General features: G+C 34.9%; 4 protein-coding genes and 1 long non-coding RNA gene across 23 annotated transcripts in view; 3 read left to right on the top strand and 2 right to left on the bottom strand.

Annotated features, from left to right (window-relative positions):
- The window catches only part of LOC147384135 (UPF0481 protein At3g47200-like), a 10,986-nt gene extending 6,951 nt beyond the window's left edge, over nt 1–4,035 (bottom strand). The window contains exon 1 of the mRNA XM_086425129.1: nt 3,411–4,035. Coding sequence (XP_086281255.1) covers nt 3,411–4,035 — 625 coding nt within the window. The remainder of the gene's footprint in view (nt 1–3,410) is intronic.
- LOC147384136 (uncharacterized) lies at nt 2,607–10,642 on the top strand. Of its 14 annotated transcripts, none has more exons than XR_015172485.1 (8): nt 2,607–2,621; nt 3,587–4,614; nt 5,158–5,251; nt 5,368–6,039; nt 6,155–6,261; nt 8,976–9,134; nt 9,365–9,587; nt 10,139–10,642. XR_015172485.1 is itself a non-coding variant. In XM_086425131.1 (7 exons), exons 3-6 carry the CDS (start codon nt 6,019–6,021, stop codon nt 9,444–9,446), a joined length of 369 nt encoding a protein of 122 aa, XP_086281257.1. In that variant the 5' UTR covers nt 4,306–4,614; nt 5,158–5,251; nt 5,368–6,018; the 3' UTR covers nt 9,447–9,587; nt 10,139–10,642. The 14 variants fall into 14 exon arrangements, 3 of the variants coding, with proteins under 3 accessions (XP_086281257.1, XP_086281258.1, XP_086281259.1); XR_015172487.1 differs by lacking the exon at nt 2,607–2,621 and adding an exon at nt 5,003–5,070 and having other exon boundaries at nt 4,306–4,614; XR_015172494.1 differs by lacking the exon at nt 2,607–2,621 and adding an exon at nt 5,003–5,070 and having other exon boundaries at nt 4,306–4,614; nt 5,178–5,251.
- A 10,233-nt stretch (nt 10,643–20,875) lies between these two features.
- On the top strand, nt 20,876–32,388 carry LOC147384137 (uncharacterized). The gene is made up of 10 exons (XM_086426343.1): nt 20,876–21,246; nt 24,483–25,226; nt 25,848–25,979; nt 26,549–26,636; nt 26,733–26,825; nt 28,024–28,105; nt 28,864–28,925; nt 29,618–29,762; nt 30,736–30,999; nt 31,448–32,388. Exons 1-10 carry the CDS (start codon nt 21,203–21,205, stop codon nt 32,287–32,289), a joined length of 2,496 nt encoding a protein of 831 aa, XP_086282469.1. The 5' UTR covers nt 20,876–21,202; the 3' UTR covers nt 32,290–32,388.
- A 4,694-nt stretch (nt 32,389–37,082) lies between these two features.
- Nucleotides 37,083–40,207, bottom strand: LOC147384138 (uncharacterized). 6 transcript variants are annotated; one of them, XR_015172401.1, is made up of 6 exons: nt 39,812–40,205; nt 39,298–39,542; nt 39,080–39,178; nt 38,698–38,757; nt 38,568–38,612; nt 37,083–38,490 (listed from the first exon to the last, which is right to left on the bottom strand). It is a non-coding gene; the product is annotated as an uncharacterized LOC147384138 (long non-coding RNA). The 6 variants fall into 6 exon arrangements; XR_015172402.1 differs by having other exon boundaries at nt 37,083–37,442; nt 38,698–39,178; nt 39,812–40,207; XR_015172399.1 differs by having other exon boundaries at nt 38,698–39,178; nt 39,812–40,207.
- A 15,499-nt stretch (nt 40,208–55,706) lies between these two features.
- LOC147384139 (UPF0481 protein At3g47200-like) lies at nt 55,707–61,476 on the top strand. The gene is made up of 2 exons (XM_086426247.1): nt 55,707–57,106; nt 61,323–61,476. Exon 1 carries the CDS (start codon nt 55,810–55,812, stop codon nt 57,097–57,099), a length of 1,290 nt encoding a protein of 429 aa, XP_086282373.1. The 5' UTR covers nt 55,707–55,809; the 3' UTR covers nt 57,100–57,106; nt 61,323–61,476.
- Nucleotides 61,477–72,089: the final 10,613 nt, after the last annotated feature.

The raw sequence follows: 72,089 nt of genomic DNA on the forward strand, positions 1-72,089 counted from the left end.
CCTCAAACTTGAGAGTCTCCTTGCCAAATATAAACGTAGTCCGAAAGTGTTTGAAAGAATTAGAAAGTGATCTCAACAAAAGCAATGCTTTGTCTTCTTCTTCAAACTTCACTTCTACCTTCAACAAATCACTAAAATACCGATTGAATATGTTCAATTTCTCCATGATGTCTTGTTTCTCCTCCATCCTTAGGTCATAGAGTTGGTCCTTAAGGAATAATTTGTTGGACAAAGTCTTTCCCATGTAAAACTTCTCAAGCTTATCCCATGTTCCCTTTGTGATTTTTTCTTCCATGACGTTGTATATGACTTCATCAGAAACATGCAACTCAATGGAACTAATAGCCTTCAAATCCAACTCTTCCCATGTCTCTTTGGGCATGTTCTCTGGCTTTGCTTCAATGACTCGAATGCAATTATGAAGCTCTTGTTGGATAAGAATATTCCTCATCTTCCTTTACCATAATGTAAAGCTTGATTTTCCATCAAAATCTTTCACATCAAACTTCACCCCATCAGAACTTTAATCATCGTTGTACCATTTTCCGCCATTGCAAACACCCTAGATAATGTAGGCTTTGATATCACTTGTTATGTATGTGAGCACACATGTGAAACTCACTTAGTAATTTGATCAAACACCTATTGGGTACTTAACCAAATACCTTATATGCTACACCTTCTAAAACCTTGTTTGATAATGATAATGAAGGGTAACCCAACTAATAGTAGCAAATGTAAAGAAGACAAATAACCACACAAAGATAAAGAGTAGGAACACAATACTCACAACATGAGATTTTACATGATTCACCCAAAGACTATGTCCTCGGAGGTATGAGTGTTGGAGCTTGATTTTACTGTGAAGAAAACAAGGCAAATCGATACAAGGACTCCATTTATCATTTAGATTCACCTTCTTCTAGATCTAAATCTTCCCAAACCTCTCAACCTCTCATCTCTTGGGTTTTTTTCTTGCTTTGCTCTACTCTCTAGAAAATACTTAGACTTGAAGTTAGACTTCTTACAACAAAAAAACATAACTCTTTTTAGAAGCAACACATAAGTAGGACACTTACATAAATTACCAGTCCAACCCATATTACCTTGGACAGACCCAACAATACACACACTTGGACTAGGCCTAATTGATTTTTGAGCCATACTTCAACACAAAGAAATGGAAGTTTCAATGCAATTGGATTGAAGGGTTTATAGTTACATAGTGCAACATATATGGGACTAGCAGATCAAGAATTGTGCCCTGAAACTCTCAGGTATTATAATCACCAATACAAGTAGTAACTAATATACCCTTAATTTCTCACATAAACCACTTATTTTTGCCAATAATGTTCAGATGCAAAACTAAGAAAAAGTAGAAGGAAAGTAGGATACATTTGACATTCAATTCTATTTATGCTAATTTGTTCATCTTTAAAAGCAAGTAGGAAAAGTCGGGGATATTGTGGTTTAAGGCCCTAATCTCAAGTTAATTATGGGGAGGTATACAGGATTTGGGTTCATCGCAGAGTGTCGGCGCCGATAAACTCCGATCAGGAGAAATCTGACCCCCTTCCCCTGCTCCCACCTACATATATGAGAGATTTGAACGTCTTTCTTAGCAGAGACAATTGGAAAGATGATTGAACCTTAAATTGTATTATATTTTTCGTTACTTCATCAAGAAGAAATTTTAATCGCCACCATGGACGTAGGCAATTTTACCAAGTCACGTAAATCTGGTATCTTGTGTGATATGTTCTTCTTTATTTCTCTTTTGCATATTTCTTAGTGTCTTAATTGTCTGGATCGTAGGTTATTTGGGTGTTCACACACAACATATATTAACTTCGACAGACAAGATAATTAATAACCCTCCATCAGTTCCATTGATCAAATAGAATTTGTTAACTTATGAATCATTTTCTTATAGGAGGTTGGTTTTGTCTCTACCAAGTTTTAATCCAATTTCTTGTGTGCAGAACCATGTGGAACCTACACTGTTATACATTACGTGAAAATTGGAAAAATTGACAAGAGGATTCGACGGGACAAAGCCCACAAATTTTAGAAACCGAATTTTGACGGCCAAGGGCTGTTGACAGTTTTTATGATCCCCAGATTCTACGGCTTAGAGCCATTGAATTTCTCCCATTCCCCATTAGTTTGACAGTTTAGGACCGTCAAAAATAAAAATTCAACGCCTTAGTCCATCGAATGTTATGAAATTTGACAACCTTGGGCAGTCAAATATGGGTTTTTTCACGTTCTAACATTGAGAGAGCCCAAAGGATAGCTAAGTTCAGGAATAACAGTAAATCACACTGATGGGCTACAGCCATATCCTCCTAACCAGAAATGTCAGTGGACAATTCAATACTCAACAACAAAGTTCATCGCTTTCTCCTTTAATTACCTGTCAACTGCATCATATGGTGATGATCATCTATGGATCTGCAAATCAGACTCAATCCCACTGAGATGCTACAATATTCAGTTGAGTAATAATGGAATTTCGACAAAAATCTCAAGTCAATAGGCTCAAGAGCATATGTCGAGTTCAACAGCGGGAACTATATCTACTAAGTCGAGAGGATGGGAGCTCAGTTACTCTACAGGTAAGCTAAATTTAAGCTCAATTTCTGTTTTCTCAAGATACTTAGTGTGTGTTTCGTAACATTTCTGAAGTCTGAATGGAGGTGGTCCACCTTTAAAATTTGGACTTCACAATTATTATTTCCGTTTGTTTCGTTTCAGATTTCAGACTCCAGAATCAAAATTCCGAAGTTTTGAACCAGTGACGGGGGGAAGGTGGATGAAACTTCTGTAGTCTGATTTCTAGTTTCCAGACTTTGGACTTCAGAAGTGTTACCAAACATAGTGGATTTCCAAATAATTTTAGAACTCTGTAACAGAAAAAAAGATGTTTATGATTACAATGGGGTGATTGAATTTGCTCCCCCTGATGGCTTTTCTTATGTATAAGGGCTTAGTTGTCAATGGGTCCTGGAACTTGTGTGTCTTTGAGATTTACACACATCAACACTTCAAAGACTTGGAATTCCTCTCTATATAGAGTGACAATGGAAAAGTTAAAAATGTGGTCTCCAAGATCAGGAACTACCCAGGAATCTTTTTGTGATACAAAATCTCTCACATAAACTTAACAGGCGAGGTTATAATCATATTTGCAACCCATACAGACAATAGTTAGTAGTAAAATAGATTGGGAAGTTTACCATACATATGGGGGAAATATGAACCTGGTTGTCTTTTACAATCATATTCAGCTCATCAGTACATAGTAAAGGAATTGCATACATAGAGTTCAATAAGATTATTTATTATCCTAAATGATACCAAGAGGACAGCACAATAACTCAACTTTCACCCAATAAGTTACTTACCTCGGGGAAAGACTGTGAAGTAGGTTTGAATGCCAGCTAAGATGATAATATAAGTTGCGGCAAAGAAGGTGATAGCAGTCCAGGGGCTACTGAAATGAGTGTGGAAAAATTCACCGATGATTACCCTCATTTTGTTTTTGTAATATGAATGAATGCCTCTTCTAACTTCTTTATAGGTACGAAGATCATCCAGCAATCCCATTCCCAACTCGTTGAAGAGATCGGCCACTTCATCTTCGTTACGAAGGCAGTTGATGATTATTCCTTTAGACCGCAACTCCTTCACATCGTCAGCATGATCAATCAAAGTATCGAAGAAACATACGTAGGCAGTGACTTTATACTCAAGGGAGGCATCTGGGCACATCTCATAGGCAATCAAGTTGAGAAACTTGGCTTTGGTAAAGTCGTCAATGATCATTTGAGGAAGAGTCAACTTTTTACAAACGACCATGTGAGATTCAAATCTAACGTCCCTTAAGCAAGTTGTACGGCTCGTCCTAAATTTAATTCCCACCGATTTAAGCTCCTTTATTGGAGGGTATGAAGGCAAATTGTCATAGTCTGATTCAGGAGGGCTAGACACATGTTCGTTGACCAATCTAGTGTCGAACGAACGAAGCATGGGCGAGACAATTGCAATGAGTGCAGAACAAAGCAAGGGTGCGACAAGTGTCGAACAAGCTTCGTTTGGGACAAGTGTCGAACAAGCTTCGTTTGGGACGAGTGTCGAACAAACCAAGTGGGGGACACTACGTGAAAACTACAAAATTTGACAAAAAAATTTGTTAGGCAAGGCCCGACGAATTTTACGACTCAAATTCCGCGGTCATTGGACCACGAATTTCATGGTTTTTCTCCCATTAAACCCGTTCTGCTGCCATTGCAAGTCTCTCTCTCTCTCTCTCACTGCTGCGATTGCAAGTCTCACTCCCTCCCTCTCTCTCTCTCTCTCTCTCTCTCTCTCTCTCTCTCTCTCACTTTGTGTGTCACTCTCGATCGATCTTTCTCGATCTCATCTCTCCGTCTCCCTTGATCTCATCTCACCCTCGATCTCTCTCTGTATTTGATCACTCACTCTCTCTCTCTCTCTCTCTCTCTCTCTCTCTGATTTGTCGAAGTTATCTCTCGATCTCTCAACATTGGAACGATGGAGTGAAGAAGAAGCCATTAACCTCTTGAAATTTCTCTGTTGAATTTTAAGGTGAGTTTATCTCTCTCTCTCTCTCTTGTTGGTAGATCCATAACCCTGTTCAAATTGTTGAAGATGAAATCTAGGGTTCCTAATTTCACAAAATATATTAGTTTTGATTTTTTATTTTCCAAATGCGTTTATTTTGCTTCATGAAGAAAAATTTAAGAATAGATAAACATTTGATTATAGATCCCAAAGATTTTATAGATCTGAGTGTTTTGATATTGTTAGGACTTTAGTTCTTCCATTAATCCACTAAAGATTGAAGTAGTTTGAGTTAAACTCATTTGATTTGAGTTTCAACCATTTAAATTAAAATTTCCTTCTGTAAAATCTGTGATCGCAACCTTATGATTAGAATGGTCTGCTGCTAGCTACTAATATAATGAAGTAATAGGTGAAAAAACCACTTGAATGTTTGGTCTCATTAAGGATGAGGGCCGAAAGTCTATAAAATATAAATAGGTTTGTTTAAGCATGTTTTAGGTACTTAATTATTTGTTCAATTTCCAATTTAGAAATCATAATTCCACTTCTTGACTTGAGCATTAGTACTGGAGTTTCTTTGGCAGCTACTCTTTTGAAATGTATTTTGAGGTGGAAAAGAAGATTCAAGATCGGAGCCTTTCATGATGACAAATCTGAGGTATGTGGATCGAAATAATCAGTGGCTTAATTAGTTTTATTTATAATAACTTCTTGAAGATATTTATGTTAATTTACTACCAGAATAATGATGAAATTTGTGAACCTTATGTGTAGGAAATATATTAACTAAGCCTAGAAAATTGGAGATTGACAAGCTGTGTAATGAAGGTGGAATGCAATTTTTTTATTTTTTATTGGGCTGTTTGTGTTCTTATTGTTATTTTTTGTAAGCAAAATATCCATAGTTAAAAATGACCTTGTTGTGTGGCATTTCTTTACAAGTTCTACAATTTGATTAAAGGAGTATGCAAGGCTGTTATTTGGGCTGTCAATGGGCTGTTATTTGGAACAAATTTCTATGATTGATGGATCCTAGATTTCTATGAACAATTTTTTTTTTCAATACGAAAGAGTGCTACAAATCAATTTAAAGATTTGGAAGATTAAGCATGTAACAAGCAATTTTAGGTTGTGACTCGTTGGTGACTAGTAGTGAATACCATTTGACACCTCAACATCCACCAAGGGATGCTAGCCCTGCAGGGTTAGTGGGAATGCATGTTGCGTTGTTTTATTTTTCTTGTGCTTTATGATGATCTTTTTGTATGTTGCTGATGAGAGTTTATGTTTGTATTATTTGTAATTTTTCCTACACTATTTTAATTTTTAATTCTGTTTTGATTTGCATAACTTGTTCCGGATTCCATTGGAATCGTTGCAATTTCTCATGGTTGCCTTGGAGTGGCAGCACGAGCCTGCAGCCTGATGGGTCTTGAACCTACATGGGTAAGTTCTTTTTGTTTTTAGTGTCCTGTCTTTGACTCTATTTTGCTTGGTCTTCTGATTTTGATAATTGATTTGGTAAGGAAGTTTAATTAGCTAAGATTCTTTTACATCGTAGAAATCCTCAAAGATTGGTCTTCGTGGTTCCGCAACTGCCAAGTTGTTGATGTGCTTAACATGCTACTCACTTGAAATGGTGGAACCATCGAGCTGCTTTACATGCAGGTAGGTACTAATCGCCATATGAATGCCATAAATGCCCACATGCTAAACTTTGCATTCTTATTGAATTTTTAAACTCTTCCTTCTTAATCTAGCTTTACACCCCTACAACATTGGCTCCAGCTCGTGACTTCTGTTTTAGAGTTTCGCAGTCTTTTATACGATTTTAAAATAATTCCTAGCATACCAATTTAAACCCAATTATGTGTTTCTATAAATTATTTGGTGCATGGAGATGTTTCTGATTTCAATTTCCAATAACTCTGTTTCTTTTAGACATTTAAATAAGATGATAACATTTGAACTTGCAAAGAAAAACACCTTCTATCACTTTCTGGTTGATCTATCTTGTGACTCTTAGTTCTCTCTTCCTGAAAATAATCAATAATAATATAATACCGCTCAAAAAACAAATGATTTCAACTTTTTCAACATGACCCAACTTGTAAACATTGGAGTCTAATAGGTGCATATACTTGAATATTCTACCAAACTCTAATAGTAAAGAGGGGAGCTTAATGCCTCTTCTTCCATGAATTCTACACCAGTTCCAATAAATCGTCACTCTTTACCTAGAAGTCCAAAAATCCTAACTACACTACGTGAAAAAGGGGTAAACTCCATGCCAATGTCCTTTGAATTTGGCTAAATCCAAACAAATTTGACAGTCCTTGGAGTCGAATCAACCCCTTTTTTTTCATGTAGCACTATCACGGTTTGGATGGTTGATTTTCAAGGGATTGAATTGTAGGTGGTGGTCTAAGCCTAATATGGATTATGCTTGACAAGAGGATTCCCAAAATTGGCAATCTAATTTGGGGGAAAAGGGATCCATCCATTAAGGTATAGATTGCACTATAAAAAGTACACCAAGATATAGTCATTGTAATATTAGAAATGTTTTCCTTGACATTGTGCTGCCGACTGCTCTCATTTTCCATTTTTGTTTTGAAAAGTGTATCCACACGCTGTTAGTGTTGGTTAATGAAGAAATGGACCTAAAAAATATTCTCAAGCAATGATATGCATGTTATCAAATTTATTACACCTTTTGTCAGTGTCACCAAAGTTGTGGTATTGAAAAATAAATTTGAAACGACAGTGACCGAAATCTAACTCCTTTTGGTTCCATCCAAAGAGATCTACATAATTTATTTTAAAGTGATTATGGAATTGGTTTTCTTTGTAAGCAAGTTTTTGAATGTTGGACGTTTGTCTATGCCTTTTATGGATCATACAAGTATTTTTTGTAGTCTTGGAGTAAGCTACTTGACAACTACAATAGGGTTGAATTTGAACATTAATTTTTGTTCTTTTGGGAGCAGTACACTATGAAAAAAATATTTATTGTAGTCACAATTCCAACATTCTAGTGGAATAATTTTTAATAACTTTGTGGCATTGTGCGCTTTGATTTGGGATTCACATAGGTGTCGGGGGTCAATTACGGTTCGTATTGGGTAATGGTCATATTTCATTAAGATATTTTGGACGATCTATAATGCCTCACACAGGTCTGTGACTGCCATCAGTTGTAAGAATGTACATATTTTCCTTGGACAATACATTTACTATGTCACATAATTTGTATATCAAGAAATCACTGTTTACTTTTTCAGTTGTGGATTGAATTATCTACTTGGTCAAGCTAAATACATCTTCCACCTTTGCTTATCTGAAGTATTATTTTGGTTATGCAGATTTTCATAACTTAGGAAGACCTAAACATGACAGCATTTAAATGTTGAAGGACATTTAAGAGCTTCCCCTGTTTTGAAGGATTTTCAAAACAATGTTTCTTATTGATCCCTCCATTATATATTGGATCCAAAATCGCGGCATTGTTCTACTTTGTAAGTGATCAATGTGCCAGAAACCAGGTACAAATAGACTCATACCTGTGCTGATTGTCAATCGGGTCCTTGAAATTAAAATGGACCACAACCAAGATTTGGGTCTTTTGGGTAGAATTGGCTCCCTCTAAACACTACTTCCTTCGAAAGGGTTACTCATGAAGTAACAATGATATCTTAGTATTTGAGGGCAATGACAACAGATAAAAGAGAAAAAATGAACATGATGACAATCACCTTAGAACACTTCAAATCACTCAAGGGCAATAACTATAAATAAAAATCAATCTGTTTTGAGCATTGCCACCATGTTGATGGCCCAGCCAATATAGCATCTGCTATTGTATCCCATTTTGATTCCATCTCTTTTAGACATTGCGACTTCCCAACTATATCCAGATCAGGTACGTCATTAGATTGTTTGGACTATCCTTCAAAGCAATCCTTATCATTATAATCTTCATCGACTATGCATTCTTGTTACTTGTCAGATGAAATTGTAAATGGCCATTCATGCAACAACAATATACACCTGTGTTTCTTATTACCAGGGGGGCATGTGATTCAAAATGGAAACCAAGAGACTTGGACAACACCGAAAGAATACTCCATTCGGCTTTTTGATGTAGCTCATTGAGTTAACCATGGGCTGATCGATGCGATTTTGGCTTATGTTTGAGTTTCATCCTCATCCCATCTCAACTTTAGATATTCTTTGGGATTAGGTTTTATTATCTTTGTGTGCGATGAATGCAACTCAACACCTAGTAAATAATTCCTTTTACAAGGTAAAAATCCGCCGGGTTGGATGTCAGTCTATGTTCTTAAACTGGTTTCTGGCCTTATGTTATCTTTGTTTTACAGACTAAACTGGCTAGTTATCTCTATGAAAACCTGCGTGCTCTTCCCAATATCCACGTATATGGCCCTGTTCCTTCACAAACTGTCCGCTGTGCTGTTCTTTGTTCATTTAATGTTGAAAATATCCACCCAACAGACATTGCAACTTTTCTCGATTAGCAGGTATGACAATAGATCCTAGTCACTATGTTTAAGTTGCTATTATCTTTCTCTCTTTCTTTCGATTATGAAAATAGAAATATCGGCATCCCAGGGCTGGAAATACAAGATGCAGGTTACCCATTTAATTTTTACAGTTGAATCTTTTTCTGTACATTTGATTAAATAAATGCATGCCTGTGGTGTAGATATATTAATGCAGGTTAACCTTTTTTTCTTTTAAAAATTTGTAGGCATCTATGTTGGAAATATATAACGAAACAATTCGCGAAGTATTTTAGACAATGGTGGGGCTGGAAAGCAATACACAATTAAACATGAACCCCACGTTAACACGTGCTGATAGGTCTCATTGAGATTGGCACCACCATGAACCCCACTTTAACACATGATAGGCTGGTGGGTCAAGTTCTTGGGGAGGTTGGGTCACTCCCGGAAGTTTTTGTTGAACTCAAGGTAAGAAGCTGAACCTGCAAAATTACTTTTACTATTCTGCATCTGTATCTTCTCATGTGTGGGACATGACGGAATGTGATGAATTTGTTGACGTGCTAACAGTTAGGTCCCCATCAAAACTACTGTTTTTGTCCAAAAGCAACTTGATAGATTGAAGGCATAAACAACTTGTATATTCTTTGCTAGACCATTTGGTTTGTACATGAATCTAGTTTTCTTTTACTGCACAAAGGCTGAAATAAATGGTTTGGTCAACATCCAAGTAGATGGAGTTTTGTCCTGACTCCTTGATTCTGCACCTTGACTTTGTGTGTAGTTGTAAATATATCAGGGTTCGTCGTCTAAGCAGTTATTTCTTCAAATAAATTATTTTATCCATGTTGCCCGTTATCAATTAGGGCAGGTTGGACAAAATGTCGAAACCAGTGAAACCAAGAAGCAAAAGATTGTTGTTCCATCTATTTCACTGAGATCATTATGTTATTCTGTGTGTGCCTTGTAAAATATGAATAATGATGAATGACTTTGTTCTTGCTCTCCAACTTTTTTAGGTGAACTTTTTCCTTCTTTGACGGCTTCTTGGAGTCAGAACCAAGGGTACAGAGAGGCAAGGAAACGTCTCAAAGCTGGCTAAAGGTGAGATCCTGATGTTGAACATTAGGTCTGTGTCAACAGGTGCTCGAGTTATTGCTGTAACAAATGATCTTGCTAAGCTGCAACTCACGTCACCCGTGTGCACTAGCAAAGGGGAGAAGGTTGCCCTCAGCCGATGGGTTGAGAAGCATTGGCGACTTATAGGATGGGGCCAACTTCAAGCAGGAACTACCCTTGATGTCCCACCCTGCCCCATCTAGAGAGAGAGAGAGAGAGAGATGGCTACTACTAGGAACAATTTTTGTTATGTTGAGAAGGATACATAGATTTCTTATTATGTTGTGTAGTTTATCGAGTGATTTTTCTTTCATATTTGAAATGTTACGAAGATTTTATTTTTCTAGTACCAATATGCTGTACATTAAGAAAAAATCAATTGAGATGGTTTGTTCACCAACAAAGGTTGAATATTGTCCCAAATTAAAGGAGTGTATAAGTTGTGAATGTTTTATAAAGAATGAGAGAAAAGCTAAAAAGAAAGCAAATTGAGATAGTAATGTTGGATATGAACACTTGCAATCAGGTTCTGTTTTTTTAAATCCATTATCCAATAATTTGATAGTCCAGGGCCGTCAAAAAAAAAAATTCTACAAGAGAATATTTGACGGGCATATTTGATGGTAGGGTCCGTCAAATTTTGAGAAATTTGACGGGCTAAGACCGTCAAATATGGGCCTTTTTCACATAGTGGGAGGAGTGTCAAACGAGCTTCGTTTGGGAGGAGTGTCAAACGAAGCAAGTTCGGGAGGAGTGTCGAACGAGCTTCGTTCGGGAGGAGTGTCGAATGAAGCAAGTTCAGGACAAATGTCGAACGAAGCAAGGGTGGAACGAGTGTCAACCAAACTAGCAATGGTGGGACAAGTGTTGAACAAACTAGAGCTGGGACAAGTGTCATTACTTTCAAGGGTGAGATGAGGGTCAGACATAGACATCGATCGCCCATCGGAAGTATGACTAGGATCAGAGTTTGATTCAGGAGGACTATAGGTACTGTCATGAAATGGCCCAGAATCATCACTCAGCAATTTGGTCCAAAGCAGGTCGAGGAGATGATGTGGTCCTTCACTAACAGAGGATATCCCCCCAGAATGATTGCCAGTGGGATTAATATGCCGGTTGACAAATTCAATGATATTGTTTTTTACTCCTTTATACCTACGGCCACTCAATTCAAAGAGAAACATATATGGGAGTTGGTTCTCAAGTAAGAAGAAGTCTCTCACTATGGAAAATGTAGTATAACCGCTTGGCATCAACGTACGTAGCTGGCCACTCAAGTAGATGTTGATGAAATGCAAAACAAAGCAACCATCTATGAACATCATGCGAGTGAAGTTTTCATCGCCAAACTTAGTAGTGGAGCCATCGGCATCGAACTCTCTGCACTTAGCAGCCACATCTGAACACTGTTGTAAAAGCCATTAATATCTACACCACAAGATTTGACAAAATGTCGAGTGAACTGAGTCTTGATATTCTCCATCATCTGGTACTTGGGGTCTCCATGGTGATAAGGACCGATTGACACTATCTCAGGAATAAAGCATTTCTTGTTAGCTTCAATCTCTCGCAGCCTTTCTGGTACCATTTGAATTCGTGGCTTTTGATAATTTCTCTGTTTGTCTTTTGTTTCGTCCATTATATTAGACAACCACTGCTCAGTAGTATCTCCTGGGAGGCTAGCTGTTGCTGTAATCTCACTACCAACAAAAACACAAATTGTTCCTTCACTCTTCTTTTCCAAATTTAACTAATGATAAATTGTCTTGCTAAACAGAAGCTCTTGACGTAGCATGTGCACTGAACCATACATCTTTTTCTTCGTTCCTCGTGTGTTGCGAAGAAAAATATCTATGATTTTGTGCACTGTCACGCCTTTTTCATACGGTCTTTGTATGCTCCCATTACAGAATCATAGGTCCTTTGCTTTGGGATACATAAGAAAAAGATTTATGGATCAGTAACTGTCAGGATGAGTGGCAGATTATCATTAGTCAATTTAAAAAGAGAAAATTTCTGCCAACTTTAAAAAATAGGACTAGCCTGACTTAGTAAGACTTCGAATGACGTCAGTCCCACATGATTTATTATAATGGAAATACAACACCATAACCCTCTAGATTTCATGAAAAAACTCATATTCAAAAAGAAAAAAAAATTAAATAATAATAATAATAATAATCCATTTTGGACTTGATCCAAGGTGTTTAACATGAATGGCCACTAAGCTTTGAAACTTAAAATTCAAATTCAAATTCAATCATTAAAAATAATCTTTTCTAAAATAGAACAAAATCAAAGTTCATAAAAGTTTTGTCCTCTACATCCTTGTGGCATCGGATCATGTTTTTAGATGTCACATGGAGATGCGGACAAAAAACTTTACCTACTAACTTAGAAAAGATGAACAAGATCTGACGCAACAGGGATGTAGACTGGACAAAATACTATGAACTTTGAAAAAAAAAATTAAATTATTTTTCATCGTTCAATTTTAATTTTAAATTAAGGAGTTCAATGGTCAATCCCTTTTCAACACTTTTGATCAAGCCAATATTTTTTTTTTTAATCTGAATTTTCCATGAAATCTATTCCTATTTCAATCTTTCGTACGAAAGATTAGTATCCTGAAATGTATTATTGGACAGGAATTTTGAAGAAAAAAACAGAATATGATGATTTAACTTTTAAATCTGAAGAATGACGGTGAATCTTATAGATCTATCCACTCTTTGTTTTATTCAGGATTTATTGGAGCTTTCCACCAAAGATAATCGCTCTCTCCTCCATTTCTTTCTTTTAAATTTTTTTTGATTTCATGGAATTTTAAAGGTTTTGTTCATAAAATTTACTGAGTGGTGAACATCGACATTGGAATATATTATACCTTGAGGCTCAACATTACCTATCGTCGAACCTCGACGAATAAGAATATCAGAAATTTCTGTACGTGATTGATTCTTGACAGTATAATACATTCCAAAGTCGAAGTTTGACACTAGTTAAATTTTATGAACAAAAACTTAAAATTTTTGCAAAATCAAATTTTTTTGCTACCATTTTCGCTTTGTAAAACTATCGAGGAGAAATATTTTGTAAGAATATATAAATGATTTTAAAAAAAAGAAATAAATAGAAGAAAAATTGATAACGTTTGGTGGAAAGCTCTAATAGATCAAGGATATCTGACACAAGAGTGGATAGATCTACAAGGTTCACTATCATTCCTTGAATTGAGAGCCTAGTAGGTGAGCTCAATGACTTTTTAGTAGAGAAAATAAATTTCTCTCTATTTCAATGGAATAGAAGGTTTGGGAGGGAGGAAATTATAATTTAGAAGAATATTTTTCAAGGTTTTATTAAAAATATTGCAGGTGGGGGCATTTATGTATAAAAAAAAATGAGTTCCTATTTTGAGTACTAAAAAATAAAAAAGTGGCCATTTTTCACCATTGCCATAAACTTATGAAAATTTTATGCTAAAAGTCCTTGAATTAAGTAACCTTATAGTTAGAAAAAGTAATAATTATAGATACATAAATATATTTTGATTAAAAAACAGTTTAAATCTTGAGTTCTAACACGAGATAAGATGACTCGAATGAGTCAACTTGGTTTCTTTGTTTCCATAGATGACACAAAGCATCAGATACATGGCTGATTAGATTCTTCTAGGGATATACATTGTCTAGAGAATCCCCATAATCATCTTACCATTTCGACATACACTTGAAGCTATCACTCAAATGAAGTTCAGGGTTCGAGGCTTTCCATTAAATCAATGCCTGAGATGGGAGGATATTCCCTAGGGATGCTCAAAGAACAGATAATTAGGAGAGAAACCTTGTGCATAAGGTGAGTTGTTAATGGGTACCCATTTATTTGGAATTGAAAACCCTGATTTTGGATCCCTTTTTATTGGACTTGGAACTGAATTGATTCTAAATCGAAACCAATAAAAACAAATAATTGAATCATTTAAGAAGAAATTTTTTTCTATGATTTTGTTTGAGGGCGGTAACTTGGGCGGGCTAACCCGAATTCAACCTGGGCTCAACCCGATTGATGGGCGAGCTTAGGTTGAGTTATATGAAAAATGAGTTGAGCTTGAGCAAGGAAATCTCAACCTAAATTGAATTCGGGTTGAGGCTCTGGGCAACCCAAGTCAACCCGAACTCGATGCTATATATTTACATATAAATATTTTTATTTATTTATTAAAAAATTATTAGTTTTCTCTTCCTAAATATATTTGTAAAATTAAGGGAAAAAATTGTGATATTAAAATTTATGGATCTAGAGGTTGTGTGCAAATTTATTTACTAGTGATTTTGTTTTTTATATTATATTTTGTTTTTAAGATATAAAATAAAATTTATGTATTGATCAAAATGAAATAGACTTCCTCAATGATCCCAACCTGTCCAACCCGTCCAAAATTATTTAACTTGGGCTAACCCGTGCTCAACCCGATTTTAGAAGATCAATCTCGGGTTGAGCTTGGGTTAATGAGCTCTAACCCGATGGTTGGGTTGAGTTGAACTTGGATTGAGGGTTCTACGACTTGGGTTGAACCTGGATTGACCCTCCGTCCCGCCCAGGTTGTAGCCATATTTTGTTCCCACCCCATAAGTTTGAGAATTGGAACTAGAATCACCAGAAACTAAAACCAATAAAATTGAACAATTTTGATTCCAATTCTTGTAGGAACCCAACCAAAACCAACCCGTTGACATCCCTAGTTTGATGTTAAAATAAATCCACAAGGAAAATAACTTACCAAGCACCATATCTAGATCCACACCCGTTTGTATTTGGGTCTGGGTTGCCCACATTTAAATTCTTCATTTCTCTTAATTATATTATAGAACCCGTAAGTTGTGGCCTCTTCCCGAGAGAGACCAAGACAAACCCTAATAATCACCAAATGATTCCAATGTCGAAAGATGTGAGCGTCTTAGGTTTTTCTAATGATGACCTCTTAAAGATGCAAACAAGTCTTACATAGTTAGTAGTGAAAAATATCTGGTGCCCTATTCAGAGTTTGTACACCTGTCAAATATTTATTGATTTAAGTATTTGACTAAGATATCCTGATATCATGATCCATTTGATCGATTTTGATTCGAGGTATGTTGATAATTTAAAGAAAATGCTGAAGTAACATTGAAATTTACATCGTTCCAAACATTGTTGACCTAGATGTGAGTACAGAATCATAAATACTTTTCATCGAGATACAAGTGAGAAGCATCTATGGTTCTGTGCTCACCAATGTGTTAAACGATGTTAATTTCAACATTACTCCAACACAACTCATAAGTTAATTCTTTTGGGATCCGCACCACACATTTTTGGTTCCTAATAAAAACTTATTTTAAAATCTAGTTGGGCAGGCCTTGTCATATTCGTAAGGTTGATTATTATCTTAAAAATCTAGTTAGGCGTCATATTCCTAAGGTTGATCATTGTCTTAAATATCTAGTTAGGCGTCATATTCATAAGGTTGATTATTGTCTTAAAAATCTAGTTAGATGTCACTATTCATAAAGGTTATTCTTGGCATGTAGGAACATTTACTTTAGAGTAGTGATGATATGACTCCTCCCTCTGACACACACACACACACACACGCACACACACACACAATCATAGATCATTTGTCTTGGGATACACAAGAAACAAATTTATGGATAGGCATATCCCAAGGCAAATGATCTACGGTTCTGTGACGGAGGCTTAGGGGTGTGTGTCAGAGGGGGCGATAGAAAATCATTACATTTTACTTTATGGATCTACTTGCAGTATTACACACACATGAATAACATTTCGAATTTTGATAATATGATGCAGTTTTTCACTAACACCACTGACACCCTTTTCTCTCTCTTGCCTATAGGGAAAGAAAACTTTTTGATCTGATCACCTTGTGGCATTCAGAAACATGATTCAATGCAATAGAGTTGTAGAGGACAAAATTATATAAACTTAAAAAAAAAAGTTAAAAAAAAGTTATTTTTCACCATTGAATTTTATTTTTAAATTTGAGTGCTCGCTAACCGTTCATATCAAGTTAGAAATATTTATATATCTATATATATATATATATATATATATTTTTTTTTTTAATATGAATATTTTCATGAAATCTAGAAGATTATGTTGTAATAATCAATGTGGGCCCAACGACCCTTTTTAAGATTTGAAATCTTAAAAAATAAATATGTGGGCAGTGGGCAAGAGGGAAGCTCTCTCTCTCTATTGCTGATGTCATTCTTGCCACATGTCAAACGTTTGTTGGGCTATGAGCAAACACATCAGTTAACGTCAAGGGTGTGCACCAAAACCTCGTCATATTATCAGCACTCTAACATTTTTGTAGAAAATTTACTATTGCTTGCTTGCTTGCCACTAGTCAATTTCAGGAAAATAATTTCTTGAATTTGATTTAATTTTGCAATGGAAAAAATTTTACAGTTTTTAAAAAAAAAATAAAAAAATAAAAAATAAAAAAATAAAAAAAATAAGATATGGAAAAAAAATAACTTATATATACAACATCATCTTCTATAACATTATGTTATGTATTACTATTAGTGCAGGAAATTTAATTAAATTGTAACAAGTATCATGTTATGGATTATGAGAATTTGCTTAATTTAGAAATACTAAGTCCTAATGGTTATTAGAGATTGTGAAGATTAATTTATGGTGAATATATAAATTAATTTGATTGTCCTTAACAGAAAATTCAGCATTATTATAAAATATTAAAGAATTAATTTACGTTTCAAATGCTAAAAAATAAAAACCCAAGGCGGGTTTATTAGATGGGCAATACAACATCTCAGGAAGCTGAGGTCTTGAGTTCTAGACCCCCTTACGGACCAACCTCAAAGATTTATCATAGGATTTACTTGGTGCATGGGCCAGGGGGAGTGGACTGTACGTACCCCTTCGCCTTGATCTTTTGGTACTCGTATTAATGGAAAATGTCTTAAGATCACCACCAACCTCTAGTAAACATTTTGGGGAAAGTGGGTGATTTAGGCCCCCACGTTTTGATCGAGATTAGAAATGCCATGTGTTTTCAACCTGGCAACATGGACTCATTGGACTTGATCTTCACAGACTAATGAAAAATGATTTAAGGGTGGGCACTTCTACTTCTCAATCTCAAGAAAAATAGAAACAAAATTCATATATATATATTTTTAATTATTTGAAGGAGATTCAATTCGGTTGACTCAAATAAATTCCAAAAAAAAAAAAAAAAATTCACAAAAAAGTCGGTAAAATGTTGGGGAATATAAAAATAATGTCTTTATGAACTCTCTAAAAATCATTTTTTTTTATTGTTGCAATTTTAATGTTAAAGAAAAAAATTTGATACATCAAGCCTATGCCAAATTTTTTTTTACTAGTCCTAAAAACAAATAATTGAATCATTTAAGAAGAAGTTTTTTCTATGATTTTGTTCCGACCCCATAAATTTGAGAATTGGAAAAATTGACCAATTTTGATTTCGAATGTTGTAGGAACCCAATCAAAACCAACCCGTTGACATCCCTAGTAAGAGGTTAAAATAAATCCACAAGGAAAATAACTTACCAAGCACTAGATCCAAACCTAGACCCATTTGAGTTTGGGTTGGGGCTGCCCACATTTAAATGCTCCATTTCTCTTAATCATATCGCTGACCCCGTAAAGAAGCAAACAAGTCTTACATAGTTAGTGGTGAAAAATATCTGGTGCTGATTGGTTTAGGTATTTGACTTAATTGATCAAACAAAACAAAAGGTCCAGATCAAGATATCAAGACCCGATTATGATGTCATGTCATGATCCATTTGGTCCATTTTGTTTTGAGCTATGCTGATAATTTAATTCTTCAAGGATCCACACCACACATTTTTGGTTCCTAATAAAAATTGTTGATAAATATAATTATAAATTTAAAAGGGTATTCTGATAAATTTTTATGCATTTTGGGTGTATTATGTTGGATTGCGTATTATGTAGGTATTTTATTTATCAGGAAAATTTCATATGTCCATTTTTAAGAGGAGATACTGGTGAAATTTCTATAGAATTATAAATTTTTTATGATTTTTTAAAGAATTATAAACATTTTAAAATTAAAATTATTTTTATAAAATTTTAATATATATATATCTATATATATATATATAATGTAATTATATATTTATAAGGGTATTCTGATAATTTTTGATGCATTTTGGGTGCATTATCAACCTTAAGGGTATTTTGGTCATTTTACCTTAATACAACAGATTCCAGAAGCTGTATCAAACAATAATTACCAGATTTTGGTAAATTGCACATCATTTTTACAAAGCTCTATCAAACAAGTTTTTTAGTGTTTCAGCTTCTTATAGTAGATTCTGACATCAACTTCCTACAACAGAATCTGACAGTAAATTCAGGCAGTTGTATCAAACGGAGCCTTAATAATTCAAATACCACTCGATATTGAGGTAGACTAACTAGAAACATGAATATTTAATACTAATTTCTGTAGTCCATTATCTATCTATTTTTTAAAATATTAATTTTATACCTATTTCTCTATAGAACATAAACATATATATACACTTCTATAGACCTATTTTTCCTTAAAAAAAAAAAAAAAAAAAAAAAAAAATTTAACTTCGGATAAATGTCATTGATAGCAGCAATTTTGATCTATATAGAAGTGGGAAGATCTGTCTTTATAAACCTTATTTCTTGTATAGAGTGGAACTTCAATTGATTTTTTAATTTTGAGAGATTTACCAAAGGAACCTTACCATATATATCAAGTTTGTTATCCAAAAAGCATTGAAGTGGGACCCACATTCTATTAAAAGATTAAATACTTATAAATACTCATATGTTTTAAATCAAATACATATTATATGCTCTCTCTCAAGATCAATTATCTCTTCCTATATCATAACCTTCTAGATTTCATGATAAAAAACAGATTTTTCTTTTTTCTTTATTTTTTTGAAATATATATATATATATATATATATATATATATATATATATAATAAACATTTTTTGGGTTTGACTCATTGTTTTAGGGCATAATAGATGCAAAGAGGTATTTAGAAAAAAAGAAAAGAAAAGAAAAGAAAAAAAGAATTGATGTTAAGAGGAGAGTGGATATAATAAATATTTGATTTAATAAAGAGAGTTTACCGTTGGCACCCTAACTTTTACTTATTGCACCTTATCTTCTTAAATTATTTATCACACACTAATTCAAGTTTAAAGTACATCATTCAAACATTACATAAGTTTGGTTCAAGTTATTACCTCAGCATTATAAAGAACAATGACACATTCAAACAAATTCAGCAAATGTTCACCAGTAGGATTAGGCTCATATAAAATTCTAAATCTAACAAATTGAAATCTAAAGAGAGAGAGAGAGAGAGAGAGTCTATTGGCACCCCACTGTTTTTCAATTATTCACTTAGTTTTTATTTTAATTTTAATATAGGTGGAATAAGTAAAAGTAGGAGTGCCAATAAGCAGCTTTTTATAGAAATCAGGTATTTACCATTTTGGTAAATAGTCGAAATGTGGTGCATGTTTTGGTAAATTTGCCTTATTTAAATGTTAAAATGGTGTGGTCCATTCCAAGGTTTGCTATGTAAAAAAGCTTGAAGGGAGTTTTGAAATAAAAATGCAACAGGCTGCTCTGCAAGTACGTTTCTGTTAAATTTAGTGAAACCCTTTCCTTACGTAGTAAATTTTTGAGCCTTACTAAGGACCGTTTTGCTCAAATGGATTACCACATAAGAAATTCAACACCACAACCCTCTATGTTTCACCGAAAATCTCAGATGCAAAAAATAATTCAAAAAACAATTTCTTCTGAAATAGATCCAAGATTTCTAAAATGGATGGCTACTGAACTTCCACATAACTCCCAAACTTAAAAATGAAATTGAACAGTGAAAAATATATATATTTTTTCAAAATTCATAGAATTTCACTCTCCACAACCTCGAAGCATCGGATCATGTTTTTGGATGCCAAGAGACGAGCCCAAGGACCCTTAGTAGGGGTGAAACCCTTACTAACTTAGTAAAGCTAGGGGGATTTTAAACTTTCAAACTTCAGTGGGGGCTATAGCTCTCATTGGGCCCTATGTAGCTCCGCCCCTGATTAGAAACTATTAACCATTGTTGTGCGCAATGTCAAAAGAAATCAGTTAGAACAGGTGGATTTAAAACATAGGATTCACCAAAGAAAAATGCTAAACTGATTCCCTACAACATTGCACTGACATGGAAGTGTTCACGAAACAATAGAAAAGCATCTATGATTCCGTGCACACCTTCGCATTACGGGAGTGTTGTAGGAAGTCAATATTGAATAGCACTTCACCCAATTGTGGCAGGGTACTCAAATATTCATTGAAATATTTTGACTCGCATCTTAAATAAATGTGTCGAGAAGAATACACACGGTCTTGGTACGTGGCTGACATGGCAAGGGCACAGAACCACAGATCGTTTTCATCGGGAACCACATCAGCCACGTACCCAACTGCCTACCGAGACCGCGTGCATTAATTCATCACAACTGTCAGACAAATTGGACAATTTCTCATTTTAAGTCTCCACCTACCTGAAGGACATTTTGGATTTGTGGTGTGGGATGAAATAGAAGAAAGTAGGAGCACTGAACGGTCTATATTTCTTTGGGAAATCAGCATGATTGTCACCCAAATTTTCGGTATAATTTTGCTCCACAAATGCATCAGGAAGATAAGATTCTTTAATGGTAAGCACTGGAAACGACATGATGACAGAAACCAAATTAGGAATGATTAATATTTAATTTCTGCATCAGGTTCAGCTATATTACACAGCAACTGAATAATTTGTTCACTATAACGGTTTGGTGGTCGATTGGTGTTTCTCAAGACTCAAGTTAGATTCATGACGTGCGTAATAGAAATGACGAGCCCATCTAATTTCATTAGGTAAGCCATTTCACTTAATATATATATGGGTCCCTTTCAGCAACAAACATTTTGGCAAACATTTTGGCAAAACATTTTTCAAAACATGGGTTAGAGGTTTTGGAATGGGCTGATTTTTGATGAGCATGATCTCTATGGTGAGGAGATCATCCTCATCAAAAATCAGCCCATTCCAAAACTTCTAACCCCATGTTTACAAGTTGGGAAATCGTGGACCGTCCATTTTTTGTAAGCCATTTTTGATGGGTAAGAGGTTTTGGAATGGGCTGATTTTTGGTGATGATGATCTCCTCACCGTAGAGATCATCCTCACCAAAAATCAGCCCATTCCAAAACCTCTAACCCATATTTTGAAAAATGTTTTGCCAAAATGTTTGTTGCTGAACATTTCCCTACATATATATATATACTCTTTCCAAGTTTTTCCATTTTGAACCATGGTTTTAAAACTCATTTTGATGTCTCGTCTTGTCTCTGAGCTAGATCGAGTCGTCTTGGATGAGCTTTCTGATACGTTTGAGACGTCTTGTTCAACAATGAGAAAAATGAACGTGGGTTTAAATCTTGTCTAATACATTAACTTGTCCATCCATCTCGTTGCTTGGCGATACCGAGACGGCTCAGGCGACATGTCTCAGTCTTGGATGAGTTGTGAAAACATGTTTTGAACTAAACGATGTGGGGTTATTTAGACCATAGTTTTAAAATTAGTCAAGTTCGCATCTCAAAATCTATTTGTAAGACCCTTGATTATTATCCGACAAATCTATCAAAAACCTTTGATTTTCCTACCAAACATCCACCATCTCCAAATCAATTAACCCTTGATTTTTTATTTTTTATTTTATATTATTTTCTTGCGTTGAGAGATTAATATAAAACTACCGAAATCCCTATTCATGGATTTCTAGCCTAAATCTTTTGATATATTTTTTTAAATTCTAATTTTATTTTTGAGAGATTAATATAAAATGACCTAAATGGCTGAATCCCTCTACATTGATCTCTAGTAAGAATCTCCTGATGTTTCTCCCCAAAAAATGTCGTTATCTTATTCTATTTTTAATTTCTTTTTGTGTGTTGAGAGATTAATATAAAACTACCAAAATCCCTCTCCATGGATTTCTAATCTAAATCACCTGATATGCTTTTTTTAATCTTATTTTTGAGAGGTTACTATAAAATGATCTAAATGGCTAAATCCCTCTTCATCAATATCTAGCCAAAATCTCCTGACGTTTATCCCAAAAATCATTGCCATCTTCTTTTATTTTGAATTTATTTTTTGTGCGTTGAGAGATTAATATAAAACTACCTAAATCTCTCTTCATGGATTTTTAGCATAAATCTATGTATATATATATATATATATGGGAAATGTTCAGCACCCTAAGCTTTACCCTACACTTTAACAAACGTGTTTGGTGAGGATGATCTCTATGGTGAGGAGATCATCCTCACCAAAAATCAGCTAATTCCGAAATTTTTAGCCCCATGTTTACAAGTTGAAAAATCGTGGACCGTCCATTTTTTGTAAACCATTTTTTATGGGGTTAGAAGTTTTGGAATGGGCTGATTTTTGGTGAGGATGATCTCCTCACTATAGAGATCATCCTCACCAAAAATCAGCCCACTCCAAAACTTCTAACCCATATAAGACAAAATACGTTTGTTAAAGTGTAGGGTAAAGCTTAGGGTGTTGAACGGGACTTATATATATATATATATATATATGTGTGTGTGTATGTATGTATCTATATAATTTTTAATTTTATTTTTGAGAGGTAAATATAAAATGACTTAAATGGCTAACTCCCTCTTCTTCGATCTCTAGCAAAAATCTCTTGATGTTTCTCCCCAAAAATCGTTGTCATCTTTTTTAATTTTAAAGTTATCTTTGTGCATTGAGAAATTAATATGAAACTACCTAAATCCCTCTTCCTAGATTTCTAGCCTAACTCTCCTGGTATGTTTTCTTTCTTTTTTTAATTTTATTTTGAGAGGTTAAAATAAAATGACTTAAATGGCTAAATCCCTCTTCATCAATCTCTAGACAAAATATCTTGATGTTTCTCCCAAAAAATCATGGTCATCTTCTTCTATTTTGAATTTACTTTTGTGCGTTGAGAGATTAATATAAAACTACCTAAATCACTCTTTATCGATTTCTAGCTATATATATGGGGGCGGTTCAAGGGACATATGTAAAAACAATGGTTTTTCAAAATATGGGTTAGAGGTCTTGGATTGAGCTGATTTTTTGTGAGGATGGTCACTATGATGAGAAGATCATTCTCACAAAAAATCAGCTCAATCTGAAATTTCTAAATCCATCAAAAGTGACTTACAAATCATTGACAACAATTGGCAAAAAATCGACTGATTTTTTGTGAGGATGATCTCTATTATGATGGGAAGATCATCCGAAAAAAAAATCAATCCAATCTAAAACTTCTAACCCATATTTTGAAAATTATTAATTTTACATTGTTTTTACATATGTTTTTTCATATGTCCCTTGATCCTGACCCTATATATATATATATGGGTCAGGTTCAAGGGCCATATGAGAAAACATATGTAAAAACTTTCGTTTTTAATAAAATTTTAAAATATGGGTTAGAAATTTTGGATTGAGCTGATTTTTTGTGAGGATGATCTCTATGATAGTAAGATCATCCAAAAAAAAATCAGCCCAATCTGAAACTTCTAACCCCATTAAAAGTGATTTAGAATGTGGACCGTCGATTTTTTACCAATTTTTATCACTAATTTGTAAATCACTTTTGATGGATTTAGAAGTTTCTGATTGAGCTGATTTTTTGTGAGGATGATCTTTTCATCATAGTGACCATCCTTGCAAAAAATCAGCTCAATCCAAAACCTCTAACTCTTATTTTGAAAAACGAAAGTTTTTTCATATGTTTTCTCATATGGCCCTTGAACCGCACCCTATATATATATATATATATATATATATATATATATATATATATATATATATTTTTTTTTTTTTAATGGGGAAGTGCAATTATGTATCCCAAGGCGTAAATATCTACGGTTCCCGGACTTGTCTTGTCAGGGAGTCGATTGAGTATGCCACCTGGAGAGTCATATTATCATGACTTGTTTTAAAATTGCAAAAGAAGAAGGAACGAAACTCGATCTTTTTAGATTTTAGTTTTTAGTTTTTAGTACTGCAACCTCATCTGTCATTTTTTGTGTTTTGTTGGCAGTGAGATAACAGATGTACCTAGTCTCCCAGGAGGTAACGCTGAATGGGTGGTTAATATAATGAATGAAAAACAAACACAAGGGGAACACACGACAGATGAAAAAAAGCCAAAAATTCGAAGGGTAGAAGAAAGGCTGCGAGAGATCGAATCATACAAGAAATGCTTTACTCCTGAGATGGTGTCGATTGGTCCTTATTACCATAATGAACCCAAGTACAATAAAGAAATTAAGACTCAGTACACTCGAAGTTTTGTCCAACATTGTGTTCAGAATAATACGAAAATAGAAGACTTTTATAAAGAGGTTGCACGTGTGACTGCAGAAGCCAAAAAGTGCTATGCCAAAGACACCATTATTACTAACATTCATTCAGATGAAGAATTCACTCAGATGATGATCTTAGATGGTTGCTTTGTTATGCAATTCATCCACAACTTCATAAGTGGTGAACTATATGAGTCGATAACACGTGGCTATAATACAATTTCCATACTGAGAGATTTGTTCTTGCTTGAGAACCAACTCCCATATGTGGTTCTCGAGGCATTGATGAAGTTGAGATACCCTCGTAGTGATGAAGGTGTAAACAAGATCGATGAATTTGTCCATCGGTACATTAATCCCTATGTCGATTATCATAGCGAGGTTTCCATTATTAGAAAAGATCCTCCCCATCATCTCCTTGACCTTCTTCGGACCAAATTACTCACGAGTTCCCCTTCACAAGTTCTTTTTTTTTTTTTTTTTTGTCGATTAATGGGGGGTTAGGCAGACCCCCAACCAGAAAAAACAAGATTACAACCTTTCATAGGCATGCCCAGAAGCATCCTTACATATAATCTCTATCAACATCTGAGGGAGGTCCCTATGCTCAAGAATAACGCTACCTGAAGAATGAAGGAGTGAAGCAAGAAAATCGACAGCTTTGTTGCATTCTCTGTAGCAGAAGGTGAATCCAATTTTTTGGAAGTGGTTCCCTTTCGTCTTAATGGCTTTAACTAGCCTTTTTTCTCTCCAAGGGATTGTTCTCTCCCCCTTAATGCATTCAATAGCCTCTTTAGAGTCGGTTCTGATCTCTAGCACTTTGATGTTTTCCTTTTCCGCCATTGTCATCCCCTTTAGGATTGCTTGAAGCTCATGGTGTAAGACTGTCTCTCCTCGATTTTGCTCCGCTAAAGCTAACACCATCTTGCCATCGCTGTCTCTAATAATAGCCCCTTCTCCTCCCCTGTCACCTTTTAGAGATCCATCGGTGTTAAGCACAAACCAGTGCTCCGGAGGCTTGGTCCATATGCATTTCAGAGGCACTCTAACCATATACTGAAGGCTTAGGTTCCATGAGTCCATGAATGCTCTATTAGCAGGGTTGTCTTCCACAGAGGCTTCGATGCTTTGAAGTCTCATTTGAACATCTCTGACTATCATAGTCTCTACAAGCTCAGAGGGGTTGTAGCTGTTTTGGAAGATTCTCCTACATCGCTCAGCCCACGCATGGTGTATGAAGGCATTGAATGCCAATTTTTTAGTGACCGCATGAAAAGTTTTACCTTTGAAATTGTTGCATGCCTACTCGACCTCTTCTCTCCAATTTCTATTTGATTGGGGTATGTTAGATCTTCTTAGCATTCTTTGCCACAAGTCGTGGGAGAAATTACATCCCAAAAATAAGTGATCCTCTGATTCAGGATGGTTTCTACAGAAGCAGCAGCACGAGTTCTGAATGACCCCTCCAGCCTTGAGCATATCTTGAGTTTTCAGACCCTTGCTTAGGCAAAGCCATGCAGTGGCGCTATGCCGATTGATGTTGTTAGGGAACTATACCAAGGTGTGCCATCTAACTTGAGGTATGGTCTCTTTAAGAGCTTTGTAAGCAGATTTCATAGAATAAGTACCTTTAGGATCAACTGTCCAGATGACTCTGTCTGACTCCGAGCAGTCGAGACTCATAACTTTGATCTGATCCCATATCCCTCCTAACGAGGTAGCTAGGTGGGCTGGAAGGTGCCACTCGCCTCCTCTAACCAAAATGCTGACCCTGGCTTCACTGTGAAGTCTGGTGTCATAGGAGTTCCTTGTTGTATTACTCCCTCAGTAGTCCAAGGGTCATGCCATATAAAGGTGTTGCTGCCATCGCCGATTCTATAAGTGATCATGTCTTTAGAGGCCTCTCTCATCTGTAGCAACTTTCTCCACATCCATGATGCATAACTCGGGATACTCATAGTCTAGAAGTGGTTTTCTTTTATCAGATTCTGATGGATCCATTCTACCCATATGCTTTTCCTGTTCGAAGCAATATCCCAGACTTGTCTAACAATACCCGCTTTGTTTTGAAGACCGAGGTCATGAAATCCCAACCCCCCTTCTTCTCTTCCCCTAGCCATTCTCTTCCAGCTCACACAATGCATTTTGTTTCCCATGTTCGGCCCTGCCCATAGAAAGTTAGCACATATTCTTTCAATTTCTTTCAGCACCTTCTTGGGGAGCATTAGAATACTAGTCCAATAGATATGCATACTGCATATCACTGATTTGATGAGCTCCATCCTTCCTGCAAAAGAGAGAAAATGGGCTTTCCAAGACTTGATCTTACTAGTTATCTTGCTAACAATAGGCTCGCAATCAGCAACCTTGAGTCTTGTTGAAATGAGGGGCAGACCAAGATACTTGACAGGAAGAGTATCTTCAGCGATTTGAATGGTATTGGAAATTCTCTCTCTCACTTGGCTGCCAATCCCAGCACAATAAAGCTTACTTTTATTCAAGTTCATCTTTAGCCCTGTAATGTTGTTGAACCATTCCAAAGCTTCTTTAATAGCAGTTGCAGATCTGATATTCCCTTTGAAGAATAACATCAGGTCATCAGCGAAAATCAAGTGGCTAACTTTGGGATCTCTGCAATTGTCCATCAGCTCCAACTTCCCTTTATTCGTCATATCTTGCAGTTTGGCTGAAAGCAGCTCCATAACGAGCACAAACAAGTAGGGGGATAAAGGGTCCCCTTGACGAATCCCTCTCTTGCCTGGGAAGTATCCTTTCAAGCTTCCGTTAATAGCTATCGAGTACATAGGAGATGAGATGCACCCCCATATCCAAGCTATAAAATTCTCTGGGAATTTCATCAACTCCAAGCAGTGGATGATTGCCTCCCAAGCAACTGAATCATAAGCCTTCTTCAAATCTACCTTTGCAACGCATCTGGGGGGGTTTTTCATTCTATGAAAGTTTCTAACCAATTCGTGGGAGAGCATTAAGTTGTCTCTGATTGACCTTCCTTGGATGAAAGCTGATTGGGTTGGGCTCACTATCTCATTTAGAGTGTTTTTGAGTCTGTTGGCTAGGATCTTGGAAATGCACTTGTATATCACATTGCAACATGCTATGGGTCTGTACTCTTCTAGAGACGTAGGCCTATCCATTTTAGGGACAAGGGTTACTGTTGTAGCATTTACTTCCCTAACCAGCTTCCCCCTCTGAAAAAAATACTTTATAGCAGCCACCATGTCGCTTTTGACTATGTCCCAAGACTTCTGGAAGAAGGTAGCAGAGTATCCGTCAGGGCCAGGGGCTTTGTCTCCATCCATGGAGAACATAGCTAATCTGATTTCCTCTTCGGTCACAGGTTTGATAAGCTCATTTGCCGAGGCTTCATCAATTTGCTTCAGCTGCAACTCATGGTTGTCTATGGAACTATCTGATCTGGTTCCAAACAGATTTTTATAATACCCAATAATCTCTTTCTCTATGTCTTCATTTCCCTCCACTTGATCTCCATTTCTGTCTTTAATTGAAGATATTCTGTTTCTCGCTCTTCTAGCTACCAAAGACTTATGGAAGAAAGCCGTGTTAGAGTCGCCAAGCTTAAGCCAATTCACTCTTGATTGTTGTCTAGTTGCTGCTTCTTCTCTTCTAGCTATCTCATTGTAACTCTTAGCTATTCTTCTCTCTTGTTCAGCGAGCTCTTGGTTCAAAGGCTGCTCTTGAACTTCCTTTTGGACCCTCTCTAGCTGCTCATAGGCTTTCATAGAAGCCTTCTTGTCTTCCCCAAAATGGTGAGAACTCCATGACTTCAAAGTGGATTTTAGCCTTTTGAGTTTGAGAACAACTCTGTACATTGGGTTGCCTCTCACAACTTCTTCCCAACTTCTACCCACTATATCAAGGAAGTTTCTGTCCTCAGCCCAGAAATTGAAAAACTTGAAGGGTCTCAGCCTCGACTTTTCCTTATTTCCAAGAGACACTGACATGGGACTATGATCTGAAATCCCTGACGGGTGGAACTCAGCTTCAGAACTCTCAAAAGCTTCCAGCCAATTGATGTTGGTCATAACTCTATCGAGTTTAGAAAGGATCCTTCTGCTGTCTTGTTTATTACACCAGGTAAAATAGCATCCCTTAGCTTTAAGGTCCATGAGGCCTGTCTTCTGGAAGCACTCATTCAGGTCTTGCACATCAGCCCTCATCACTCTCCTCCCCCCTATCTTCTCCCCACCTGTGGTAATTGAATTGAAATCTCCCATAACTAACCAAGGGCTGTCAATGTGGTCTGCTATGCATTCTAACTCTCTCCAAACCCTTTTCCTTTCTTGCTTTTCATTATGCCCATATATCACTGTTAGAAAGAACTGGTGCCCCTCTATGTGCTTCCCTTGTAAGGTGATCATTTGGTCGGATTTGAAAACCAAGTTCATATTCACTTTATTGTTCCACCCCACCCAAATTCTACCCTTCAAGGCAGTGTTGTAATTATCTTCCATCTCCCAGTCTGGCCACACTTTTCTCGAGACAGCATCTCTATTAATCTCTCTTACTCTAGTTTCCACAATCCCCATAACATCTATATGGTTCTTCTTAATGAACGTCCTCATCTCTTGCTGCTTTAGAGGATCATTAAGTCCTCGAATATTCCACGTGGCGCACTTCATTGGGTAACCTCTGTGTCCTTCCCCTCTTCCTCTTGCCCCTCTGTATTCTTGCCTTGTTCATTCATAACTTTTATTGCCTCCTTAATCTGCAGTAAGGATGGCAGTTTGTGATTTTGCTTCATGGCTACTTCATCCACTTGGAGTTTGTTAAAGTCCTTATTGCCCCATTTCTGAATTTCAATACTTGTGTTATCTTCCTTTTCTTGAAGCACAAGAAATCTATTCGGCGGTGTAGTCTGCAAGGGATCGTGGTTGATGTTCCTGCTGTTTTTGTCCCCCCTCAATTCAGCATCAACTTTTTCTCTTCCTTTGCTTTTATTATACCCCTCTATCTCCGGTGTTTTCTTCATATTGGTACTCCCTTCCATCTCAGCTTTTTTGCTTGATTCCCCAATCACCTTTGCTCTATACCCTACTTGATTTGGTTCCTCCCACTCCATGCCTTGCTGGTAGGATTTACTTCCTTCTGTTATCACACCACCCTTCCCCCTCTGATTTCCCTCTTTTCTTGATGTTGGACTTGACTGATCAGTTCTGATGTTTTGATTGTGTCTTTTGGTGACTGTTGTCCACTCTTTCTCTACTCTTAAATCTGTTACAGTCCTTGTCGGCATCTCCTGTTCTGAATTCAGCCCTTGCACGTCTCTCTTAGTAGCTATAGCAGATGAGGGGCAATGTCCTTCCACATGCCCGAATGTGCAGCATGTTGGACACCTAGGGGGCATCCAATCGTACTCTATGGATACTTCAGCATGCGCATCATCCTCTACTTCCACATAAATCTTGTTTGGGGTCTCCTTGTTAGCGTAGATTTCCACACAGACCCTAGCATAAGATAATCTCAATTGTCCTTCCGTAGCACTATCCATAAATAGAGGCTTCCCTATAGAGCTGGTTATGAATCCTAAAGTATCAGGATACCAAAACTGGTTTGGGAGATCATGGAGTTTGATCCATACAGGGATGGATGCAGATTCCAGCTTTTCTAGTTCAATTGTGTTTGTCCATTCCTTCAATATCATCAGCCTTCCTGCCACAAACCAGGGACCTTGAAGCAGGGCTTTGGTTCTGTCCTCTTCAGCTCCAAACTTAAAAAAATACATTTTGTTGTCCTTTGAAAAAATTTCAACATTCCCTCTTGGTTTCCAGAGTTTGTTGACTGCATTCTTGACTACAGCATATGAGAATTTATGCCCCAGGAAGTGACCCACCAGGCTCCCTTTCCATTCGTCTTCTCCTTTTCGTAGCATTTCTTTTGGGCAAGAGATAAGTCTTTGGTTACTCTCCAGAACCTTAGGATGAAAGGTTAGTTTGCCTTGACCTCTAGCTGAGGCTTTTGCATTTGTCCCCACCAATCCTGCCCAAGACAGGGGTGTTGTCCTACCCTCATCCCTTGGAGCATTGCCCTTAAGAGAGGGGCTCTCTGCTGGAAACAATCCTGGCACAGCCTGTATACTCTGGATCTGCTCTTCATTTGTTGGACTCACACTGATCACATTGCCTAGTTCTGTTCCATTACCTTGGTATATTGTTAGTTGGGTTTCTGGCACCTCTTCGACATCTTCTAATGAGGTGGTTTCAGTGCCCCGAAGTTAGTTTTCTATGGGTGCCCACCCCTCTGATCTCTCAAGCATTTCATCAAGCACTCGTTCCTCACCCAACGGTTTCACCAGTTTCCTTCTTTCAAGGATTTCCATTGGACTGCCTAGAGAGTGGCCAATCCCCCCTCTTCCTTTCCCTCCAGCATAACTCTTACTTCTACCAGCCCCTTTGTTGCTCCCTCCTCTTGGGCGAAGGTTGATTCCTTCCATGTCGATTCTGGTTCAATGTTTCTCCGTTCCACGTTTCACAATCAAATAGCAGATTTCTGTTTTCTGTTCTGTTTTACCGCCCATAGAGACATTTCAATTTTCAGTTACTGGTTCTTCCATTTCATAACTTTGTGATATAAACAAATAAGGCAGTTAAGCTCTTAAATCAACGAGAAACTGTCACAATTAATGGCCAGCAATTGAATGACTAAAATCTTGATTAATGAGATGTGGTGGGTCAGGATGTAGGGTCCATCAAGGCTAATGAAGCTCACATCCACAGTACGTACACACACGTCATCCTTGTTAAATTCTCCCCTTCACAAGTTCCTCATAGCCTCATAAGTAATTGTTATGGCCAATTGGTGCACTGCGCTAGGACTGTCATTCGTCCCAATCAGGCCGATCCCACCAGTTCTGAAAATTCGGCTTCAAACCTTACAGAAGCGGCCCAGCCCAGGTCTGACAATTCGGCTTCACAGCGTACAGTAGCGGCCCAGCCCAGCTCTGACAATTTACCTTCATACCCTCCAGTAAGGGAGCTTAAAGCTGTGGGAATTAAGTTTGATAAAAGTCGTACAACTAGTTTAAGTGACATTGAATTTAGAACTTACGCGGTCATTTATAAAAAGTTGACACTTCCTCAAATGATCATAGATGATCTAACCAAATGCAAGTTTCTTAACTTGATTGCCTATGAGATGTGTCCAGATGCCAACATTGGTCATAAAATCACTGGCTACATATGTTTATTGGATTCTTTGATTGATCATGCTGACGATGTGAAGGAGTTGCGGTCTAAGGAAATAATCATCAATTGCCTTGGTAGTAATGAAGAAGTGGCCAATCTCTTCAATGAATTGGGAATGGGATTGCTTTATGAGCCTCAAACCTACGAAGAAGTTATAAGAGGCATTCATTTATATTACAAAAACAAAACGAGGGTATTAATCGGTGAATTTTTACACACTCATTTCAATCGCCCCTGGACTGCTATTGGTTTCTTTGCTGGAATTTGTATTATCAGCTTAGCTGCTACTCAAACCTACTTCACAATCCATTGTAAGTAATTTTTTTTTTTTTTTTTACTTTATTTATGAAGTTATTATATTGTCCTATTTGTATCATTTAGGAGTATAAATAATCTTATCGAACTCTGTATATGCCATTCCTTTAGAGGAGATTGTCTTTGTTACTTCTTTTCTACTGGAGATATCTTTTTTTCTTACAATGTAATGATAAGCTGAATATGATTGTTAAAGACAATCAGATTCATAGCTCCCAGGGCCGGTTCAAGCATAAGGCCATTTAGGCAATCACCTAAGCTCCACAATTGGAAAAGGGCCCCCCAAATTTGTTTTTGGGGTTCACTAAGTAAATTTTTTTTTTTTTTTTCGTTTTTTAAAGTTAGGTTTTGATGGGGTTAGAAGTTTTGGAATGGGATGATTTTTTGCAAGGATGCTCCCCTCACCATAGAGATCATCCTCACAAAAAATCAGTCTATTCCAAATCTTTTTAATCATATAAGACAAAAACATTGTAGCTCTATTCCGATTTCTAGCCTATATATATGGGTAGCGTTCAAGGGCAAACTTTTTAGCAAACTTTTTGGCAAAACATTTTTCAAAACATAGGTTAGAGGTTTTGGAATGGGCTGATTTTTTGTGAGGATGATCTCTACGGTGAGGAGATCATCCTCACCAAAAATCAGCCCATTCCAAAACTTCTAACCCATGTTTACAAGCTGAAATATTGTGGACCGTCCAATTTTTGTAAACTGTTTTTGATGGGGTTAGAAGTTTTGGAATGGGCTGATTTTTGGTGAGGATGATCTCCTCACCGTAGAGATCATCCTCACCAAAAATCAGCCCATTCCAAAACCTCTAACTCATGTTTTGAAAAATGTTTTGCCAAAAAGTTTGCCAAAAAGTTGGCCATTGAACGCCCCCCTATATATATATAGGGTTGGGTTTCGTAGACACATAAAGCTACTCATAAAGCTACAATGTTTTCGTCTCATATGGTTAAAAAGATTCGGAATAGGCTGGTTTTTTGTGAGGATGATCTCTATGGTGAGGGGAGCATCCTTGCAAAAAATCATCTCATTCCAAAACTTCTAACCCCATCAAAATTGATTTACAAAAAATGGACGGTCTAAAATTTTTCAACTTGTAAACGTGGGGCTAGATATTTCATAATAGGCTGATTTTTGGCAAGGATGATCTCCTCACCTTAGAGATCATCCTCACAAAAAATCAGCCCATTCCAAACATTTTTGCCCATATAAGACAAAACAGTTGTAGTTTTATGAGTAGCTTTATGTGTATACGGATCCTAATCCTATATATATGGGTCCCGTTCGGCACCCTAAGCTTTATCTTACACTTTAACAAACGTGTTTTGTCCTACATGGGTTAGAAGTTTTGGAATGGGCTGATTTTTGGTGAGGATGATCTTTATGGTGAGGAGATCATCCTGACCAAAAATCAGCCCATTCCAAAACTTCTAACCCCATAAAAAATGATTTATAAAAAATGGACGGTCCACAATTTTTCAACTTGTAAACATGGGGCTAAAAATTTTGGAATGGGCTGATTTTTGGTGATGATGATCTTCTAATCATAAAGATCATCCTCACCAAAAATCAGCCCATTCTAAAACTTCTAACCCATGTAGGAGAAAACACGTTTGTTAAAGTGTAGGGTAAAGCTTAGGGTGTTGACCATTTCCCTATATATATAGGGAAATGTTCAACACCCTACACTTTTACCCTACGTTTTACCAAACATGTTTTGTCGTACATGAGTTAGAAGTTTTGGAATGGGCTGATTTTTGGTGAGGATGATCTTCTAATCGTAGAGATTATCCTCACCAAAAATCAGCCCATTTCGAAATTTCTAGCCCCATGTTTACAAGTTGAAAAATCAGTCGCAGTTTATGGTCACTCTAGAAATTTAAAAGAGTCGGCTCTTTTTTCAGACGGTCTTTGTATGCTTCCATCACAGAACCATAGATCTTTTGCTTTGGGATACACAAGAAAAAGATTTATGGTTCTATAACTGCCAGGACGAGTGGCAGATTATCATTAGTCAATTTAAAAAGGGGAAAAACTGCTGCAACTTTAAAAAATAGGATTAGCCACTTAGTAAGATTTCAAATCTTTATAAGGGATGTCAGTCCCACATGATTTATTATAATGGAAATACAACACCATAGCCCTCTAGATTTCATGAAAAAACTCATATTCAAAAAGAAAAAAGAATTAAATAATAATAATAATAATAATAATAGTAATAATCTTTTTTGAACTTGATCCAAGGTGTTTAACATGAATGGTCACTAAGCTTTGAAACTTAAAATTCAAATTCAAGTTCAACCATGAAAAATAATCTTTCTAAAACAAAACAAAATCAAAGTTCATAGAAGTTTTGTTCTCTACATCCTTGTGGCATCGAATCATGTTTTTGAATGTCACATGGAGATGCGGACAGAAAACTTTACCTACTAACTTAGAAAAGATGAACAAGATCTGATGCAACAGGGATGGAGACGTGACAAAATACTATGAACTTTGAAAAAAAAAATTAAATTATTTTTCATCGTTGAATTTTAATTTTAAATCAGGGAGTTCAGTGGTCATCCATCTTCAACACCTTGGATCAAGACCAAATTTTTTTATTTTTTATTTTTTAATTTGAGTTGTCCATGAAATCTATTCCTATTTCAATCTTTCATCCAACATTAGTATCCTGAAATGTATTATTGGAAAGGAATTTTGAAGAAAAATAGAATATGATGATTTAACTTTTAAATTTGAAGAATGATAGTGAACCTTATAGATCTGTCCACTGTCTGTTTGATTCATGATGTATTGGAGCTTTCCACTAAAGAAAATCACTCTCTCCTCCATTTCTTTCTTTTAAAAAACAAATTGATTTTATGGAATTTTAAAGGTTTTGTTCATAAAATTTACTTAGTGGTGAACATCGACACTGGAATATATTATACTTCGAGGCTCAACATTACCTATCGTCGAACCTCGACGAATAAGAATATCAGAAGGTTCTGTACGTGAAAAATGCTCTACAGCATCGAACCTCAACGATAGGTAACATTGATTCTCTACAGTATAATACATTCCAAAGTTGAAGTTTGACACTAGTTAAATTTTATGAACAAAAGCTTAAAAATTTTGCAAAATCAAATTTTTTTGCTATCATTTTCGGTTTGTAAAACTATTGAGGAGAAATATATTATAAGAATATATAAATGATTTTAAAAAATTGAAAGAAATAGAAGAAAAAGTGATAACGTTTGGTGGAAAGCTCTAATAGATCAAGGATATCTAACACAAGAGTGGGTAGATCTACAAGGTTCACTATTGTTCCTCGAATTGAGAGCCTAGTAGGTCAGCCCAATGACCTTTTAGTAGAGAAAATAAATTTCTCTCTATTTCAATGGAATGAGAGGTTAGGGAGGGAGGAAATTATAATTTAGAAGAATATTTTTCATGGTTTTATTTAAAAGAATTGTAGGTGGGGGCATTTATGTACAAAAAAAAAAAAATGAGTTCCTATTTTGAGTATTAAAAAAAAGTGTGGCCATTTTTTGCCGTTGCCATAAACTTATGAAATTTTTATGCTAAAAGTCCTTGAATTAAGTAACCTTATAGTTAGAAAAAGTAATAATTATAGATACTTAAATATATTTTGATTAAAAAATAGATTAAATCTTGAGTTCCAATACGAGATAAGATGACTCGAATGAGTCAAATTGGTTTCTTTGTTTTCATAGATGAGACAAAGCATCAGATACACGGCTGAGTAGATTCTTCTAGGGGTATACATCGTCTAGAGAATCCCCATAATCATCTTACCATTTCGATGTACACTTGAAGCTATGACTCAAATGAAGTTCAGGTTCGAGGCTTTCCGCTAAATCAATGCCTGAGATGGGAGGATATTCTCTAGGGATGCTCAAAGAACAAATAACTAGGAGAAAAACCTTGTGCATGAGGTGAGTAGTCAATGGGTATCTATTTATCTGGAATTGGAAACCCTGATTTTGGATCCCTTTTTGTTGGACTTGGAACTGAATTGATTCTAAATTAAAACCGATAAAAATAAATAATTCAATCATTTACGAAGAAATTTTTTTCTATGATTTTGTTTTAGGCTTATAACTTGGGTGGTTTAACCCGAACTCAACCTGGGCTCAACCCGATTGACGGGTGAGCCTAGATTGGATTATATGAAAAATGAGTTGAGCCTAGGCTAGGAAATCTCAACCTGAATTGAATTCGGGTTGAGGCTCCGGGCAACTCTAGTCAACCCGAACTCGATGCTATAAATTTACATATAAATATTTTTATTTATTTATCAAAAAATTATTAATTTTCTCTTCTTAAATATATTTGTAAAACTAAGAGAAAAAATTATGACATAAAAATTTGTGGATCTGGAGGTTTTGTGCAAATTTATTTTTTATATTGTATTTCTTTTTTAAGATATAAAACAAAATTTATGTATTGATGAAATTGAAATAGACTTTCTCAATGAGCCCAACTTGTCCAACCCGCCCAAAATTATCTAAGTTGAGCTAACTGTGCTCAACCTGATTTTAGAAGCTCAATTTAGGGTTGAGCTTGGGTAAATGAGCACTAACCCAATGGTCGGATTGAGTTGAACTCGGGTTGAGGGTTCTACAACTTGTATTGAACCTGGCTTGACCCTCCAACCTGCCCAGGTTGCAGTCATATTTTGTTCCAACCCCATAAGTTTGAGAATTGAAACCAGAACTAAAAATAACCAAAACCAATAAAATTGACCAATTTTGATTCCAATTCTTTTAGGAATCCAACTAAAACCAACCCGTTGACATCCCTAGCTTGACATTAAAATAAGTTCACAAGGAAAATGACTTACCAAGCTTCAGATCCAGATCCACACCCGTTTGTGTTTGAGTCTGGGCTGCCTACATTTAAATTCTCCATTGCTCTGTTTGTTTTTACTGTGGGAAGGCGCTGAATGTGCCAAAAATGTTGGTCGGGCGTAGCAAGCGTGTTTGGCTTGCCAAGTTGAAAGCTGACAGTCAATCAAATGCCATATTTTGTTGCTGAATCAATCAATCAATAAAAGTTGAACGAATCCCTCTGCTACACAACACCTCTCTCTCTCTATCACTCTCACCATGTGTAAGAATAGAAGGTGACACTGGATCTCATCTAAATCCATTCAATAGATCTTCAAAAACATGAATTTCGAGAAACTTATAAAGAAGTAGAAGAAGAAGAAAGAGAGATAATTGGTTTGTTTGTCTATAGTATGTAAGCTTTTGAATGCAGTATAGCTGTAAAGCAATTTTCCTTTTGTTTGGTGGATGTACCAAAGGTTGATCGGATCCTCATACGTCTCAAGTGCACTAAATTGATCCTATGCCAAGCTTCAACGGTACTTAGTTTCTTTTAAGCTAAATCACACCTATCAGTCATGTTTCATCCCATATGATCTCCATGATCACTACAAGGCTAAGAATCCAATTATTTTTCTTAGTCTATAGAAAAAATAAACTAGAAATATATTTCCAAGCATTCAAGGGAATTATTTTCTTGAGGACTGTCCAAAAAAAGTATATTTGCTTCTCACGTCATTGCAAGTCGAAGTTGTGTGTTGGCAAATCCTTGAAGCTTACATACTTGCAATTTGCTTCTCACATGATTATAAGTTGAAGTTGTGCGATGCCAATTCCTCGAAGCTTATATGCTCACAATTGGTCATGCAAATTCAGCACCAGAAAAAAAATAATAATAATCAAGCCTTAAAAACAAAAGAAGTACATCTCAACTTTCACCATATTCACCATAAATTAATCTTCACAATCTCTAATAATCATTAGGACTTTGTATTTCTAAACTAAGCAAATTCTCATAATCCATAACATGATACTTGTTACAGTTTAATTAAATTTCCTACATTAATAGCAGTAATACATAACATACTCTTATAGGAGATGATGCTGTGTATATAAGTTAATTTTTTTTTCTTCCGTATCTTAATTTAAAAAATAATAATAAAATAATTGTAAATTTTTTGCGTCACAAAATTAAATCAAATACAAGAAATTATTTTCCTACGCTGTCAAACGATTCGTGAAGAACGATGAAGACAAACTTTAGAGGACCCAAATCTTGTTGGAAACGAAGAGGAAGAGGAGCAAGTGCACACAATTGAATGGATCAAACTACATTTGCTCAAAGGCAGATCACGGTCATTCTGAAACTCAACCACAACTCTTAAAAGAGAGAGATAGAGAGAGAGAGAGAGAGAGAGAGGTGCACACATGAAGTTACCTTTTATTACAACCACAACTCAGAAAGCTTTCTGAACTTCTTCATCTACAAGTAAAATGTAAAACTTAGAGATTGTTACTGGTAACTACAATACCACACAACATTAAATCCCTAATACAAAGTGCAGTACCTTGGCACTTCGTTGCTCCTTTGATTTGTCAAGAGGAACGACAATACCATCTTCAAGTGACTGAAACTCCGAAGAATCCGGCACCGTTGTACCAGATTATAATTCATTTCAGAAGTGAAGAGGAAAGAAAAGGGTACAAGTACAAATCTTAAAAAACTAAAACAATTTAGAGGTTTAGACATGAGACTTTAATAACTCTTCAGCATTAGTCTTACATGGATTTCAATCCTTCTACATGCATTCAATCAGCCAACAATTCATTGAAAGCATGATAAGTCCAAAATTCCCCCTGGTTTTTTACTTGAAATTCTGATTCTCAGAACTGTAAATATCTTACTTCTCATTTAACAATCCCGAATTTGCATATTCAGGTGCCACATACCTGAGATACACATAAGAGACTTCAAAAACAGCGTAGGCCTGTCCCCTATAGCTTCCACTTCAACTCCAAAATCCTTTTCAATAGAAAACCTAAGAAGATCTGTATAAAATGAAACACGAATACTCAACTCCTCCACAAGTGCAGAAGAACCATAAAAATAAACTACAAAATTTACATAAAAAAGAACTAAGAAAAAAGAGACAAAAAAAGACGCATACCTCACCACCATTAAAGCCACACTCATAGCATGGTTTCAGACTAATTGCACATTGAAGGTAAGATGTCCAGTGAGAAAATCCCTCTTAATCATCTCAACATCACCTTGGTAAAACTGTTTAAATAAAAAATTGTACCTCAAGCGTATTTCTTAAGAATGGCTCTTCATTGAAATAATCTCTGCAGACAAAGACAAATGGTAACTTGTATGCTAGAGCTTTACTGACTATGCCATACCCAATTTTTCCTGAAATGAATTTCATGGTAAAGTATCAAAACACTTTAAAAAAATTTCTACTCTTAACAACAATCTCATTACAGTACCTAACATGCAGTCGGATGTTGCTATCAAAACATGAAATAAAAAAAAATTAAAACATAAAAACTAATTTTCATACAAAAAATTGTATGGAGTAACAGAGACTGATATAACAATTTCAAGGTATACTGGAATTCAGAACATGAAATAAAATAAAAAATAAAAAAATAAAAACTAATTAAGGGTTGATTTCTTACCATTGAAACAATGAAGAAGCCGAAATTTCAAAACAATAACTCTAGATTTTAGATGTTCAAATCGATCTTAATCGCAGATTTGACTTTGTTGAAGAGGAAGACGCTGTCAAATGATTCGTGAAGAACGATGAAGACAAATTTTAGAGGACCAAAATCTTGTTGGAAACGAAGAGGAAGAGGAGCAGATCGAATTTGTCATCGTCGTTGTTCGTTAGTAGAGATAAGAGAGGAGGAATGAGGAAGAAGACGTAGTTGAGAGGTTTATCTATTTTTGTAAATGATGAGTTATTATTTGAGAAGAGGAAAAAGATGAAGTTGAGAAGAGGAACGAGGAAGAAGACGATCTCTGCAATCTGTCGATTTATTTTTGTCGAAGAGGGAGGTGATTCTAATTTCCAAAACTTCATTTGTTTGCACCGATTGTAAACACAAGTTAGATCTGGACCGCAGATCTTTGCTAAATCGAACAACCTCTACAGTTTGTAGAGATGTAAGTGGGTTTGTTTGTCTTTGGAAAGCATCCCCACATATATATATATGGGAAATGTTCAGCAACAAACATTTTGACAAACATTTTGGCAAAACATTTTAAAAACATGGGTTAGAGGTTTTGAAATGGGCTGATTTTTGGTGAGGATGATCTCTACGATGAGGAGATCGTCATCACCAAAAATCAGCCAATTCCAAAACTTCTAACCCCATCAAAATGGTTTACAAAAAATGGACGGTCCACGATTTTTCAACTTGTAAACATGGGGCTAGAAGTTTTGGAATGGGCTGATTTTTGGTGAGGATGATCTCCTCACCGTAGAGATCATCCTCACCAAAAATCAGCTCATTCCAAGATCTCTAACCCATGTTTTGAAAAATGTTTTGCCAAAATGTTTGTCAAAATGTTTGTTGCTGAAAGGGACCCTATATATATATATATATATATATATATGGGTCGGGTTCCTGCAACACACATTGCGACACACATATAGGCAACGTGTTTGTCTTATATGGGCAAAAATGTTTGAAATGGACTGATTTTTTGTGAGGATGATCTCTGTGATGAGGGGATCATCCTGGCAAAAAATCATCCCATTTCAAAACTTGTAACCCCATTAAAATTGATTTACAAAAATTGGACGGTCTATAATTTTTCAATAAAAATTGGACGGTCTAGAAGTTTCGTAATGAGCTGATTTTTGGCAAGGATGATCTCCTCACCACAGAGATCATCCTCACAAAAATCAGCACATTCCAAATATTTTTGCCCATATAAGACAAAACACGTTGTCTATATGTGTGTTGCAATGGTTGTTGTTTGAACCTGACCCATATATATATATATATATACGGTAGCGTTCTTTTGACAAAATCATAGCCAACATTTTAGACAAAGTTTTGTCTTATATGACTAAAAAGTTTTGAAATGGAATGATTTTTTGTGAGGATGATCTCTATAGTTAGTAGATCATCCTCACAAAAAATCAGTCAATTCTGAAACTTCTAACCCCATGAAAAGTGATTAAAAATTGACGGTTCACGATTCTTCATCTTATAAACTAGGGTTAGAAATTTCAGAATTTACTGATTTTTTTATGACAATGATTTTCTCATCATAGGGATCATCCTCACAAAAAATCAACCCATTTCAAAATTTTTAACCCATATAAGACAAAATGCTTTGTCTAGAATGTTGGCTAGGATTATATATATATATATATATATATATATATGGACAGCGTTATTACGACCCCTATTACGACTCACATTGCGATACACCGTTTTGTCTTATATGGGCAAAAATGTTTGGAATAGGCTGATTTTTTGTGAGGATGATCTCTGTGATGAGGGGATCATCCTGGCAAAAAATCATCCCATTCCAAAACTTCTAACCCCATCAAAATTGATTTACAAAAATTGGACGGTTTATAATTTTTCAACAAAAATTGGACGGTCTAGAAGTTTCATAATGAGCTGATTTTTGGCAAAGATGATCTCCTCACCATAGAGATCATCCTCACAAAAAATCAGCCCATTCCAAACATTTTTGCCCATATAAGACAAAACGGTGTGTCGCAATGTGAGTCGTAATAGGGGTATACGGAATGTGACCCTATATATATATATATTAATTTTTAATTTGACCTTTTAGAGGTAAATATAAAATGACCTAAAGGGCTAAATCTCCCTTCATCGATATCTAGCTAAAATCTCCTGATGTTTCTCCCAAAAAGTCATGGTCATCTTCTATTTTAATTTGTTTTTGTGCGTTGGGAGGTGAATACAAAACTACCAAAATCCCTATTCATGGATTGCTAACCTAAATATCTTGATATAATTTAATTTTTTAATTTTTAATTTTTTTTTAGAGAATAATTTAAAATGACCTAAATGGCTAAATGCCTCTTCATCGATCTCTAGTCGAAATCTCATGATATTTCTCCAAAAAAATCGTCACCATCTTATTCTTTTTTAATTTTTAATTTTTAATATTATTTTTTGTGCATTAAGAGATTAATATAGAATTATACCTATTTCCCTCTTCATGGATTTATAGCCTAAATCTCCTGATATATATATATTTTAATTTTATTTTAATTTTTAATTTTATTTTTGAGATGTTAATATAAAATTACGCAAATTGCTAAATCCTTCTTCATCTTTCTCTAGCTAAAATCTCCTAATGTTTTTCCCCATAAATTGTCGTCCTCTTCTTCTATTTTAAATTTACATTTGTACATTGACAGATTAATATAAGAATAATTTACCAAAACGGTAGAGTTTTCGAAATTAATTCCGAAAACGGTACACTGTAGCAATTAATTCCGAAAATGGTAAATTTACCGTTTTCGGAATTAATATTTTTTACCAAAACGGTAAAAACAGTAAAATATTTTTTTTCATACCGAAAATACCCTTTTTTGGTTTTACATATATATTTACAATTTTAACCTTAAAAAAATGAAAATCCAACTAAAAAGATTCACTCTCTTTCGGTAATCCAACAATCATATGTATTTATAATTTTTTTTTACCGAAATCAATTTTATTTTTGTAATTTCAGTCAAAAAATAAAAAAGGGCATTTTTGGTATAAAAAAATACATTTTACTGTTTTTACCGTTTTGGTAAAAAAAATTAATTCCAAAAACGGTAAATTTACCGTTTTCGGAATTAATTGCTACAGTGTACCGTTTTGGTAAATAAAAGAAAAGTTGTGCATGTTTTGGTAAATCTGCCTTAATATAAAACAACTTAAATCCCTCATCATGAATTTCTTGCCAAAATCTTGTGATTTATACATATATTTTTTAATTTTTAATTTTTAATTTTAGTTTTGAGAGGTTAATATAAGTTGACATGTCATTTTTAATTTCATGCCTGACATCTCCAGTTGTGTATCCCAAGAGAAAGAATCTATGGTTTTTTGCACGTGACATGTCGGTGAGTTTTGAGTCTGGCTGTCTGGTTGAGTTGAAAAATCACTAGTCTTTTTTTTTTGCTAACCGAGTGTCCGGACCAGCTTGCATGCACCACAACTAATCTCGGGGAGAACTATCAGAGCAACTCATCACCATGGTCCCCCAGTTAAATCATGAGAAAAACCCAAGAGAGGAATCGAACTTGTGACATGCGCCTAACCCACATTTCACGTGCTCACCTTTACCACTTAGGCAACCCATGGGTGGGTAAAAACCTCCATCTCTCTCACGTCTCTATCTTTGTTTCCCCCTCTTAACCTTTCTTTCATATATAACAGTCAAAAAACAGTTAAGAGGGGAAAACGAAGATAGAGACGGGAGAGAGATGGAGGTTTTTCCTCTTTTTTTTTCTCTTCTTCCCCTCCTCTTGATTGGCCAAACTCTTCTTGCTTTTAGACCCTTTAATGAAAGGATAAACATAAAGTTTCCCTTTTTATTTGATCCACCTCTTTTCCTTAGAATAGGTATGGGTTTCTAAAACTCATATTTTTATTTTCTATCTTTTTTTTTTTTTAAAGAATCACGTGAGTGTAGGGGAGGGTGATCCTATGCTTCTTGTGACCCGCATGGTAATTTGATGACTTAGGCCTAATTTGTCTTTATTGGTGGTTTTTGATCTCATTGGCCGAACGACAATTTTGATTGAAAATTAAAATTTAATCCGTTGATTGGTCTAGAATCCTTAATATGGTTTGCGAATTGGTTTAATTAATTGATCAGCAATTGATTAGCTTGGTGTGTCAATTTTTAGAATTGATTGATCAATTTTAATACTATTGGCACTCTTATTTTGATTTAACATTCCATTTTCACATCGACGTGTACTAAGTAAAAATTAAAGGTATAATTGATGAAGGTCCGATATCCAATTTTATTGTCTCATCATGGTCGATAGGACTCGTTCCATTAAAAATTATCATTTTATGTGATCGATTAGTATCATTTCACATGGTGGAAATCGTCATTTTATGTGAAATTTTTTTTGTTCTCGTAAATGTGGGGTGTCTGAGTTTTCTTGATATGTATGAATATTGTTGAAAGTTTATTTTAGTCACATTTCCTAGGAATCGAGATTTCTAAGTAAAAGTCGATGTCAAGGGATATTTTAATAATTTTTTCAATTCTTTGTAAACTTTTCTATTTTCATCGATTTTAGTCTCATTACATTCTGAGAGTAATAACAATACTTTTGAGACATTTTAGAGGAGTGGAACTCATGAGGGATATTTTCATCATTTTGTCAATTTTTACAAACTTCGGAGCGAGTCTTATTTGTGTCCCGATGCGGTTATTTATAAGTCTCGAGTTCCCTTTTTTTTAGTGTGGGGAGGTCTCTATGTTGTCAAAATTCTTGACGAACCTAAGCGTACTTACTTGAAATATCGGGTGTAGAGTGTGGTGATCCTGATTATGCGTAATTCCTTCATCGAGTGTACTAAGAAGGAAGAAGATGAAATAACGAAGATTGAGAAATAATTAAAGAAAATCGAGAAAATAGCTCTTAAAGGTTTTCGAATTTTCATATATTTTGTGCTTATCATTAGGAATTCACAGCAACTGGGTGATGGATTATCAAATAAGACAGATGTAAAAATGGGGTGTATACACTTCTCGCTTTTGCATATTACATGATAAGCTCAATTTCACTAAAGGACAACTGTACTTGAGGGGGAATATTGAATGTTATCCTAGATGACTAGATTGTTGTGTGAATCTATAACAAGATAACCCTGCAAATCCCTTGAGGTTATCCATTATCCACAACAAAAATAACCATGTAAATCTCTCTATATAAGTGAGTGTATCTTTGGTTATATACACCTCTATAGACCTATTTTGCCTTCTAAAAAAAAAAAAAAAATTAACTTCGAATAAATGTCATAGATTGCAGCAATTTTGATCTATAATGAAGTGGGAAGATCTGCCTCAATAAATCTTATTTCTTGTATAGAGTGGAACTTCAATTGATTTTTTAATTTTGATAGATAAGGAACCTTACTATACATATCAAGTTTGTTACCCAAAAAACATTGAAGTGGGACACACATTCTATTAAAAGATTAAATACCTATAAATACTCATATTTTTCAAATCAAATAAATATTATATATTCTCTCTCAACATCAATTAACTCTTCTAACATCATTATTGTGCCCACACGGGGAATCCTATAACATAACCTTCTAGATTTCACGATATATATATATATAATATATATATATATATATATATCTATATGGGTCCCTATTCGTGGCCAACAGTTTGGCAAACATTTTGGCACACTTTTTCAAAACATGGGTTAGAGGTCTTGGAATGGGCTGATTTTTGGTGAGGATGATCTCTACGGTGAGGAGATCATCCTCACCAAAAATCAGCTCATTCCAAAACTTCTAGCCCCATTTTACAAGTTGAAAAATCGTGAACCGTCCATTTTGTAAACCATTTTTGATGAGGTTAGAAGTTTTGGAATGAGCTGATTTTTGGTGATGATGATCTCCTCACCATAGGATCATCCTCACCAAAAATCAGCCCATTCCAAGACCTCTAACCCATGTTTTGAAAAATGTGTTTGCCAAAATGTTTGCCAAACTGTTGGCCATTGAACGCTACTCTATATATATATATAGGGTCAGGTTCAAAGGACAACCATTTCTACACACATATAGACAACGTGTTTTGTCTTATATGGGCAAAAATGTTTGGAATGGACTGATTTTTTGTGAGGATGATCTCTGTGATGAGGAGATCATCCTTGCCAAAAATCAGCTCATTATGAAACTTCTAGACCGTCCAATTTTTGTAAATCAATTTTGATGGGGTTACAAGTTTTGGAATTCGATGATTTTTTGCCAGGATGATCCCCTCATCACAGAGATCATCCTCACAAAAAATCAGTCCATTCCAAATATTTTTGCCCATATAAGACAAAACACGTTGTCTATATGTGTGTAGAAATGGTTGTCCTTTGAACCTGACCCATATATATATATCGTGAAATGTTCAGCAACAAACGTTTTGGCAAAACATGGGTTAGAGGTTGTGGAATGAGCTGATTTTTGGTGAGGATGATCTCTACGGTGAGGAGATCATCATCACCAAAAATCAGCCCATTCCAAAACTTCTAACCCCATCAAAAGTGGTTACAAAAAATGGACGGTTCATGATTTTTCAACTTGTAAACTGGGGTTAGAAGTTTTGGAATGGGCTGATTTTTGGTGAGGATGATCTCCTCACCGTAGAAGACACATCATCACCAAAAATCAGCACATTCCAAGACCTCTAACCCATGTTTTGAAAAATGTTTTGCCAAAATGTTTGTTGCTGAACGCCCCCCATATATATATATATAGAGTAGCGTTCAATGGCCAACAGTTTGGCAAACATTTTGGCAAACACATTTTTCAAAACATGGGTTAAAGGTCTTGGAATGGGCTGATTTTTGGTGAGGATGATCTCTATGGGTGAGGAGATCATCATCACCAAAAATCAGCCCATTCCAAAACTTCTAACCTCACCAAAAATGGTTTACAAAAAATGGACGGTTCACGATTTTTCAACTTGTAAAATGGGGCTAGAAGTTTTGGAATGAGCTGATTTTTGGTGAGGATGATCTCCTCACCGTAGAGATCATCCTCACCAAAAATCAGCCCATTCCAAGACCTCTAACCCATGTTTTGAAAAAGTGTTTGCCAAACTGTTGGCCACGGATAGGGACCCATATATATATATATGGGTCGGGTTCCTGCAACACACATTGCGACACACATATAGACAACGTGTTTGTCTTATATGGGAAAAAATGTTTGGACTGAGCTGATTTTTTGTGAGGATGATCTCTGTGATGAGGGGATCATCCTGGCAAAAAATCATCCCATTCCAAAACTTGTAATCCCATCAAAATTGATTTACAAAAATTGGACGGTCTAGAAGTTTTGGAATGAGCTGATTTTTGGCAAGGATGATCTCCTCACCACAGAGATCATCCTCACAAAAAATCAGCCCATTCCAAACATTTTTGCCCATATAAGACAAAACACGTTGTCTATATATGTGTTGAAATGGTAGTCGTTTGAACCTGATCCTATATATATATATATATATATATAGGTCAGGTTCAAGGGCCATATGAAGAAAACATATGTAAAACTTTCGTTTTTAATAAATTTTAAAATATGGGTTAGAAATTTTGGATTGAGCTGATTTTTTGTGTGGATGATCCCTATGATGGGAAGATCATCCGCAAAAAAAAAAAAAAAAAAAAAAAAATCAGCCCAATCTGAAACTTCTAACCCCATTAAAAGTGATTTAGAATGTGGACCGTTGATTTTTATCAATTTTTATCACTAATTTGTAAATCACTTTGATGGATTTAGAAGTTTCTGATTGAGCTGATTTTTTGTGAGGATGATCTTTTTATCATAGTGACCATCCTTGCAAAAAATCAGCTTAATCCAAAACCTCTAACTCTTATTTTGAAAAACGAAAGTTTTTTCATATGTTTTCTCATATGGCCCTTGAACCGCCCCCTATATATATATATAATGGGTCACGTTCAATGGCAAACTTTTTAGCAAACTTTTTGGCAAAACATTTTTCAAAACTTGAGTTAGAACTTTTGGAATTAGCTGATTTTTGGTGAGGATGATCTCTACGGTTAGGAGATCGTCATCACCAAAAATCAGCCCATTCCAAAACTTCTAACCCCATCAAAAACAGTTTACAAAAAATGGATGGTCCACGATTTTTCAACTTGTAAACATGGGTTAGAAGTTTTGAAATGGGCTGATTTTAGGTGAGGATGATCTTCTCACCGTAGAGATCATCCTCACCAAAAATCAGCCCATTCCAAAACTTCTAACTCATGTTTTGAAAAATGTTTTGCCAAAAAGTTAGCCATTGAACACTACCCATATATAATAAACATTTTTTAGGTTTGACTCATTGTTTTAGGGCAGAATAGATGATAGGTATTTGATTTAATAAAGAAAGTTTACCATTGGCATCCTAACTTTTACTTATTACACCCTAACTTTTTAAATTATTTATCACACCCTAATTCAAGATTAAAGTACACCATTCAAACATTACATAAGTTTGATTAAAGTTTTTACCTCAGCATTATAAAGAACAATGACACATTCAAACAACTTCAGCAAATGCTCACAATTAGGATTAGGCTCATATAAAATTCTAAATCTAACAAATTGAAAACTAAACAGAGAGAGAGAGAGAGAGAGGAGTCTATTGGCACCCCACTTCTTTCAATTATTAATTGAGTTTTTATTTTAACTTTAATATAGGTGGAATAAGTAAAAGTTGGAGTGCCAATAAGCAGCTTTCTATAGAAATCAGGGTCTTACAGGTATTTATTTAAATGTTAAAATGGTGTGGGTCCATTCCAAGATTTGCTATGTAAAAGCGCTTGAAGGGAGTTTGGTAATAAAAATGCAACAGGCTGCTCCCTGCAAGTACATCTCTGTTAAATTTAGTGAAACTCTTTCCTTACTAACATATTAAGTTCTTTAGCTCTACTAAGGATTGTTTTGCTCAAATGGATTATCACATTAGAAATCCAACACCACAATCCTCTATGTTTCATCGAAAAACTCGCATGCAAAAAATAATTCACAAAACAATTTCTTTTGAAATAGATCCAAGGTTTCTAAAATGGACGACTACGGAACTTCCCACATAACTCCCAAACTTAAAAATGAAATTGAACAGTGAAAACAAAATATTTTTTTTTTCAAAATTCATAGAATTTCACCCTCCACAACCCCAAAGCATCGGATCATGTTTTTGGATGCCAAGAGGTGAGCCCAAGGACCCTTAGTAGGCTAGGGGTGAAACCCTTACTTAGTAAAGCTAGGGGGCCTTTAAATTTTCAAAATTCAGTGGGAGCTATAGCTCTCACTGGGCCCTATGTAGCTCCGCCCCTGATTAGAAACTATTAACCATTGTTGTGCTCAATGTCAAAAGAAGTCAGTTTGGAACAGGTGGATTTAAAACATAGGGATTCACCAAAGAAAAATGCTAAACTAATTCCCTACAACATTGCACTGACATGGAAGTGTTCACGAAACAATAGAAAAGCACCTATATGATTCCGTGCACATCTTCGCATTAAGGGAGTGTTGTTGGAAGTTAATATAGAATAGCACTTCACCCAATTGTGGCAAGGTACTCAAATATTCATTGAAATGTTTTGACTCGCATCTTATATAAATGAGTCGAGATGAATACACACGGTCTTGGTACGCGGCTGATGTGGCAAGGGCACAGAACCACAGATGGTTTTCATCAGGAACCACGTCAGCCATGTACCCATCTGCATACCATGACCGCGTGCATTCAACACAACTCTTAGACAAATTGGAAAATTTCTCATTGTAAGTCTCCATCTACCTAGAGGATATTTTGGTTTTGTGGTGTGGGATGAATGGAAGAAAGTAGGTGCACTGAACCTTTCAAAAAAAACAACAAAAGTAGGCGGTCTATATTTCTTTGGGAAATCAGCATGAATGTCACCCAAATTTTCGGTATAATTTGGCTCCACAAATGCATCAGTAAGATAAGATTCTTTCATGATAAGCACTGGAAACGACATAATGACAGAAACCAAATTAGGAATGATTAATATTTAATTTCTACATCAGGTTCAACTGTATAACAGTCAACAACTGAATAATTTGTTCACTATAAGGGTTTCGTGGTCGATTAGTGTTTCTCAAGACTCGAGTTAGATTCATGAAGCGCGAAATGGAAATGGCGAGCCCATCTTATGTCAATAGGTAAGCCATTTCACTTAATATATATATATACCCTAGTTTACAAATTGAAGAATCGTGGACCGTCCAATTTTTGTAAATCACTTTTGATGGAGTTAGAAGTTTTGGAATAGGCTGATTTTTGGTGAGGATGATCTCCTCATCATAGAGATCATCCTCACAAAAAATCAGCTCATTCCAAAGTTTCTAATCCATGTTTTGAAAAATGCTTGGCAAACTTTAGGGCTACTGAACCGCTCCCTATATATATATATATACTCTTTCCAAGTTTTTCCATTTTGAACCATGGTTTTTAAAACTAATTTTGACGTCTCGTCTCGTCCATGAGGTAGTTTGAGTCATCTTGGATGAGCTTTCCGATACGTTTGAGATGTCTTGTTCTACAATGAGAAAAATGAATATGGATTTTAAATCTCGTCTGATACATTAACTTGTCCATCCATCTCGTTGTTGGGCGATACTGAGATGACTCAGGCAATACGTCTCGGTCTTGGACGAGTTTTGAAACCATGTTTTGAACTAAACGATGTGGGGTTATTTAGACCATAGTTTTAAAATTGGTTAAGTCCGCATCTCAAAATCTATTTGTAAGACTCTGATTATTATCCCACAAATCTATAAAAAACCTTTGATTTTCCTACCAAACGTCCACCATCTCCAAATCAATTAACCCTTGATTTTTAATTTTTAATTTTTTATTATTTTCTTGCGTTGAGAGATTAATATAAAACTACCGATTGAAATCCCTATTCATGGATTTCTAGCCTAAATCTTTTGATATATTTTTTTTAAATTCTAATATTATTTTTGAGAGATTAATATAAAATGACCTAAATGCTGAATCCCTCTACATTGATCTCTAGTAAGAATCTCCTTATGTTTCTCCCCAAAAAATGTTGTTATCTTATTCTATTTTTAATTTCTTTTTGTGTGTTGAGAGACTAATAATATAAAACTACCAAAATCCCTCTCCATGGATTTCTAATCTAAATCTCATGATATGTTTTTTCTAATCTTATTTTTGAGAGGTTACTATAAAATGATCTAAATGGCTAAATCCCTCTTCATCAATATCTAGCCAAAATCTCCTGATGTTTATCCCACAACTCATTGCCATCTTTTTCTCTTTTGAATTTATTTTTTGTGCGTTGAGAGATTAATATTGAACTACCTAAATCTCTCTTCATGGATTTTTAGGCTAAATCTATATATATGTATCTATATAATTTTTAATTTTATTTTTGAGAGGTAAATATAAAATGACCTAAATGGCTAACTCCCTCTTCTTCGATCTCTACCCAAAATCTCTTGATGTTTCTCCCCAAAAATCGTCCTCATCTTTTTCGATTTTAAATTTATCTTTGTGCATTGAGAAATTAATATAAAACTACCTAAATCCCTCTTTCTAGATTTCTAGCCTAAATCTCCTGATATGTTTCTTTCTTCTTTTTTATTTTGAGAGGTTAATATAAAATGACCTAAATGGCTAAATCCCTCTTCATCAATCTATAGACAAAATATCCTGATGTTTCTCCCAAAAAATCGTGGTCATCTTCTTCTATTTTGAATTTACTTTTGTGCGTTGAAAGATTAATATAAAACTACCTAAATCACTAGCCTAAATCGACTGATATATATATGGGAGCGGTTCGGCAGCCCTAAAGTTTGCCAATCATTGTGCCAAACATTTTTTGTAAATCACTTTTGATGAGATTAGAAGTTTTGGAATAGGCTGATTTTTGGTGAGGATGATCTCCTCATCATAGAGATCATCCTCACAAAAAATCAGCTCATTTTAAAGCATCTAATCCATGTTTTGAAAAATGTTTGGCACAATGTTTGACAAACTTTAGGGCTGCTGAGCCGCCCCCTATATATATATTTATATATTTTAATTTTACTTTTTAGAGGTAAATATAAAATGACCTAAAGGGCTAAATCTCTCTTTATCGATATCTAGCCAAAATCTCTTGATGTTTCCCCAAAAAGTCATGGTCATCTTCTATTTTAATTTGTTTTTCTTCGTTGGGAGGTGAATACAAAACTACCTAAATCCCTATTCATGGATTTTTATCCTAAATCTCTTGCTATAATTTTATTTTTTATTTTTTATTTTTTTTTTTTTTGAGAGGATAATTTAAAATGACCTAAATGGCTAAATGCCTCTTCATCGATCTCTAGTCGAAATCTCATGATGTTTCTCCAAAAACATCGTCGCCATCTTATTCTATTAATTTTTTTTTGTGTGTATGTGTGTTAAGAGATTAATATAAAATTATACCTATTTCCCTCTCATAGATTTCTAGCCTAAATATATATATATATATATATATGGGCTGGGTTCCGTAGACACATAAAACTACTCATAAAGCTATAATGTTTTTGTCTTATATGGTTAAAAAGATTCGGAATAGGCTGATTTTTTGTGAAGATGATTTCTATGGTGAGGAGATCATCCTTGCAACAAATCATCCCATTCCAAAACTTCTAACTCCATCAAAAGTGATTTACAAAAATTGGATGGTCTAAAATTTTTCAACTTGTAAACATGGGGCTAGAAGTTTCATAATAGGCTGATTTTTGGCAAGGATAATCTCCTCACCATAGAGATCATCCTCACAAAAAATCAGCCCATTCCAAACATTTTTACCCATATAAGACAAAACATGTTGTAGCTTTATGAGTAGCTTTATGTGTATACTTATCTTAATCCTATATATATATATATATATATATATGGGAAATGTTTCAGCATCAAACATTTTGGCAAAACATTTTTCGAAACATGGGTTAGAAGTTTTGGAATGGGCTGATTTTCGGTGAGGATGATCTCTATGGTGAGGAGATCATCCTCACCAAAAATCAGCCCATTCCAAAACTTCTAGCCCCATGTTTACAAGTTGAAAAATCGTGGACCGTCCAGTTTTTGTAAACCATTTTTGATGAATGGGCTGATTTTTGGTGATGATGATCTCCTCACCGTAGAGATCATCCTCTCCAAAAATCAGCCCATTCCAAAACTTCTAACCCATGTTTTGAAAAATGTTTTGTCAAAATGTTTGGTGTTGAACATTTCCCTATGATGCTGAATATCATCACCAAAACTTCTAGCCCCATGTTTACAAGTTGAAAAATCGTGGACCGTCAATTTTTTGTAAACCATTTTTGATGGTGTTAGAAGTTTTGGAATGGGCTGATTTTTGGTGAGGATGGCCAAAATGTTTGGTGCTGAACGGGACCTTATATATATATAGATATATATATTATATATATATATTCTTTTTGAGAGGTTAATATAAAATGACCAAAATGGCTAAATCCCCCTTTATCGATCTCTAATCAAAATCTCCGGATGTTTCTCCCCTAAAATCATTGCCATCTTCGTCTTTTTTAAATTTATTTTTGTGCGTTCAGAGATTAATATAAACTACGCTAAATCCCTCTTCATTAATTTTTGGCCTAAATCTCCAGATATAATATCTTTTTTAATTTTTAATTTTATTTTTGAGATGTTAATATAAATTACCTAATTTGCTAAATCCCTCTTCATCGTTCTCTAGCCAAAATCTCCTAATGTTCTTCCCCATAAATTGTCGTCATCTTCTTCTATTTTAAATTTATTTTGTGCGTCGATTAATATAAAACTACTTAAATCCCTCTTCATAAATTTATTGTTGAAATCTTGCGATATATATATGTTTTTTTTTTTTTTTTTTTTAATTTTACTTTTGAGAGGTTAATATAAATTGACCTAAGTGGCTAAATTCTCTAGCCAAAAAATCTTGTGATGTTTCTCCCCAAAAAATTGTTGTCGTCCTCTCTTCTATTTAAATATATATTTTTTTCTTTTTTCTTGTTTTTACATTGAGATATTAATATAAAACTACCTAAACCCCATCCCAACCCTTTAAACACAAAATCCAATGGTTGAGATTTATCATCAGGATAAGTATCTTCAATATTTGTGTTACCAAGATACAAATAAATCTCAACCATTTTTCAAAATATGGGTTAAAAGTTTGAGATTGAGCTGATCTTTTGTGTGGATGATCTCTATGATGAGAAGATCATCCTCATAAAAATCAGCCCAATCTAAAACTTCTCAATCCATCAAAAGTGGTTTACATATTATTGGTAAAAAATTGATGATCCACATTCTAAATCACTTTTAAGTTTTTCCATGAAATATCTAGATGGCTGTGATGTTGGATTTGCTAATGGTATAATCATTTTGAACAAAACGACCCCTAATAAGACTTAAAATCTTACTCTGTAGTAAGGAAAGTGTTAAGACACTAGCTTTTGCCAACACCGCCTCAATTCATACGTAGATCATAAAAGAATTTTCACACTATTGGGTGGTGTTAGAAAAACTTGGTGTGGATATAGAAGTTCTCATAACAAAAGTCAACAATTTTGACAAGACATCAAAAGATAAAAACGATTGAGGTTTTAAAAGGGTAAATAATTGAGAGTAGAACTGTAGAAGTTATAATTTGACGGATATTTGGGGGAAAATTACAGGTTATCATAGGAGTTATAGATGTGGGCATTTTGGTCAATTACAGGTTATTATAGAAGTTATGTCACCGGTTAGACAACTAGGGTCTGTCAAATATTTACCAGAACGTGGAGGGGTCTTGTCCAAAAGCTGTGTTTGGTAGATCTTCTAGAAAGTACTTCTACAACTTTTAAATTGGAAAAGTGAATTTTTGTAAAAGCACGTTTGGTTAGAATATTAAAAAAATGTTTTTAAAAAAAGTACATTATAAAAAAATAAAATAAAAGCTTAAATAGAAGTCAAGTTAAAATGTCTTCCGGAATTATCGAGTTGACTCATCTATGTAATCTTATTTCAGACAGGAAGAAGCACAACTCAATCCACAATTATTTATTAAAAGGACTTAATTGTAATTTAAAATATTAATTAAAGGATTTTTGACATCACATAGTAAAAAAGATACTTTTGTAATTTTAAAAATAGAATGACATTTGAGTTATAACTTTTTCTTAGTTTTTACCAAAAATAACTTTGATTATATTAAATTTAAATATAAAAGTGGGGACATTTATGATCATTCTAATTTTGTTGTCATACCATTCATACTCCACCTTCTCTCATTATAATGGTAAAGATAAATTTTTTATTTTTATTTAGATAATAATAAATGTTTAAATTATAGAAAAAGAAAAAAATATTTAATAACAAATATAAAATTTTAGTTGACTAGTCCAAATTTTATTGAATCGAAATATATTTTCAAAATGTCGGACAACTCGTATCATATATAAGACGTTTACACATTGAATATCATGTTTGTTCACCAACAATACTAAGATGACTCAGTGAGTCATCTCAGTTTCGTACATTTTCTTAAAATCATGCATGAGAGGAGTCATATGCTCTGACTATTTTACAGTTATTATATAAATGATTTACTCGATTTAGATAATTATTAGTGGTATAAGTACTTTTATCATAGATAAGGGAGGTAAGTGCAATTATAAAAAAGTTAGGGGTCAAAATGGAATTATGTCATTTTTTGTGTTTTGTTGGCAGAGACATCATAGATGTACCTAGCCTCCCAGGAGGTAACGCTGAATGGTTGGTTAACATAATGAATGAAACAACACAAGCACAAGGGGAACACACAACAGATGAAAAAAAGCCAAAAATTCAAAGGGTACAAGAAAGGCTGCAAGAGATCGAATCATACAAGAAATGCTTTACTCCTGAGATGGTGTCGATTGGTCCTTATTACCATAATGAACCCAAGTACAATAAAGAAATTAAGACTCAGTACACTCGAATATTTGTCGGAGATTGTGTTAAGAATAATACGAAAATAGAAGACTTTTATAAAGAGGTTGCACGTGTGACTGCAGAGGCCAAGAAGTGCTATGCCAAAGACACCATTATTACTAACATTCATTCAGATGAAGAATTCACTCAGATGATGATCTTAGATGGTTGCTTTGTTATGCAATTCATCCACAACTTCATAAGTGGTGAACTATATGAGTCGATAACATGTGGCTATAATACAATTTCCATACTGAGAGATTTGTTCTTGCTTGAGAACCAACTCCCATATGTGGTTCTCGAGGCATTGATGAAGTTGAGATACCCTCGTAGTGATGAAGGTGTAAACAAGATCGATGAATTTGTCCATCGGTACATTAATCCCTATGTCGATTATCATAGCGAGGTTTCCATTATTAGAAAAGATCCTCCCCATCATCTCCTTGACCTTCTTCGGACCAAATTACTCACGAGTTCCCCTTCACAAGTTCCTCATAGCCTCATAAGTAATTGTTATGGCCAATTGGTGCACTGCGCTAGGACTGTCATTCGTCCCAATCTGGCCGATCCCACCAGTTCTGAAAATTCGGCTTCAAACCTTACAGAAGCGGCCCAGCCCAGCTCTGACAATTCGGCTTCACAGCGTACAGTAGCGGCCCAGCCCAGCTTTGACAATTTACCTTCATACCCTCCAGTAAGGGAGCTTAAAGCTGTGGGAATTAAGTTTGATAAAAGTCGTACAACTAGTTTAAGTGACATTGAATTTAGAACTTACGCAGTCATTTATAAAAAGTTGACACTTCCTCAAATGATCATAGATGATCTAACCAAATGCAAGTTTCTTAACTTGATTGCCTATGAGATGTGTCCAGATGCCAACATTGGTCATAAAATCACTGGCTACATATGTTTATTGGATTCTTTGATTGATCATGCTGACGATGTGAAGGAGTTGCGGTCTAAGGAAATAATCATCAATTGCCTTGGTAGTAATGAAGAAGTGGCCAATCTCTTCAATGAATTGGGAATGGGATTGCTTTATGAACCTCAAACCTACGAAGAAGTTATAAGAGGCATTCATTTATATTACAAAAACAAAACGAGGGTATTAATCGGTGAATTTTTACACACTCATTTCAATCGCCCCTGGACTGCTATTGGTTTCTTTGCTGGAATTTGTATTATCAGCTTTGCTGCTACTCAAACCTACTTCACAATCCATTGATCTCCAGGTAAGTAATTTTTTTATTTTTTTTTACTTTATTTATGAAGTTATTATATTGTCCTATTTGTATCATTTAGGAGTATAAATAATCTTATCGAACTCTGTATATGCCATTCCTTTAGAGGAGATTGTCTTTGTTACTTCTTTTCTACTGGAGATATCTTTTTTTCTTACAATGTAATGATAAGCTGAATATGATTGTTAAAGACAATCAGATTCATAGTTCCCAGGGCCGGTTCAAGCATAAGGCCATTTAGGCAATCACCTAAGCTCCACAATTGGAAAAGGGCCCCCCAAATTTGTTTTTGGGGTTCACTAAGTAAATTTTTTTTATTTTTTTCGTTTTTTAAAGTTAGGTTTTGATGGGGTTAGAAGTTTTGGAATGGGATGATTTTTTGCAAGGATGCTCCCCTCACCATAGAGATCATCCTCACAAAAAATCAGCCTATTCCAAATCTTTTTAATCATATAAGACAAAAACGTTGTAACTCTATTCCGATTTCTAGCCTATATATATATATATAGGGTTGGGTTTCGTAGACACATAAAGCTACTCATAAAGCTACAACGTTTTTGTCTCATATGGTTAAAAAGATTCGGAATAGGCTGGTTTTATGTGAGGATGATCTCTATGGTGAGGGGAGCATCCTTGCAAAAAATCATCTCATTCCAAAACTTCTAACCCCATCAAAACTGATTTACAAAAATTGGACGGTCTAAAATTTTTCAACTTGTAAACATGGGGCTAGATATTTCATAATAGGCTGATTTTTGGCAAGGATAATCTCCTCACCATAGAGATCATCCTCACAAAAAATCAGCCCATTCCAAACATTTTTGCCCATATAAGACAAAACAGTTGTAATTTTATGAGTAGCTTTATGTGTATACGGATCCTAATCCTATATATATGGGTCCCGTTCGGCACCCTAAGCTTTACCCTACACTTTAACAAACGTGTTTTGTCCTACATGGGTTAGAAGTTTTGGAATGGGCTGATTTTTGGTGAGGATGATCTCTATGGTGAGGAGATCATCCTCACCAAAAATCAGCCCATTCCAAAACTTCTAACCCCATAAAAAATGATTTACAAAAAATGGACGGTCCACGATTTTTCAACTTGTAAACATGGGGCTAAAAATTTTGGAATGGGCTGATTTTTGGTGAGGATGATCTTCTAATCATAAAGATCATCCTCACCAAAAATCAGCCCATTCTAAAACTTGTAACCCATGTAGGAGAAAACACGTTTGTTAAAGTGTAGGGTAAAGCTTAGGGTGTTGAACATTTCCCTATATATATATATATATGGGAAATGTTTAACACCCTACACTTTACCCTACGTTTTACCAAGCGTGTTTTGTCCTACATGAGTTAGAAGTTTTGGAATGGGCTGATTTTTGGTGAGGATGATCTTCTAATCGTAGAGATTATCTTCACCAAAAATCAGCCCATTTCGAAATTTCTAGCCCCATGTTTACAAGTTGAAAAATCATGGACTGTCCGTTGTTTGTAAACCATTTTTTATGGGGTTAGAAGTTTTGGAATGGGCTGATTTTTGGTGAGGACGATCTCCTCACCATAGAGATCATCTTCACAAAAAAGCAGCCTATTCCAAAACTTTTAACCCATGTAGGACAAAACATGTTTGGTAAAGCGTAGGGTAAAGCGTATATATATATATATATATATATATATATATATATATATATATATATTCTTTTTGAGAGGTTAATATAAAATGACCAAAATGGCTAAATCCCCATTTATCGATCTCTAATCAAAATCTCCGGATGTTTCTCCCCTAAAATCGTTGCCATCTTCGTCTTTTTTAAATTTATTTTTGTGCGTTGAGAGATTAATATAAACTACCCTAAATCCCTCTTCATTAATTTTTAGCCTAAATTTCCTAATACATATCTTTTTTTATTTTTTATTTTATTTTTGAGATGTTAATATAAAATTACCTAAATTGCTAAATCCCTCTTCATTGTTCTCTAGCCAAAATCTCCTAATGTTCTTCCCCATAAATTGTCGTCATTTTCTTCTATGTTAAATTTATTTTGTGCGTCGATTAATATAAAACTACTTAAATCCCTCTTCATGAATTTATTGCCTAAATCTTGTGATATATATGCCTTTTTTTTTTTTTTTTTTTTAATTTTTTTAATTTTTAATTTTACTTTTGAGAGGTTAATATAAATTAACCTAAGTGGCTAAATTCTCTAGCCAAAAAATCTTGTTATGTTTCTCCCCAAAAAATTGTTGTCGTCCTCTCTTCTATTTAAATATATATTTTTTTCTTTTTTCTTTTTTTACATTGAGATATTAATATAAAACTACCTAAACCCCATCCCAACCCTTTAAACACAAAATCCAATGGTTGAGATTTATCATCAGGATAAGTATCTTCAATATTTGTGTTACCAAGATACTTATAAATCTCAACCACTTTTCAAAATATGGGTTAAAAGTTTGAGATTGAGCTGATCTTTTGTGTGGATGATCTCTATGATGAGAAGATCATCCTCATAAAAATCAGCCCAATATAAAACTTCTAAATCCATCAAAAGTGATTTATATATTATTGGTAAAAAATTGATGATCTACATTCTAAATCACTTTTGAGTTTTTCCATGAAATATCTAGATGGCTGTGATGTTGGATTTGCTAATGGTGTAATCATTTTGAACAAAACGACCCCTAATAAGACTTAAAATCTTACTCTGTAGTAAGGAAAGTGTTTTTCTTTCTATAACAAAGAGAGATTCTGTTGCCACACTAGCTTTTGCCAACGCCGCCCCAATTCATATGCAGATCATAAAAGAATTTTCACTGTTGGGTGGTGTTAGAAAAACTTGGTGTGGAAATAGAAGCTCTCATTACAAAAGTCAACAATTTTGACAAGACATTAAAATATAAAAACGATTGAGTTTTTAAAAGGGTAAATAAGTAAGAGTAGAACTGTAGAAGTTATACTTTGAAGGGTTTTTGGGGGGAAATTACAGGTTATTATAGGAGTTATAGATGTGGGCATTTTGGCCAATTACAGGTTATTATAGAAGTTATGTCACCGGTTTGACAACTAGGGTATGTCAAATATTTACCAGAACGTGGAGTGGTCTTGTCCAAAAGCTATGTTTGGTAAATCTTCTAGAAAGTACTTCTACAACTTTTAAATTGGAAAAGTAAATTTTTGTAAAAGCACGTTTGGTTAGAATATTAAAAAAATGTTTTAAAAAAATACATTATAAAAAAAATAAAAACTTAAATAGAAATCAAGTTAGAATGTCTTCTAGAACTACCGAGTTGACTCATCCAAGTAATCTTATTTCAGACATGAAGAAGCACAATTATTTATTAAAAGGACTTAGTTGTAATTTGAAATATTGATTAAAGGGCTTTTGATATCACATAGTAAAAAAGATACTTTTGTAATTTTGAAATGTTCACTTGGACAAGTAAACATACTCTTAAAGATCTTAAAATGTTCAAGATGGCTTCTGAGTTTCTTTGATTTCAATATTATTTTTGTCGAATGTTGTGGTTTGAATGATTCTGCATTTTCTAGTTTCTGCATAAGATTCATTCCGAATTTTTCTTCTTGATGAGACATTTCCCCTTATTTGATGATACCCTAATTTTTGCCTAGATCGCCTCTTTAGGTTTTCAATCTAATAAGCTTTGTTTTTCTTTTTCTGATGATGCCTTGATTTTTTCCTAGGTCGCCTTTTCAGGTTTTTAACCTAGCAAGTCTTTTTATTTTATGGTTATGCCCTAACTTTTGTATAAGTTGCCATTTTAGATTTTCAACTTAGCGGGTTTCTTTTTTTTTTCTTGATGATCTCGACAGCTTCTTAGTTCCCTACACCTTAACCGAGTCAATTAGTATTCAGGAGGACTTAATAGGTTGGCTTAGGGCATGGTTTAGAAAGAAAATGTATAAAGCTCGACTTTCCAAAATGCCCCTAGTCTGATATTCTCTTATTTTTTTTTTATAATGCCCCTAGTTTGGCATTCTTTACTTTTTGTAAATTCTTTTGATTATATTTTTTTTTAATGTCCCTAGTTTTGCATTTTTTTATTTTGAACCTTTCAATAGGAGATTTTTATTTTGGATGACACTTTTCTTAAGAGAATACATTTTTTTTTCTAACCGGGCTTGAAGTAACTTCTCAGGTTGCTTACATACCCCAAATATTTCTTTTCTCTTTTGGGATCAGGTCAAAACGTAGTTCATGCAAAGTTTCCCTCCCAGGGTTGGTTGGTGTGGTTTAGAAAGAAGAGGCTATTGATTCTTTAAAGGATGTAAAGGGCTAGAAAGGTTATCCTTTTCTTGGTAAGATAGGAAAATAGTTCGACCAAAGGAGGCTTCCTTCGGTGAAATGCTAATTGATTTGGTTAAGATTCTAGGAACTCGCTGTCTTGATTGCTCTATCAAGTACGCTCTTCTTTTGAGAATGAGTAATCTTTAGTCTTCTTCTACGAAATTAAATGTGATTGAGTTCTTTGAATTTGACATTGACTCGTTCAACACTTTCAGAACTTCAAAAAAATTTCTTATTCTTTTGTAAATGAGAACTCTCTCTCTTGAGTGAAAAACATGATGAATCTTTTCTTGCTGATCTTCGCACCTTTGTCGATGGTTTCAATTACATCATTCTTGACAGATGAACTTTAAAAATCACCTTTGACTTTATGATTTGTCTTATTTTGGTACAATCTGTTATGATGAAAGGCAACATGGTGCTTATAACTAACATATTCTCATAGATCCCTACAAGAACACTACTAAATTTCTTGAGTAGGTCCATCGTTTTCACATGTTTCTCTAATGATAAGGTAGTACCAATTTGCACTTTTTGATTGTACTATTTAATTTCAATATTTATCAAGCTTGATTAGTGAACCTTGAGTCATTCCTCATGTCAAATTTTATGTTCATATCATTATTGCATGCATGATAATCAAAAGCTTATTTATTTACTGGAATAAAAAAACATAGACTAACACACTCGACTAAAGAAAAACTAACGTAACTGAAATGACAAATTGAATTTCGAGACTGATGAAAACTAAATTGAAACTAAAAAAAAACTCAGGGACGCTTATTTACAAAGCAAGGAGGTCCTTCTGGGTGGATGGACTATTTGGACTTGATGATGGGACTCTAGAAAGATGACTCTTTTGATGGATCCAAAGTAACATAGATGGTGGTTTAAAACGTATAGGAGCAATTATTACCTGATTTGAAGTAAACCAAGGTTAACCATTAGCTTTAAAAGTTCTACTCTTAACCACATGATTAAAATTTTGATATTGATTAGCTCAAGTCCGGTAGAAAATATCAAATCCAAATGCACTATAAGTCTATAGTGACCAAGAAGGTGAAAAAGATTAGTTACAAGTCGACCCCTAATTGGAATAGAACCTTTGATCAGACAAATAAATTTGACCATAAGATTGAATCTTTTTGGTATAAAATAATCTGAATCTTTGAAAGTAAAACCAATTGGTCCAACCGGTTTGGTGTTGATCAGTTTGATCCATTTGTCGATTGGGCCAATTGATTTACATTTTACACATTGTATTGGACCGATATTGCGGGTTTAGTTTGAATGGTCTGGATAGGTCTGCCCACTTACCTGCTGGTTGGATTGAATAAAGCAACTTGGGAACACTCATAGTCGGTTCGGGTCGTAACCTATAGGAAGGTTCCTAGACTCTAGGTTTACTACGTGCAATGTAATTTATCTAATCACCCTTGCCCAAGTACACCTATATACCTCTCGAGCGTACTCAATCAGACGGTACGTGGTGAATTGGTTTGATATACCGTAGGTATTCAAAGTGATAATTTAAGACTCCAACCCAAATCTCTGAAGTAAAAAACAACCAGTTTAATCCTCAGTTGAGAGGTGGCGTACGATGCTGGAGCAAGAACACTCTTAAGTCACCTCTCGTTTAGAATAAACGTAGTCTATCCCCCTTGTATTGTAGTACATCGAGGTAGGATCTCGTTTAGGTACTGATTTTAACCAAGAAGTGCAGTTGATGAACTTAGATTAATTTTGATATACTGTATAGGTAGAGTCTAGGGTTGGCGATTGAAAGCGCCCTCGATCCGTGGGGTGCGCGGATCCACTTTTGACCTTTGAGGTTTGAGAGTCGCCACCTAGTTATTACGGTCTAGGAACCGAACATTGACTTTAAAAACAAAGACAACTAATCTACGAAAGAAAATACGGGTCCGGGGATCACGTTACGGGGTTGGAAGGTGTTAAGCACCAACCCCTCCTGACAAACGCCGGTCTCTACTAATTCCCAAATAAAACTACATTACTAACAAGACCTAAATAATAATAAAAAATAGTTATCTTTTCCGAACACAATGATTTTGTTCCCTCAGATCTGATAGAACAACTCCATGTACAGTATTCCTCACTTCGTTCTATTGTCGGATTTGATTTCCTCACTTCGTTCTGTTGCTGAATTTGATTTCTGATCTCCAAGTTGAGGTATCTTCTTCTTGGATCTGTGAGCTTTCTGATTTTCTTTTATGTCTAAGGTATTTTAGAAGGGTTTTTGGGTGTTTTTTGAGCTAAAGTTAGGGCATGGATGTTAGGTAAGGAGTTAAGGCTTCAAAATTAAGGTTTTGGGGAGGCTAGATAAGCTTTTCGACCTACTTTTCTTATGATTTATTTTTAGATACGAAAATAGGGTGTGGAGGCTCCTATTTATAAATTTTTTTTGGGTAGAGTTAGTGTTTAATTATAATTCTTTAGAGAGAATTATTATTTAATTATAATTCTTTTAGAAAGAGTTATTATTTAGTTAGAATTCTATTAAATAGAGTTATTATTTAATTATGACTGCATTAAATAGAATTATTATTTAATTAGAACTCTATTAGGATTTTGACTTTTCGTCTCATTTGATTGACTTTAAGATTTTGACTTTAGTCTTACTTGAGTGACTTTAAGATCTTGACTTTAGTTTTACTTGATTGACTTTAAGATTGACTTTAGTCTTACTTGATTGACTTTAATTTTTTGGAGAACCCCCTTTATTATATTTTTAATTCTTTCGGCCCCCAGATAGAGGGGTTCTTGAATAAATATCTTGGTAACCATCAACAATTTTGCCTGAGAGCCTGATTGATAGATTTTTTTGGTTCAAATTTTTAAATTAATTTTATTAATGTTTCACTTTACATTATTTAATATTTTATTTATTAATTTCAGAAATTTTAATTATTAAAATTGTAAAATTACTATTTTACCCTTGGAGAAGACTTTTTGCATTTTAAGTCGTTTTTCAATGTTTTAGGATGTTTTGGAATCGGTTTTTTGTAAGGGATTCGATGGGAATGTTGGTTTTTATCATTTATGAAGTTTTTTGTGTGAAATGGTCGTGAACTTTATGAGGGGTATTTTCGTAATTTTATTGAAATTCTGTGAAAATTGACGAAATGATTTAATTGATTTTGATTTGTTGTTTTATGTGTCTGAAAGGATTTTTCTAAGCGTAACGTAGGCTCTAGGGATGTTTTGATGTTAGGGGTATTTTGGTAATTTGATCATTTTTAATGATTTTTACCGTGAAACTTCTTTTTATTTGAAAGATGATGATTTCTATGTTTCTGGGGTCATATTTTCCTAGCGTAGCGTGGTTTCTATAGTTTTGTCAGTTCGAAATACCTCATCCGGATTTCTAAAACATATCTAGTAACAAATAAAGCATTGGAATAATCATCCATCATTGGGAATCGTTGCGATCAGGTTGACGAGTTAATTAATCATGAGAGTGCAAAAATGGGGTGTCTACAACGATCGGGACATATGACTTTGCGGCTTACAATAGGCCAAAAGGTTCAGGTCGCTATAACATGAGTGCATCGATATACCTTTTAGTGTCACCTGATCAAACGACACTAATGCCCCAGTTTTATATACCCTAAGGTACGTGACTGGAATTGTGGTTTTCATGAATTACGTCGCATCTCCGAAGAGACCGGGCCACGCATTAGTGTCACGTTGGCTATAAGGGACATGCAAGCGTGCAATGCAGTAAAATAAATGTGCCAGTGGTGTATGCAAAATAGGATGGGGTGTGCCCGGGGCATTTTTCGATGAATAGGTCCATGGGCCAGATCAAACCATACAGGCAAGGATAAATATTGATCATGAAATACAAAAAAAAATATCCACGTCATTTAGTTCAAGATCAAAGCATGTATATATCACTTAAGATCATGGCATATTAGATAGACAATCAACAAAGATAGCACAACGATAATTAATCATCGACTAATCACAAGAACAAATTCCTTTTTTTTTTATGATCCAATCAAAGATCACTTTGAGCGACCCTAAACAAATCAAGATTCCAACAAATATTTGAATTGATGATAGAACATTGAATTGATGATAGAATGACATTTGTGGAGATGAGGATATATATATATTTTTTTAACAAAAGAACCCTTTAAAAAAAATACTATTAAAAAAAACTAAAAAAACAAAATCCTAAAAAAAGAAATTCGTGTAACCAACAAATGAGTAGTTATTGCCATACCATCTTTTACTAATGCCACCCCAATCACTAAGTAATTGCCTATAATTGAGGTAACATTAGGGAAAATTGGCATGCCAATAAAAATAAAATAAAATAAAATAAATTTCTTTAACCATAAAGAGGGTTGCCAATAGTCTTTTACAATAATTGAGATAAAAAAAAATGAGATATTATTGGCACACCTATTGTTTACTTACAACATACCAATTCCTTTGAAAATAGATATTTGTTTACATGTGGATTGGTGCGTTACAAGTAAAATTAGCGTGTTAATAACAACTCCCAAAGACTTTCATGAATAAATTTCCTGCCCCTCTTTTTACTTTTTTATTTTTTTATTTTTTTTTATTTTTTTGAGAGATCATACTTAACAATTTCTATAAAAAAAAAATCATCAAATCATGACCACTCACGTGTACATGATGGTCTTGTGATTTTGCTTCCCCCATGTTTCAATGGGATTGAATTCATCTGATCTTGACTCATCAATAGTGGAAAAGACATTAAGAAATCCTTTGGAGAACCATGAAGAACCGAAAGAAAAACGTTTAAAAAAAAATCATTTGAATTTGGGTTGTCTCTCACTAACTTTACTCATCGTGGGTCCATACCAACTCAGTTTGGTTGGATTTGAGGTGATTCAGTCAGAGTACTCTTTGGAGGCACAATTGCGAATCAACTAAAAAATTCAGATTATTCAACTTAGAAATTCGGTTAAGTCTGATCAATTTCCTTACCCAGAAATTTATAATCTGCAAGCACTGTAGACACCCCATTTTTGCATTCGCCCGATTAATCAACTCGTCGACTCGATCGCAATGATTCCCAATGATGGATGGTTATTCCAATGCTCTATTTGTTACTAGATATGTTTCAGAAATTCGGATAAGATATCTCAAACTAACAAAACTGTAGAAACCACGCTACGCTAGGAAAATATGACTCTAAAAACATAGAAATCATCATTTTTCAAATAAAAAGAAGCTTTACGATAAAAATCACTGAAAAATGATCAAATTACCAAAATACCCCTAACCTCAAAACAACCCTAGAGCCCACATTATGCTTAGAAAAATCCTTTCGAACACATAAAATAACACATTGAAACCAAATAAACTATTTCGCCAATTTTCACAAAATTTGATAAAATTAGAAAAATGCCCCTCCTAAAGTTCACGACCATTTCGTACAAAAAATTTCATAAATGACACAAACTAATATTCCCATTGAATTTCGTACGAAAAATCAATTCCAAAACATCTTGTAACATTGAAAAAAAACTTAAAACATAAAAAATCCTCTCCGAGGGTAAAATGGTAATTTTATAATTTTAATACTTAAAAATTTTGAAATTAATAATTAAAACATTAACTAATATAAAGTGAAATCCTAATTAAAATTAAAGTCAATCAAATAAGACTTAAGTCAAATCCTAAATTGTAGTCAATCAAGTAAGACTTAAGTCAAAACCCTAAATTCTAGTCAATCAAGTGAGCTTAAGTCAAAACTCTAATCAATCTAATAAGACCAAAGTCAAACCTTAACCCTAATAGAATTCTAATTAAACTCTAAAACTACCTAATAGAATTCTAATTAAACTATAAAACTATCTAAAAGAAATATAATCTAACTTTAATTCTATCTAAAAAGCTCTTAAAAAATCTACAAATAAGGGTCTCTACAACCTATTTTCATATCCAAGAGAAAATCCTAGAAAAAATATGTCAAGGAGTATCCCCAACCTTTCCAATACCCTGATTTTGAAGCCCTAACTCCTTACCTAACATCCATACCCCAACTTTAGCTCAAAAAATACCTAAAAACCCTTTAAAAAACACCAAGAAATTCATAAACAAATCAGAAAATTCAGATCTAAGAAGGAAGTACTTTGTCTTGGAGGTCTGAAGTGAATCCGGTGATAGAACGAAGCGAAGAGTGTTGTACGAGGAGCTGTTCTATTAGATCTGAGGGAACAAAATCGTTGCGTTCGTAAAGGTAAAAATCTTTATTTTTATTATTTAGGTTTTCTTAGCAATGTAGTTTTATTTGGGAAAAATAGAGACCGGCGTTTACCGGGCGTGGTTGGTGCCTAACACCTTCCAACCTCGTAACATGATCCCCGGACCCCTATTTTCTTTCGTAGATTAGTGTTCTTTACCTTTTAGAGTCAATGTTCGGTTCCTAGACCGTAATAACTAGGTGGCGACTCCCAAATCTCAAAAATCAAAAGCGGATCCGCGCACCCCGCGGATCGAGGGCGCTTTCAGTGGCGACTCCACTGGGGATTATTAAGGATCAAATTTGAAAAGCCTAAGTATGGGAGCATTGCCAAATTGACCAAGTTTTTATTTTATTTTATTTTATTTTGGTTTATTTGTTTAGTTAGTTTGGCTTGATTGTTGATCATTTGTTTGATTTTTGAGTATTCTAGTTTGTTTGTTTGCTCTATGATCCAATCAAGGCTTACTTGTGATGATCCTAAATAATTCAAGATTTCAAAGATTAATAAGAAAATGATGGAATGATGGTAGTTGCGATGAGAAGAATGTATATCTTTAAAAAAAAAAAAAAACACTTAAGCATGGTGCTCCGATAGTGAAAACATTTTTTTTCTCTTTCTATATTCTTCTCCATATGTGTGCTGAAAGGGGCAGCAAAGAAATACGCTTCTCTTTATTTCTCTCTCTCTATCTTTTTATCGACTCTCGTTAATGGCGATTTTGAGAATTTTAATTTGGATTTTAATAATCTCAACAATGGCGTCGAAGCATCTCATAAGGTTTACCTAGAATACCAATATGTAAATCTAGAATTATTGCTGAATGAAGGTTGGGACAACAATGTTAAAACATTTTTACAGAACATTCTAGTGAGAATTAAGTCTGGGCACCTCTTAATAAAACGTAGATCTCATCGAGTATATTAATTTAGAACCTGAATTCACTCAATTTCGTTATCGGGAGCCTTGGATATCATAGATACAAGTTCGGATTAATCTGTAAATCTGGAATTGTTGCTGAATGAAAGTTGGGACAGTAATGTTAAAACATTTTTATAGAACATTCTAGTGAGAATTAAGTATAAGCACCTATCAATAAAACGTAGATCTCATCGAGTAGATTAATTTAGAACCTGAATTCACTTAATTTCATTATCGGGAGCCTTGGATATCATCGATGCAAGTTCGGATTAATCTGTAAATCTAGAATTATTGCTAAATGAAGGTTGGGATAGCAATGTTAAAAAAATTTTACAGAACATTTTAGTGAGAATTAAGTCTGGGCACCTCTTAATAAAATGTAGATCTCATCGAGTAGATTAATTTAAAACCTGAATTTACTCAATTTCGTTAACGGGAGCCTTGGATATCATCGATGCAAGTTCGGATTAATCTGTAAATCTGGAATTGTTACTGAATGAAAGTTGGGACAACAATGTTAAAACGTTTTTACAGAACATTCTATTCAAAATTAGGTATGGGCACCTCTTAATAAAACGTAGATCCCATTTAATAGATTAATTTAGAACCTAAATTCATTTGATTTCATTATCGGGAGCCTTAGACATCATCGATGCAAGTTTGGATTGTATTTTCCTATTTCACAGAAAATCCGAATTTATCTAGTGTTAGCACAGCTAATGTTCCTGATTTATTTGGTGAGAACGAGCTCATTCGACACTAAGATCTTTCTTTTTGATTTTCTTCTGGGATGTGTTTCTAGTTTTTTTATAATTAAAAAAAAAAAGGGTTCATCGCTCCTTATCCCTACAACCATCATTCTATCATCAATTCAATATTTGTTAGAATCTTGATTTATGTTGGATCACCTAAAGTGATCCTTGATGAACCATAGATAAAAACAAAATAAAAAAATAAAAAATAAATAAAATAAATAAAAAATAAATAAAAATTTTGTGCTTGTTTCAATATTGGATATGATTGATTATTCCTTATGCTATACTGATTAATCACTTATTTGACATACCATGATCTTGATTGATATATATTTTTTATGTGTATGCTTTGGTCTTAATTTTTGATGCTATGGGATATCCATATTTTGTGATTTGATATGGGCCACGGACCCATTTATTTGAAAAAACGCCCCGGGCACACCCCACACTGTTTTGCACACACCACATGCACGTTTACTGTTTTACATACTTCCATGTCCCAATATAGCGAACGTGGCCCGATCTTTTCGGAGATGCGACGTCATTCATGAAAACCACAACTCTAGTCACATACCTTAGGGTATATCAAACTGGGGCATCAGTACCGTCTGATTAGGTAATTCTGAAAAGTATATCGATGCACCCAGGTTGGAGCGACCTGAGCCTTTGACCTATTGTGCGCCACACGGTCACATGTCCCGTTTGCCAACGTAGTACTAGTACGTGGTCGGTCCCCTTGTGGGATGCCAAACCATTTATGAAAGCTACAACTTTTGACTCGTACACATATGTATATCAAAGATGATCCAAGTACATCAGTTGCACTTCTTGGGTAAAACCAGTGCCTAAGCAAGATCCTGCTCCGATGTACTACGGTACTAGGAGGATAGACTACGTCTATTTTAGAAAAGAGGTGATTTAAGAGTGCCTTTGCTCAAGCATTGTGCGCCACCTCTGATCTGGGGATTAAACTTGCTACTTTTGGCTTCAGAAAAGTGGGTTGAAGTCTTAGATTATCACTTATACGGTATATCAAACCAAGTCACCACGTACCGTCTGATCGAGTACGCTCGAGAGGTATATAGGTACACTTGGGCAAGGGAGGCCAGATAAATTGCATTGCACGTAGTAAACCTAAAGTCTAGAAGTCTTCTTATAGGTCACGACTTGAACTGACTATGAGTGCTCCCGGGTTGCTCTATTTAATCCAACCAACAGGTAAGTGGGTGGACTGATCTAGACCATTCAAACTAAACCCATTATATCGGCCCGACCCAATTGGTGAAATGTACCGATCAATTTGAACCAATTAAACCAGTTGGCCCAATTGACAAATGGATCAAACTGATTAACACCAAACCAGTTGGACCAATTGGTTTTACTTTCAAAGATTCAGACCATTTTATACCGAATAGATGCGAACCTAGGGTCAAATTAACTTGTTTGATCAAAAATTATATCCCAATCAGGGGCAGACCCGTGACTAACATTTCTCACCTTCTTACTCACTATAGACTTATAGTGTAATTGGATTCAATGTTTCCCCCCGGACTTAGGCTAATCTCAAAATTTTAATCATGTGGTTAAGAATCAAATCTTCAGAATCAATGGTTAATCTTGGATTACTTCCAATCAGGTAATGATCGCTCCTAGACGTTCTAAACCCTCGTCTGTGCTATTTTGGATCCGTCAATAGAGTCATCTATGTGGCGTCCCGCCAAACACTAACACAAATCCCCATGTCAAAACTCGAGGTACTAGGTGGCACCTCGAAATTTCGGCATGGTCTCCTATGTTTATGTTAGCATTCCAAGGCGTTCAACCTGCACCTGATAAATGACATACATTCCTACATAGATACATTCAAAATATAATACTAGCGGAAGTCTATATACATCTAATAACGTACAAAAATCAGAGTGCGGAAGAATAAGTTTATATACACGATTATACAGAAATTCTTCACTTTAATAAAATTCCTAACGCTCAAAACCAAAATCTATATTACTCTTAGACAAATCGACACCACTAGAGGTAATAACCCTAGTACTCACCAGGTAATGGACTCTGGTCGTCTATCTAACCCACCAGATAGTCTCCACTTGCTGGTTCTACACTCGTCTCGCCAACTACAGGCTCTGAAGCTAAAAAAATAGGAAGGAACGGGTGAGTAACAATGGTTATCAAGTAAGGAAACAAACCATTTCTACCAATAACCTTTTCTAGCATGAACGAATAAGCATACTAAATTATTTTAACATTTGCAAAGTTTTACAGAATAAACTACGATTAACTGGTACATATAGCCAGGGATGAGCAACTAAACATTTTAAAACTGACATTACATCAATCAACAGTACTCACTATAGCATTTTCTTTATATACAAATCTAATTGACTAAATAGAAATATTAAACATGCATTTCATTTTATATATTAAAGTAAAGCAACAGATACATAATACACTATAGTGAAGTATTGGAATTAGAGAGTTGGGATTCACAACTGGATCACTCCCAATCGGGACATGATGTTACAATTCTTCTCTAGCTTTTAGTTCCTAATTTTGTAGCCGGTCGCTGCACTTACCACGCTTGGTTGATCATTTATCCGGCTCAGGCTGGCCATTTGACGTGACCGTAAGCAATGGGTCTCTTTTCGATGTGTCAGAACGTTCGACTACTATAGATTGTTAGTGATCACTGACTAATCATCTTCGTCTATGCCTATCAGGCGTAC

This window comes from Akebia trifoliata, chromosome 15 (assembly GCF_017979445.1).
Source record: "Akebia trifoliata isolate Shusen 1 chromosome 15, ASM1797944v1, whole genome shotgun sequence".
Classification (NCBI taxonomy): domain Eukaryota; kingdom Viridiplantae; phylum Streptophyta; class Magnoliopsida; order Ranunculales; family Lardizabalaceae; genus Akebia; species Akebia trifoliata.

Excerpts from the sequence above, each read along its gene's own strand:
- LOC147384137 (XM_086426343.1), top strand. The coding sequence starts at position 21,203 with ATGACGTGCGTAATAGAAATGACGAGCCCATCTAATTTCATTAG. Across the intron at positions 25,227-25,847 it reads CAAGTTCTTTTTTTTTTTTT|GGTTGTCTTCCACAGAGGCT; the intron begins TTTTTGTCGATT and ends CTCTATTAGCAG. Across the intron at positions 31,000-31,447 it reads GGTGGTTTCAGTGCCCCGAA|ATGTGGTGGGTCAGGATGTA; the intron begins GTTAGTTTTCTA and ends TTGATTAATGAG.
- LOC147384139 (XM_086426247.1), top strand. The coding sequence starts at position 55,810 with ATGGTGTCGATTGGTCCTTATTACCATAATGAACCCAAGTACAATAAA.
- LOC147384136 (XM_086425131.1), top strand. The coding sequence starts at position 6,019 with ATGGGTCTTGAACCTACATGG. Across the intron at positions 6,040-6,154 it reads TGGGTCTTGAACCTACATGG|AAATCCTCAAAGATTGGTCT; the intron begins GTAAGTTCTTTT and ends TTTACATCGTAG. Across the intron at positions 9,135-9,364 it reads CAACTTTTCTCGATTAGCAG|GCATCTATGTTGGAAATATA; the intron begins GTATGACAATAG and ends AAAAATTTGTAG.